The 60,948-nt window shown below is 40.2% G+C and overlaps 2 protein-coding genes across 2 annotated transcripts; both read left to right on the top strand.

Annotated features, from left to right (window-relative positions):
• Positions 1 to 15,111: 15,111 nt before the first annotated feature.
• Positions 15,112 to 31,271, top strand: LOC148894834 (uncharacterized). The gene is made up of 9 exons (XM_089002745.1): positions 15,112 to 15,488; positions 16,557 to 16,847; positions 17,741 to 17,989; positions 21,136 to 21,426; positions 22,312 to 22,560; positions 22,637 to 22,747; positions 23,799 to 23,855; positions 29,134 to 29,274; positions 29,367 to 31,271. The coding sequence occupies exons 1-9, from the start codon at positions 15,440 to 15,442 to the stop codon at positions 29,951 to 29,953; spliced, it is 2,025 nt and encodes a 674-aa protein (XP_088858871.1). The 5' UTR covers positions 15,112 to 15,439; the 3' UTR covers positions 29,954 to 31,271.
• On the top strand, positions 26,565 to 28,154 carry LOC148894835 (CD48 antigen-like). Its single transcript, XM_089002148.1, has 3 exons — positions 26,565 to 26,797; positions 27,690 to 27,938; positions 28,015 to 28,154. Exons 1-3 carry the CDS (start codon positions 26,632 to 26,634, stop codon positions 28,152 to 28,154), a joined length of 555 nt encoding a protein of 184 aa, XP_088858274.1. The 5' UTR covers positions 26,565 to 26,631.
• Positions 31,272 to 60,948: the final 29,677 nt, after the last annotated feature.

The following is a 60,948-nucleotide window of genomic DNA, read 5'->3' as shown; positions in this document are numbered from 1 at the left end:
GTCATTGGCGCTGTTGACCTTTAGGGTGCCCGTGGAAAATGGACATGAAGTTAGCTGGTGTGAGAGAAAAGGATGCACAAAACCGGGTTAGATGGAGGACACTGATTCGCTGTGGCGACCGCTAAAGTGAATGAGTTAAAATGAAACAGACGTCGTACCCATTCCATTCTTCTCCTTTCTGTACTAATCGTGCATGTATATCATAAGTTACAATTCCCTCTCATCAAACTTTTCCTCTGGCAACGTTGCAAATGTGAAATACATATTCACAGAAAGCTTTGTGGGCACAGTAGGAGCTTTACTTTAATTGGAATGATTTGAGTGATCCAAAAAGGTACAAAATACCTCTTTTTTTTTGGCAAAAGAACTGTACAAGACCAGCAACGTATGCAAACATTTCAAAAGGGTTCGTCAGAGGTCCATCCAGAACCACTTGTGTTAAATCCAACTGGCGAGGTTCATTACACCTGGTCTACATATTGCTGCACCTAAATTTAGCCGCGCTCTCCGCAGACTCCTCATTGCATGGGAGCGCGATGGCACATTTTGAGGCCAACCAGCTTGGAGCGGAGATTGTTATCACGATCAGATCACCTTTGACGGCACAGCCAAATCTAGGAAAGTCACCTCAAATATGATTCCTCAGGGGAAACATATTGACAAGAGTGTTTGAGCGCAGGGGGGGCGTTGAAGTCTCCATGGAAACAGAAGGCTGTGCTTCATACCAGGGTCCTGCTATTGCCTGAAATGTGTGCACACCATTTAATTTCTTTGAAAATATGAATATTTCAGTGGCCGACATCGTTATTTGTTGCGATGATGGGCTCAATGCAGTGCGAGCGTGCACAGGGAGGTCGGTGTGGAATGATTGAAAGGGAGAATTTCAATCATGTATGACATTGAATCCATGCGGAAATGTCGGGTGGGCTGTAAAGGTGATGTAAAAGGTTCACAATTCTCAGTGAGAAATGTATCAATAAGAAAGGGTTTAAAAAAATACATTAAAAAAACTTGCCCGTTAGAAGAAAATAGAGGACAGATGATGAAAGCGCAGGAAGGACAAAAGCAGATATTTGAACATTACAGATAGTTGGCCAAATTACTTTGAGGTGGGGGTCGACCGATGGTCCGGGATTTAGGCGCACATCGACATCAGCCATGATTAGAAAGGCAACAGTTGGTGAGCAATCAATTTAAAAAAATCAATTTTAAAAAAAATCTGATTTTAAATTCTCTGCAGGCCAATCGCCCCTGACCTTTTCGGTCAGGGGCGTTCCTTCAGTGACGTAGGGTGAGAACTCGTCACTAACTCAAAAACAAGAATTCCGGAATATTCAGCGCGAGTCTCAAAGGACAACCGACGTCACTTTTTTGTTTTTTAACTGACGTTTTATAGCATCTAAAATACCCAAAACACACAGTATGATATTTTTAGTCAAATGCAAAACACCAATAAAAATGACTTAAAGTGTCCAAAATCTGTAAAAAATTGAGCTGCGAATTGGGCATTTTCAGTCCCTTCCCCAGTCCGTGACGTCACGCCAAGACATCTTGCATTGCTTGTGAATCAAAACAATGGCTTCAGATTCGGAGAATATGCTTTCTTGTTACACATCCAGTTATGAATATGATTCAAATAGTTCTGAAGAGGAAAGCATACATGTTTGCAATCGATTAAAGAATTATATGTGCCATTTTGAGGCAACATTGGGGAAAAATCTCACCCAAAAAAAGAGGCACAAAATGGCGACCTCCATTGGCCATCCCCGCTTCCACAGGCTGATAAATTCCTAATATGGAGCTTGGATGCCCTCTTCTGGCGGCTTTTGGGTGCAACACGGTTTTCAGACCAAACATGTACAGCCAAATACATTCTCGTGATGGAAGGACTGCTACAATGTGTCTTTTTTCGGTCAGGGGGCGGTCCTTTTGTGACGTCACGTACGGACTCGTCACCAACCAAAAAACGAGTCTTCCGGAATATTGCAGTCTTAAAACGTAAAATATAGCTATATGCGGTGGAATCTTTGTAAAATACGCTCAGTAGAAGTCATTTGAAGACATTTTACAAATTATGGACACATCTTGTCCTAGAGACGTCGGTTGTCCTTTAAGCTTTACAAAATCGGCGAAGATGGCAAAAATTGAAATGTGAATCAACCACTAAAAAGAAACCCCAGTCCTCACTGTGAGATTTAAAGTGATGCGGGTCACAAGCACCATGAAGCAGTCCAATTACTGACGGCCCACTTCACATCAGCACATTAGATTACACCCAATCGGCGATAACCTGTGATTGTGCACAGCTGAGGCCACCGCTGTCAAAGATGTAATTTGGCTGTCATGTAAGGAGATGTGGTTATTTTAAAGGGATGCCGGCGCAATCAAAGCCTCAACCTGCTGCGCGCAACAAGGTTACTTTAGCGGGACCGCCTCACACAATGCATTAGCATGCATTTTTCCGTCAAATGAATTATTTATTGTAAGGGCTCCTAATGCAGAATATTAATATTGAAATGACCATCAAGCAATTTTTTTTTCACTTAACGTCTCTTTTTTTCCACTCCACCTTATGATAGACTTCTTCACTTCCTTCATTTGTCATGCTGTCTCATATTTCAATGAGAGCGAGTGCTGCTTTTCGCTTACTTCAACTTGAAGTGTGCTTGTTGACTAAAAATATCATACGGCATGTTTTGGGTATTTTAGATGCTAGAAAACATTTTTCTGATGTCAGTTAGGAAACAAAAAAGTGATGTCGGTTGTCCTTTAATTGTATTAAGTACAGTATTCATTGACTTCACAGTCTCCACCATGATGCCTACGATCTCCGCCATGAAAGACTGCCTGTAATGAGTTCGCGGAAAGATGCGGTCCAACGACCAGCCCTCACATTGCAAATGACAACTTTCACCGCACTGGGAACATTTTCTCTGACCATTTGAACCTGTGTGAAGAACATAAATTGGATGGAAAAAAAAGCCAAAAAACGACATCAGTGGTGGTTACATGCTGTGCTATATGCAATTAGGCTGAGCTTGGCACCTCATGATTAAGAGAAAGTGGATGGCATCACTCATTTCTGCTCCACTCTGACTGCACAAATCCAAGTGGACTTGACCGTCTCACGTCGGGAACCCGATGGTGTGTGTCACATTAGTCTGCCTACCTTTCACATCACCCAGCAGCTCTCAAAGCCAGAAGACGAAGAAGAATGAGCGATAGACTGACAGATGAGCGCATCTTTTTGTCTAAAAGGAGTTTGTAGAATATTAGAAAAGCTTGAAATAAACGGATTCATATTGTATTTTGCTCCTCATCCAGAGCAAGACTGAGAATCGGAAATTCTGCAGTTCTTATTTGAGTGATGGAGACGGTTCCAAAAAGCATCCATGGACTTTACGCCTGCACGTGACGTATAGTATATGAGTGTTTGGTGCTGGCTAGCTTGTGTCGCTAAACACGTTGGAGACTCGCAATTAATTCAGTAATCATTGCCTCCATGCCCAAAAAGCCGTTAAAGGACAACCGACGCCTCCACACAAGTTGTGTCCATAATATGTAAAATCACTTCAAATGACTACTGAACGTATTTTACAAAGATTCCACCGCATATAGCTATATTTTACATTTTAAGACTCGCTCTGAATATTCCGGAAGTCTTGTTTTTGAGTTGGTGACGATTCCTGACGTGACGTCACGGAGGGAACGCCCCTGACCGAGAAAGAGACACACAATGCATTTTGCGGTACTTTGTTTGGTCTGAAAACTTCGTGTTGATCAGTGTTGATGGCGAAATTAGAAGGAAACATAAATAACGCGATGGTGAATCGTCAACACACCGAGACTACTATTTGATCCTAGTTGACACAAATTCCCAGCAGACAAATCAGACCATTTCCAACGGAGCTTGGGCGCCATCCTCTGCATTTTCTGAGACGCTACACATCAGTCCTGATGCCTCAAAATGACCCGGAAGAACTTCTTTAATCGATTGCAAACATTTATGCTTTCCTCTTCAGAACTATTTGAATCATATTCATAACTGCAGGAGTAACAAGAAAACATCTCCGAATCTGAAGCCATTGTTTTGATTCTCGAGCAAGGCAAGACGTCTTGGCATGACATCACGAACTGGGGGCAGGACTTTCTGAAAATACTCAATTCGCAGCTCACGTTTTTGCAGTTTTAGGACACTAAGTCATTTTTATTGGTGTATTGCATTTGACTAAAAATATCAGTCTGCGTGTTTTGGGTATTTTATATGCTCTAAAACGTTTTTCTGATGTCAGTTAGGAAACAAAAAAATGGTGTTGGTTGTCTTTTAACACTTAGAAAACCAAAATGTCAGGCAAATTAACTCATTCACTGCCATACATGCGCAAAAATGTGTCCACTCCAGTGCCAGGGTTTTTGTCGTTTTCACTGAAATTGCTGGACCTACAGAATATTGACTTTTAGGACTTCATAAACATTCAAGCAGCGTAAGAAACCTTACACCCTCTTCTTTCATCAGTATAAATAGTTAATTCCTAAATTATATGCGTCTGGAGTTACATAAGCTTGAAATACATTCATATTGATTTATAAAGTGCTTTAACAACAGTAACCGCTGTAACAAAGCACTAACATGGACAAAAGGCAAATACTGACCCCTCGTGGAAGTTAAAACCATTTTCAGAGGTCTGACTAGCGCTTTATCAGCACTCACCTGCAAGAAAAACCAAAACCCTGTGTTATCCTTCTAGGTGTCTGAATTCCAGACATAAAATCCTTAATAAACAAAACCAGCTACCACATCAAGTTCATTTATGATGTATCAGCCACAAGGAGTGGATTATCTGATTAAAAATAATAGGTTAACATAGCATAACTATGCAATATTTATATATAGTATCAGTAATGTTGTTTGTTTATTTTCACAGTAGCGACCTGGGTTTTGATTTTCATTTACAGAGTGGAGGGAAAAACTTGTTTAGCGGCATCAATATACCATTAGGGGTTGAATTGTATTGAGTATGTAAGCTAGTTAGCGACATGCATCAGTGGTACAGCATCTGCACGTGCATGCAAAAAATAAAATAAAACACCACTGGCGGCACTTCATGGGCTCACAGCAGCCTTATGGTCGGGGATATGAAGAGATAGGAGCACCTAAACCGCGTGAGATGACACGTGCACAAAACTGAATGTGCCATCACCTTCGTGCCGCATCAAAGATGACGTCTTGGTGGAAACGTACAGCTTGTCAAATGTGCAGACGTACACTAAAGAAGCCAGTAAACACGATCAAACTGTCAATGTTTGCTGAACGGATCTATTTCATTTGACTAGGTCCTGCAACTTGTGTGCTTCTGCATTTTTAGACGAGGAAGGCAAATATAAGCAATTCCAGAAGGGCTGCAGCTGAGTGGCAGCTATTTGAAAGTTTGTATTGTATCTTTACCTCTTCCGATGTTGCCATGACAACTTGAAGGCAACAGGAAATGGAGGTGTTGGTTGAAAATGAATGAAAAAAAATGAATAGAAAAATTCCCCATATGGTCACGATTGCAGTTGGTTAGGTACAACAATACACAAAGAGGTAGAATAGAAAGCTCGAATCCAAGATAGGATAAAGAAAAACTTTGACATCTTTATCACTGCACGGCAAGGCACATTGTGTCAAATCTCCACACCACTCGCGATCCAGGATGTTATAGGAAGATAAATACCCTTACATTGATAACATCAGGGAAAAAAAAGACAAAGGGTCCACAGACCAATACAGGAAAGGCATGAAGTGAGAGCAATGCAAGGAAGGACGAGAGAAAGAAAGACTCTTGCAGTGAAGACATTGGGGAATTAACTAATATCAGGAAGGCACCGGAGAAAAGAACAATGCCCAATGAAAACAATCAATCAGAACAACACAGGAATGACATTGGGTGGCCGGGGGGGGGACTAATGCTGAGCTACTGTAAAACTGGGTTGGATCAGTGGCGGGCCATCATATCTTGCAAGGCCTTCTCTGCTGGCCTAAAAATATCTGTATCACAGGATAATGTGAATTATATTTTGTCCATGAATTTCTTATTAAATACTTCCAAATTGTCTTTCAGCTTCCTTTCATTGCTTTTCCCATGTTGCGCTGCTTTCAAATGTCTGTTTTCATATTTAAGCATTTTACCAATCACATTTCAGCCAACATTTGTGACCAAGGTCCGAAATCTATCTGGGCGCCTTCACAACCAATTCTGCATGGCCAGGATCATAAAATAAGTGTCGATGAAACAGTTGCTTTAAACAATCACAGTTTGAGTTAGCATCACAAGGCCTGCTGAAAGGCGCTAGCAAAGTCACAGTTTTTGCAAATTATGATTGGCAAGTCACATGAATGGCTAGTCACTAGCCAATCATAGTATCACTGGCTGCTAGTGATAAGAGCATACTGGCTTGAGTTAGCACACTGTACCTATAGCAATCTGAATAGGCAAATATATTGTTGTGTTGATTTAATAGTGGTTTTGTCAACCTGCAATGGCTGAAGGAGAAGAAACGCATTTGGCTGCAGATATACTGTTAAAGCCATTTTGGCTGACTCCTTTTTCTCCTGTCGAAGAAGTGGTGCGTAAGCCATGCATGTGTAACGGAGTTGTGCACTTAGATTATTAAATTATGAAGGAAGTGACGCAACGGCGCACAGTGTGGCACTATGTCCCGCCCATAGTTTCCAGAACAATCTCGAGGAGATTCAGGGTGAGTCGCAATTTTCTGTTGGTCTTGATTAACGCGCATTTTCATGACAATATCTTATTTTGTTTCCCCTTTTGTACTGTCTAGTGTTATCTAATTAGTTCCCTTATTCATTTCGAGTCCAGATTACTTTTTGTGTCATTATTTACTTCACGTTTTGTCGAGTGGAACTTAGGAGCATATGCGCTTTTCTATCGCAGTTAATCACAAGACGAAACCCATGCGACTTCACCCATCCCTTCTGCCATACTGTGTTGCAGGTAATAATTGTTTCATTTCGTTTTTATTGAACAATATTTAGTTTCTTGTGTCGTGTTTCATTTGCCCGTGAGTGTCCGTGGCTGGTTGAACTGTGCGCCAGCCATTACAAGCGCACCGCGTGTTCTGCCGAGTCTCCGCCCATGATGCGTTCAGGGACATCTTGTAAATAACCACTATACGATCACACGTTGTTAATTCTGTTTTGTTATCTACAATGTTTTGCATTTGAGAACAATCTCGAGGAGATTCAGGTTAATCACAAGACGAAACCCATGCGACTTCACCCATCCTTTCTGCCATACTGTGTTGCAGAAATAAAAGAAATAAAAAGACACATCCACGCGTCTCGTCTTCATTAATACGGCAGCATCGTGGAGATGAAGACAGTCACTGTTGTGACACCCGTCACACATGTAATGCAGCGCCTTATAATGTGGTGTGATTTATATTTGGAAAACTCATATATTTATATATTGTATTTGGAAAACTTTTCAGTCATTGAAGGTGCGTCTTATACTCCAGTGCGCCTTATATATGGAAAAAGTTTGAAAATACACCATTCATTGGGGGTGCACATTATACACTGGAAAATACGGTATTTGCCAAGGTGATGACAGTTCCATTGAGGTGTTGTGTCACTGTCCAAAACAACTTATGACCCACATTTTTAAAAATAAAATAATTTTGGTAATTTGGTGTCCGGATTGCCTTTTGTATAAAACATTCGTTTTTTTGGATGAAATACTAATGTTTGTGTTCAACAAAAAAATGCGAGTGGTACACATATGACCGCTTCCATTCACTTGGGAGAAAAAAAGACAGTGGAAGAAAAGCAATATGGGCAAAAATGATACGAGGAAAGAGCGCAAAAGGCAAACACTGTGTACAATATGTCACTGTGATACCAATGCAGTGTTCTTCTGTTCCCCCCCCAAAAAGACATCTCCTCTCACTGTCGCAATCAAAATGTAGATAACGCGCATTTTTCACAGGGGACAACGAAAGAGGCTTACTCTTATCACCCCATTTTCTCCGCTAGGACACTTCACATCCACCGCGACAGAATGTCACACTTGGATTACGACATGCGTGAGGGATTCGACACTGAGTGGTGACAGGGGTATGATAAGTGGGAAAATGCTACTCCAGAACACGGCTGAAGGTGGTCCCCAGGGGGCACTGCCGACCAGTAGTTCTTAGTTCAAGTGTGGGCTCAAGCTCTGTCAATATTTGGATTTCTTTGTTCAGCAATTGAGAAAGGTTAAGATTGGAGGTATGATTCTGAGTTCCTTTAAAATTATGGCATTGGTATTTTCATCCAACATAACAGAAACGAATACGTTGGTGAACCAAACACTTTTTAACCCATTCACTGCTAGATGTGTAAAAATAGATCCGCTCCGGTGCCAGGGTTTTTGTCATTGTCACTCGAATTCCAGTCGCCACAGAATATTGAGTTTTAGGACTACATAAACATTCAATGTAGCGTAAGAAACCTTAGACTCTCTTCTTTCATCAGAAATAAAGAGCTAATTCCTAAATTATATAGATCTGGAGTTATGTGAGCTTGAATTGAGGGTGGATGTCCAAAATACAATGCAATACATATTGGTTTACACGGGGCTTTAACAACAGCTGAAGCTGGAACAAAGCACTAACATGGAAAAAAAAGGAAAATTCTGCCCCTTTTGGAAAGAAAAATAGTGCCAGAGGCCATGGCCAGCGCTTTATCGACAACCAAACAAGAAAAAACAAAACCCGAATAAATTTGGGAATGTCGCTCTGTCATATTTTCAATTTGTGAATGGCAGTGAATGAGTTAAATACCAACGTGCTGTGCAAGTCTGAAATGGTTACAATAGAGTACTCCAGATACTACCCAAAGACAGCTGGAATAGATTCCAAACACCTGTGAAGATACACATGTCAGAAACGGATGGATAGATATTATTTTATCTTATTTTTGCCATTAGTTGAAATTCAGTATTGTATTTAGTAATATCTAAAATATGTGCACATCCAATACTTATATGTGTAGCGATTATTTTGAATTATATTGAATCTTCACCAATCGACCACCGTGCGGCCTACATTTTGCCCCTGATACCAAAATACTGTCACCAAAATAAAACCTTTACTATAACAATGTTGATTTGCCAATTATTTTTCCCTTCCCATACTTTCATACGCAGTTATAGGGTGTCATGTGCATTCTTTGTGAGTCTACATCCGTATGTTTCCAGCACAAAGGTAGTAAGAAAGTTTATTGAAAGCTCATTTGACAAGGAACAGAACAGGCTATTACTTTATTTTCTGCCATTTACGTTCTTTTCATTTCATCCTCCCTGGTTTCAGCCAGAAGATATGCTGGTGTGTCTCTGGGGAGAATAACAATAACGGAGCCTGGACAAGAGAAGACAGACTGCTCTCATCTGTTGCAAGCAGTTTGAGTGGAAATATGGGGACGTGGCATCCATGAGTTTTCACTTGAACCCTTGTCAAATGATGTGACTAAGTAAACATCGGTGCTTTTTCAAATACATACAGTATATGGGAGGGAATATCATCATATCATCAATGAAATTAGTTACATACATACATACATACATACATACATACATACATACATACATACACACACACGCGCACACACACACACACACACACACACACACACACACACACACACACACACACACACACACACACACACACACACACACACACACACATATACATATTTGACAATGAAGCTGACTATGACTTTTTGACTTTGACACATACATACATACATACATACATACATACATACATACATACATACATACATACATACATACATACATCCATACATACATACATACACACACACACATACATACACATGCACATACACACACATACCTACCTACCTACCTACCTACCTACATCTATACTGATAAGATGCGATATAGGATGCGATTATGACCACACATCTTATTTTTTCTCTGAAAAGAATTGCCATGGCAACAATTCTGAAGGTCAGCGTAGAAATGAAGCTGACTGATAGGAAATTACAAAAAAAAACTGAGATGATTCACACCAGAATCATCTCCACTGGACTCCCTACTCCCAGATATGTATTTCAAAAACAGGATGAAATTTTTTACTTTACTTTGAGGTGAATAATACACAGTCATCAGAGCAGAGCTGTTTTCTGTATGAAAGTCATTTCAAGGCTTGGCCCATTTCCTCAAAAAGAAATAAATAGCTTCTATTCTAGTCTCGAACACAGATGGGACATTAAACTTTGATAAAGACGATGCAAGAAAAAAACAAGACCATTATATTTGTCTTTAACTTATCACTTTTCATTAAATGTGAACATCTGCTAAGATCATTTGGTAAATCATCATATTTTCTATTTTTGAAATTAAAAAAAAGTTTTAGTTTAGAAATATCTTTTCTCAGCCCTTTTTTTGAGGAGGACCATATTGTCTTCTGGGGCAAAACACAAACATATGCAGGCGCGCTCACACACACATACAAACACTCACATGAATTAAGATTGTTTTCCTGTGATTTAACACATCGCCCAAACAGGATGTAACAGATGCGGCCAACGTCGAGAAACTTCTCTCTGCTCGTCCATTTTCCCGTGACTCATTTGAAGAAAATAACCTCCTGAGTCATTTGACAGTTTGAGAGTGTGAAATAAAAGTGTGCTAAGATTGTTTACCCAAGTGGAAATCCTTCAGGCAAGCCTTTAATCTCACACTTCTTGTTTCATTTCTGATGTAGAGTGCTGAAGACAGCCATAGCAGAGAAATATATTTGACTTGGGAAGCACTTGCCCGCGCTCACGCACACACATTTCAAAATCCAACCTCAATTTTCAGAGTTGAAATGCAAAGAAACGGAAACTTCCGGTAATTGTGCGGTTAACCTCTGTAGCGGGTCTGTATCGAAACACCGTCTGTCCAAATCTTCGTCACGCACGCCTGCACACACGGGCGCACGTTACTGCAGACCGCCAGACCACACAGTCAGCACAAGTCTTGGTCTATCTCGCACGTCTTCATGCACAGCGATATTCCATTTCAAACCGCAGATGCTTCTACAATCCAAAAGATGAAGTCTGCTGTATGGTTCATGCACATAAATTTGCATCTGACTTTTTAGGAGGATTGGACATGAGAACATGACATATGAGGATTGGTCTTGAGAACGTATACATTGGTATAATATGGATTACCATGTATTAATTTATGTACTTTATATCAAGGGTGTCAAATGTATTTTTGTCGTGGACCATTTTGGGGTGATGTCTTCCTTCAGTTCAGAGGGCAATTACGACAGTGATGGAGAATAAGAAGTTATCATGTTTAAAAGTGCCGTGCTTAGTTGGCCAACTAAACAACAGTCAAAGCGCAGATGACCACAGTAAATCTGAGTGAAGCAGACACGCCAAGGTGAACTGTCTGCTCCATCTAGGAGGTCCGGCCTTGCACAGAATTTAGGGTATGTGATACTAAGTTATTTACGGCTTGAACATCCTGTACAAGCGCCAGGTTACAAACTTATCAGTTCATGGTCCTCAGAACGTCCAAAGGCGTGGTATTCTAATCAAGAAAACTATGTTTTACTAATGTATCACTTTAATTTACATATACAGTGAGACCTCAACTCACGAACTTAATTGGTTCCCCGACAGAGTGTGTAAGGCGAAAAGTGTGTATCTCAAAAAGAAATTTCCCATAGGAAACCATTAAAATGGGAATAATCCGTTCCCGGGTTTCCATAAAATATACTTTTCAACTAAATAAGCCTTAAAACTACACACAAAATACTTTATTCTATGTATAATAAATGTGCTATTGTATTGTAATGAAAGAAATACACTGCATTGTATCATAAAGTTACTTTATGTACATTTGCGATGGTCATTGATGGCTTGATGGAATGGCGTTGGAGGTCGAAGGTCAAAGGGAATTGCTGTTTGGAAAGAGAGGCGCATTATTGAGGACTGTAATTAAAGAAATAAACTGTGCTGTAAAATAAAGTTTTATTTACCTTTTTGATGGTTGTTGATGGCTTATGGAAGGAGAGTCACCTTCCATAAGGACTGTTGGTAACTTAACCTCTGGTGCTGTTCGGTCGTGTGCTTCCGCCGAAGATCACTCCGCCAGCCGTGGTGGGTGTGTATTATGAAAATAGTGCTTATTATAAGGTTTAATTTTCATAAATTTGACGTTTGTAAGACGAAAAGTTTGTAAGTTAAGGTGCTTGTAAGTTGAGGTCTCACTGTACTCTCAGTAAATAGCTTGCCAGAAGGGCGCAGAATTCAGACGTATGTCATTGATGACTGCAGAAAACTATGTTTTACTAATGGATCACTTTAATTTACATATACTCTCAATGAATAGTTTGGCAGAGTGGCGCAGAATGCAGAGGTCTGTTATTGATGACTGCGTCTCCTGCCGGCAGTAGGGACAATCTTTCTGGTTCCGAGTCTCTGTCCACGGTGTCTGATTGTCATAACTCTAACAGACAGTGGAACTAAAATGTTTCTATATGATAACTAATCAGTCAAATAAACTACAATAGTTTGTCCAATTATTGTTTGAGTGAGCGTGAACAAATGATAGTAGAATTGCATCATTATTTTATTACACATGAAAATTTGATATTGCACAATTGTAAGGATCCTGGAAGTTAACTCACATGATTTGCTTTTGTGGGTCACATAAAATGATGTGTCGGGTCAGATCTGACCCCTGGGCCTTGGGTTTGACACCTATTCTCTGTATAAAGTTTTAAAGTTAGAGATTGTGTAATACCAGCCAATAGAACGACAATTCCACAGAAGAGGGAATTGTCCAAAGACTCAAGCAAAAGTTCGAGTTTGGCCTGTATTAATTTTCTGCAGACAAAACCTCATAAAATGAGCTGTGTTTTTTATTATTAAGTAGAGATCAATGCCATAAATGTAAACATAGACTTTGAAGTCCGGTTTGTGATGTAATATACGGAAAGAGACGCCCATTTCACGGTAAGATCAGAGCATCGTCATCAAACGGTGAGTATAGTTTTGCTTTTTTGATTGTTGCTGTGCCGATGACCAGTTTGTGTTTGGGAGCTTTTTACTGAGCGAGTTGCTTGTTCTGTAGCCACAAGGGGACATAAATCTTCTTGTGCCGGTCCCAAGCCCGGATAAATACAGAGGGTTGTGTCAGGAAGGGCATGTGACATAAAAGCTTGGCCAAAACAAACATGCGAATCAAACCTCTGAAGATGGAGGACACTGATTTTGGTAGCGTTTCGGTGACATATATGAAGATTGTGATTTTCCTTTTGTATCAATACAACTCAACTCAAGCGCACCTACAGAGCCATACTTGTCAATCCAATCAGTCCCATTGTCAATTAGTCCCACGTGTTTAATACAATTTGCATTAATAAACAGGCACTATACAAATAATGATTTTAAATGACATTATAATATTTGTTCCACTTCTCACCAGGTGAATGCTCACTCATTTATACTGACTTTTGTCTTCAGTTGATGCTGCTCAGACCACAAAGACTGACCCGGTTTCCCGCTTTGATCCTCTCCTCTTTCATCTGGAACTGCTTTACGTAACAAAGAGGGTATAGAAAGTGCTTAAGAATGAATGTCTCTCAGTGTCTTTGTGTTGTCATGTTATTTGTTATTTAGTTTTTCTTTTGTTCTTTTGACTTCAAGACGGCGCCGCGAGAGTGGCTGCCTTTCCAGCAGCTCCTGTGTTTTGCTTTTCTACTTTCATTTCTTTCATAACTTTGCTGTTGTGAAATGTAAATTTCTCCACTGCGAGACTAATAAAGGCAAATCCAATCCAATCCAATCCAATCCAATTCGCAGCTCTTCGAACTGCACTATAAAGTATGTACCCATAATCATCATTGTAACCCTGGCGATATTTAGGTACTTGGTAACTATTTTACCATGAAGCATGCTAGGTGTTACAATTGGATTTAAATAGTTTGGATTAATTATTTTAATGTTAATTGTAGAGGAAAATATTGGATTGGAGTTTGAAATCTGCTGTATGCTGTAAGTGTTTGCAACGTGACAAGATATACATGTATTTGTTTTTGTTTTTACTTTGAAATTATATAAACGGAGTTTTTTGTTCTTTAGAAGTAATTATGCAGTTGTCTTTAATCTGTTTGATCTTTTTCTTAAAGCTCTGGCAGATCCTTTTTAGAACTCTTATAATCCAGTTAACATCTCAGTCTTTCTTTTTAAAGCTGTACATTTTTTATTGTTCATTGGGGAATAAAACCCACATTAAATTATTTTGTGTTTAGCCCAAGACCTGCTGGCTCCATATACACTAACTATATATGTATAATCTATAGTAAAGACTAATAAAATAGTTTTCGAAGGTTAAAGTTGAACTAAAATAAATAAACAAATAAATAAACGACATAATATAATATGTACCCTGTTTTCGATGACAATTCTGCCATCTAATGGAGAACAAGGCGATATGCACTACCATCGATGATGTCACTAATACGTGTTTTAATAAAACGATTATTTATATGCCAAAATCGCTATGAATTTTTATAATAATAAGGGCTATTTAATAATAAAAAGGGATGACGTGGCTGTAGCCTACAAATTCTATCTTACCTGGTAATGATAACATTTTACAATGTATTTATTTTTATTTTTTATTTATTATTTTCATTGTAACTTACAATTTACATTGTAAAACGACCAGATAATTTGTAATGTAGTGTATTAAAAGAATAAATGCATTGAAACTAGTGTTCGAGAAAATCCAAGGAAAATACAGTATACAAAAAGGACCTAACTGTAATGATATTCTTTGGCTGTAGGGAGCAGTGTTGATTAGTTTCTTGCCAAGCCTAACAAACAGTAAATAAGCGAAAATAATTGGCTTTAGGTATGATAGATTCTTCCATTATGAAAAAAACAAGATAATACTTTTAAATAATGCAAGTTTAGCCAGCATCACTCGTGTTTTAGTGGCACTTTAGAGTTATATTTACCAACGCTACCCACCTTGAATAATGACGTCAGCTTCCTGGCTAAATCTTCAAAATAACATAAAAATGTGTAAACGTTAATTTACAAATCGCGTTGATGGAGAGAATAGACTACCGTTGGCAATTATTTCAGTGTTGACATATTTAGATCGCCTTGAACTACATTTGGCGTTTTTGAAGTTCGTGTTCAGTTAGCAGTTAACGCTCCGATAGTTGATCTGATTGTGAAAATTTACTGAGCCTGGTTTTCAGGTGTCGCATTACCTGGGATAGACAGTTAAAAAAATACACTTCGCTCTTTTGAACTCAAGCTTACGGTTATGTTCACGCCGAAAAAAATAAACATATAATTAGTACGGAATAGGAATAGTCATGTTCTAGTGGAAAGTTCATCGCGTGCTTACTCATGGCCCAACAACGCATTCTGGTTTATTTCATGAGTGCCTGTTGTTTAGGTAAGTTCCGTCGTGATTTATTAAAATGGAGTTGAAAATTAACACTTTATTACTTAATTATGTCGTGTGTCAAACTTTTTTTTAACAAAAAAAGTGTTTTTATGTGTAAAGCATTTGCAAAATGTTGTCTGTATTCATTAATGTGTAATACGAAAGGGGTCTAAAGTACCGGTAATAGTACACTAGTTCACCACGACTGTTTATGACAGTCAATGCATTACTCCCCAAAATTTTCCACATAGTTCTAAATAATGGACCAACATTGGTAAAGTATACATTTTAACATATCAGCCTCGTAAAATAATGTCCCGAGTCATATTTTGACAAAAGTACATGTCCTGTTGTTTTCTGGGGAAAAAAATGAAAACTTGACTTGGACCATTATTTTAGGTTATGACGATATATATTTCCTTATAGAGGCCTTCAGTAATGATATAAACTCAAACCAAGAACTAAGTAAATATAATTGAAAGCAGAACTGGTTGGGTATCAGAGGAAGGAAGCCAGAATAGTTGTTTTAAGCAATGGAAGGAAGAGTGCAAAATAAAATATGGGTCCGAGAGTTAAGCAGTGAAATGGGGAACTAAGGAAGGGAGACAAATAATGAGGTGATAAGGAAGGAAAGTTGAACTAAGCAGGCCTTTGTCCATGGAATGTCATGAAGGAAAGCAGAAAAGCTTCAGTTTTTCGGTGATTGGGTTGAAGGATGCATGAATAAAAGAAAGGTGTGGTGGAAGGAAGACAGGAACGAAGCAATGCACAAAAGTCACCTGAAGTAGTTGTACCCAAAGAAACCAAGAATGGCAGTTGGCAGGAAAGAAAGGGTGCCAGGAAATATCAGGTCTTTCAAGGAATACGAAAGAGGTCAGAAAGGAAGCAAGGAAAGTAGGAATAAAAGCTCAAAAAGTACTTTAGCAAGTAAAGAATCAAAGTAAGGCTGCAACAATAAAAAATAAGGACGTCAGTTAGAAAGGAAAACATGCCAAAAAAAGAAAATGTCAATATAATAAAACTAATTGCTTTTCATGTGGTTTCTGTCAGATATTTATCATACAACTCTTTTCCTAGTTTCTGCACAGGTTCCAAATTATGCACTCAAAGGTCAAGTGATCAACTTGGTGCCATCCATTTTTGGACAACCTGATGGAATTTTCTGGACACATAACAGCAAGAAAGTTGTTTTGTTTGATGGCATGGAGGAGTTTGTTTTCCCTCCATATGAGAACAGACTCACTCTGGACTGGGTCTCAGCAGAACTCGTCATCAAAGACGCCAAATACGAAGACAGTGGAGATTACGAACTGGAATTGGACGTATACAAGCAGGTGCATCGTTCCAAGTATAAATGGGAAGTTATAGGTCAGTTTACGAACATGAGTATTTTAAAATGGAAAAAAATGGGAACTAAGTATGGATTCGAGCTTGCTGACTGAATATTTTGGGGATGAAACAATTTCTTAAATTGATTACCAGTAATTGACTGCAGTATCATACAACACTACTGTACATGTGGAAAAACACAGATGTGATGATGGTGAGCCGGTAGTAAAATGTTATCCAGTTTTTCAGATCTTTGCACACTGAATATTAGACAAAAATGTAAATGCAAAATGTATACTGAAAAGCAGAACTGCTCAGAAACTCAACTCAATCTGAAAGCTACTGCAATCTTGCAGACCAACATGACATGCCACCCCAATTGGTCATGCGTAATTGTTACAATCCGGGTGCACTTTCAATTGCTTTGTTGCAGAAACTGTATCAAAATAAGGAACTAATCAGCACATTCATAGATAAACTGCTTCAGGATTTCTGTAGATCCTTAACAGATCCTAAGTTTTGGAACATCGGAACCATCCATCCATTATCTGATCCGATTGTCCTCACAAAAGACATTCCTTTCATAACTTTGCTGCTGTGAAATGTAAATTTCTCCACTGAAAGACTAATAAAGGCTAATCCAATCCAAAGGTCGCAGAGGGTAGGGGAGCCTGTCCCATCTGTCTTTGGGCAGTAGGTAGGGTACACCCTGAACTGCTTGCCAGCCAATTGCAAGGCACACATAGACAAACAACAACTCGTACCCACAATCACACCTACGGACAATTTACGGTGTTCTATTAACCTGCCGTGCACGTTTTTTGGAATGTGGGAGGAAACCAAAGTACCCGTAGAAACATGCAAATACCACACAGGAAGCCGTCATCTGCTTTATTTGTATTAATTCACTTGACGTATGTATGTGTTTGCAGATAAAGTATCCAAACCGAGGATATCCTGTGAAATGGTCGAAGCAAACCAAGCTACACTTGTGTGCTCAACAGATTCCAAACATCTTCGTTTAGTCCAGTTCAAATGGAGCTCAGGTGGAAAAAGGCAACCGGGTCCAAACTTAACAATCACGCTCAGCGATGAAGATGATGATCGAGTTTACCGTTGTGATGTGAGCAACCCTCTGACGAATGAAACGGCTACATTTACTGCCAAGGACTGCTTCCTGGGTAATTTGAATCATTCACGTCTTAGTTGAACGCTATTTTGACAATGTACTAACTCGATGTTTGCATTTCTGTGCAGATAAAAAATCTGCCGTTCTACTTGCCATCATCCTTCCCATCATTTTTGCCATCGCCTTCATTTTTCTCATGGTGTTGGGCTATGCATTTCGCAGAAAACTTCGAGATACAGGTACAAATAGCACAGTCACCTTATGTTGAGCCAATACAGTTACATGTTTCGAATTTGTTTTTATACTGTATTTTTATCCTTGCACTGTGCAGTTCTTTTTATGAAACATTTTGCACAGTTATACATCTCAGTCTTCAGATACAGTGATACCTCGGTTTTCGACCATAATCCGTTTCAGAAAACTGTTCGAAAACCGATTTGTTCAAAAACCAAAACAGCACTTTCCATTAAAATCAATGTAAAAAATCTTAATCCGTTCAAAGTCTAGAAAACAACTTTTTAACTATTTCATCGCATAAACCGGATAAAAACTTAATAATAGAGCAGGTCATGTGTAAAATTTTGAAAGGCGCTTATAAATGAAATGTATTATTATTAAAATGCTATAAAAACAAACTTTTATTTTCACCAATTTTCTTTCTGCCATGGGGCGTGTTGGCACCTATCCCAGCTGTCTTTGGGCAAACACAGGGCACACTAACTTTTCAAACCATCCTCTGCTTGCTTTAAAATCATACTATTCCGGAGATCTTAACCAAATATGTCTGAATTTTCGCAAAAATAAAACAACAACAATATTAATGTGTCGGTCACAATGAGGAAGACGTGACATATAAGGAAGTGACGTATAAGGAAGCGGAGGGTAGTCGAGTGATGCAATCAGATGCACTCGGTTTGGTTGAGAACCAAATTTCGGTTGTATACCGGGGTGTAAAAAATATGACATTTTTGGTTGAAAACCGAATGGGATGAGAACCGAGACGTTCGAAAACCGAGGTTTGACTGTATTTTTTTTGTGCATCGAATACTTTGCTTTTTTATCTTTTGACCTCCCCTCCACCCCATCAATTTTGCTGTTGTAGATTGCACATTTCGCCCAATCATGGGACTATTAAATGCTTTCTGATTCTGAATGTTAAAAAAGGTAGCAAACAAAAAAAGCAACCTAAATAATGAAAATGTGAGCAATTCTGTGTATAATCGTGGCGCACATGTTGCTGTTGTTCTTGTCTTTCTGACAAAAATATATATTTTCTCTATGTTTTTCCAGCGTGTTTTGAAAATACAAAGAAAGGGTTTTTTAGAAGACGATGGAGCGCAACAGAAGGTATGTTAGTCATCGACACGAAGGTGCATGTAATTCATCTTCGAATTAATTCACAGTCGATTATTAGTAAATTTCTTTGTTTGGGATTTGGGAGTGACCTAATTGCTTAGCTACTGCTGGGCTCAATTTAACTCATTCACTGCCATTCCCAAATTTATTCGGGAATTGAAAAGCATGACATGGAGCGCCGTTCCCAAATTTGGTCGGGTTTTGTTTTTGTTTTCTTGTGGGAGGGAAGCTTCGGTCAGGCCTCTGGCAATGTTTTTCCCTCCCACAAGGGGGCAGCTTTTACCCTTTGTCAAAGTCAAAGTCAAAGTCAAAGTCAGCTTTATTGTCAAATATGCTAATATGCATGACATACAGCACAGATGAAATTAATGTCCTCTCGGACCCAGCGTGCAAGACATGCAAGGCACTTATAACGTGGCTAAAAAAGACATACAATTGACAACAAACAATACATGTAATTTCTGTATGTAAAGTGAGGTAGTGTCGTCTGGAAAGTGAGGCAGTGACATATGTAAAGTGAGGTAGTGACATATGTAAAGTGAGGAAGTGACGTACATAAAGTCCTGGTTTTCAGGTGTCGCATTACCTGGGATCGACAGTTAAAAAAATACACTGCGCTCTTTTGAACTCAAGCTTACGGTTATGTTCACGCCGAAAAAAATAAACATATGATTAGTACGGAATAGGAATAGTCATGTTCTAGTGGAAAGTTCATCGCGTGCTTACTCATGGCCCAACAACGCATTCTGGTTTATTTCATGAGTGCCTGTTGTTTAGGTAAGTTCCGTCGTGATTTATTAAAATGGAGTTGAAAATTAACACTTTATTACTTAATTATGTCGTGTGTCAAACTTTTTTTTAACAAAAAAAGTGTTTTTATGTGTAAAGCATTTGCAAAATGTTGTCTGTATTCATTAATGTGTAATACGAAAGGGGTCTAAAGTACCGGTAATAGTACACTAGTTCACCACGACTGTTTATGACAGTCAATGCATTACTCCCCAAAATTTTCCACATAGTTCTAAATAATGGACCAACATTGGTAAAGTATACATTTTAACATATCAGCCTCGTAAAATAATGTCTCGAGTCATATTTTGACAAAAGTACATGTCCTGTTGTTTTCTGGGGAAAAAAATGAAAACTTGACTTGGACCATTATTTTAGGTTATGACGATATATATTTCCTCATAGAGGCCTTCAGTAATGATATAAACTCAAACCAAGAACTAAGTAAATATAATTGAAAGCAGAACTGGTTGGGTATCAGAGGAAGGAAGCCAGAATAGTTGTTTTAAGCAATGGAAGGAAGAGTGCAAAATAAAATATGGGTCCGAGAGTTAAGCAGTGAAATGGGGAACTAAGGAAGGGAGACAAATAATGAGGTGATAAGGAAGGAAAGTTGAACTAAGCAGGCCTTTGTCCATGGAATGTCATGAAGGAAAGCAGAAAAGCTTCAGTTTTTCGGTGATTGGGTTGAAGGATGCATGAATAAAAGAAAGGTGTGGTGGAGGGAAGACAGGAACGAAGCAATGCACAAAAGTCACCTGAAGTAGTTGTACCCAAAGAAACCAAGAATGGCAGTTAGGAAAGAAAGGGTGCCAGGAAATATCAGGTCTTTCAAGGAATACGAAAGAGGTCAGAAAGGAAGCAAGGAAAGTAGGAATAAAAGCTCAAAAAGTACTTTAGCAAGTAAAGAATCAAAGTAAGGCTGCAACAATAAAAAATAAGGACGTCAGTCAGAAAGGAAAACATGCCAAAAAAAGAAAATGTCAATATAATAAAACTAATTGCTTTTCATGTGGTTTCTGTCAGATATTTATCATACAACTCTTTTCCTAGTTTCTGCACAGGTTCCAAATTATGCACTCAAAGGTCAAGTGATCAACTTGGTGCCATCCATTTTTGGACAACCTGATGGAATTTTCTGGACACATAACAGCAAGAAAGTTGTTTTGTTTGATGGCATGGAGGAGTTTGTTTTCCCTCCATATGAGAACAGACTCACTCTGGACTGGGTCTCAGCAGAACTCGTCATCAAAGACGCCAAATACGAAGACAGTGGAGATTACGAACTGGAATTGGACGTATACAAGCAGGTGCATCGTTCCAAGTATAAATGGGAAGTTATAGGTCAGTTTACGAACATGAGTATTTTAAAATGGAAAAAAATGGGAACTAAGTATGGATTCAAGCTTGCTGACTGAATATTTTAGGGATGAAACAATTTCTTAAATTGATTACCAGTAATTGACTGCAGAATCATACAACACTACTGTACATGTGGAAAAACACAGATGTGATGATGGTGAGCCGGTAGTAAAATGTTATCCAGTTTTTCAGATCTTTGCACACTGAATATTAGACAAAAATGTAAATGCAAAATGTATACTGAAAAGCAGAGCTACTCAGAAACTCAACTCAATCTGAAAGCTACTGCAATCTTGCAGACCAACATGACATGCCACCCCAATTGGTCATGCGTAATTGTTACAATCCGGGGGCACTTTCAATTGCACAAACTGTATCAAAATAAGGAACTAATCAGCACATTCATAGATAAGCTGCTTCAGGATTTCTGTAGATCCTTAACAGATCCTAAGTCTTGGAACATCGGAACCATCCATCCATTATCTGATCCGATTGTCCTCACAAAAGACATTCCTTTCATAACTTTGCTGCTGTGAAATGTAAATTTCTCCACTGAAAGACTAATAAAGGCTAATCCAATCCAAAGGTCGCAGAGGGTAGGGGAGCCTGTCCCATCTGTCTTTGGGCAGTAGGTAGGGTACACCCTGAACTGCTTGCCAGCCAATTGCAAGGCACACATAGACAAACAACAACTCGTACCCACAATCACACCTACGGACAATTTACGGTGTTCTATTAACCTGCCGTGCACGTTTTTTGGAATGTGGGAGGAAACCAAAGTACCCGTAGAAACATGCAAATACCACACAGGAAGCCGTCATCTGCTTTATTTGTATTAATTCACTTGACATATGTATGTGTTTGCAGATAAAGTATCCAAACCGAGGATATCCTGTGAAATGGTCGAAGCAAACCAAGCTACACTTGTGTGCTCAACAGATTCCAAACATCTTCGTTTAGTCCAGTTCAAATGGAGCTCAGGTGGAAAAAGGCAACCGGGTCCAAACTTAACAATCACGCTCAGCGATGAAGATGATGATCGAGTTTACCGTTGTGATGTGAGCAACCCTCTGACGAATGAAACGGCTACATTTACTGCCAAGGACTGCTTCCTGGGTAATTTGAATCATTCACGTCTTAGTTGAACGCTATTTTGACAATGTACTAACTCGATGTTTGCATTTCTGTGCAGATAAAAAATCTGCCGTTCTACTTGCCATCATCCTTCCCATCATTTTTGCCATCGCCTTCATTTTTCTCATGGTGTTGGGCTATGCATTTCGCAGAAAACTTCGAGATACAGGTACAAATAGCACAGTCACCTTATGTTGAGCCAATACAGTTACATGTTTCGAATTTGTTTTTATACTGTATTTTTATCCTTGCACTGTGCAGTTCTTTTTATGAAACATTTTGCACAGTTATACATCTCAGTCTTCAGATACAGTGATACCTCGGTTTTCGACCATAATCCGTTTCAGAAAACTGTTCGAAAACCGATTTGTTCAAAAACCAAAACAGCACTTTCCATTAAAATCAATGTAAAAAATCTTAATCCGTTCAAAGTCTAGAAAACAACTTTTTAACTATTTCATCGCATAAACCGGATAAAAACTTAATAATAGAGCAGGTCATGTGTAAAATTTTGAAAGGCGCTTATAAATGAAATGTATTATTATTAAAATGCTACAAAAACAAACTTTTATTTTCACCAATTTTCTTTCTGCCATGGGGCGTGTTGGCACCTATCCCAGCTGTCTTTGGGCAAACACAGGGCACACTAACTTTTCAAACCATCCTCTGCTTGCTTTAAAATCATACTATTCCGGAGATCTTAACCAAATATGTCTGAATTTTCGCAAAAATAAAACAACAACAATATTAATGTGTCGGTCACAATGAGGAAGACGTGACATATAAGGAAGTGACGTATAAGGAAGCGGAGGGTAGTCGAGTGATGCAATCAGATGCACTCGGTTTGGTTGAGAACCAAATTTCGGTTGTATACCGGGGTGTAAAAAATATGACATTTTTGGTTGAAAACCGAATGGGATGAGAACCGAGACGTTCGAAAACCGAGGTTTGACTGTATTTTTTTTGTGCATCGAATACTTTGCTTTTTTATCTTTTGACCTCCCCTCCACCCCATCAATTTTGCTGTTGTAGATTGCACATTTCGCCCAATCGTGGGACTATTAAATGCTTTCTGATTCTGAATGTTAAAAAAGGTAGCAAACAAAAAAAGCAACCTAAATAATGAAAATGTGAGCAATTCTGTGTATAATCGTGGCGCACATGTTGCTGTTCTTCTTGTCTTTCTGACAAAAATATATATTTTCTCTATGTTTTTCCAGCGTGTTTTGAAAATACAAAGAAAGGGTTTTTTAGAAGACGATGGAGTGCAACAGAAGGTATGTTAGTCATCGACACGAAGGTGCATGTAATTCATCTTCGAATTAATTCACAGTCGATTATTAGTAAATTTCTTTGTTTGGGATTTGGGAGTGACCTAATTGCTTAGCTACTGCTGGGCTCAATTTAACTCATTCACTGCCATTCCCAAATTTATTCGGGAATTGAAAAGCATGACATGGAGCGCCGTTCCCAAATTTGGTCGGGTTTTGTTTTTGTTTTCTTGTGGGAGGGAAGCTTCGGTCAGGCCTCTGGCAATGTTTTTCCCTCCCACAAGGGGGCAGCTTTTACCCTTTGTCAAAGTCAAAGTCAAAGTCAAAGTCAGCTTTATTGTCAAATATGCTAATATGCATGACATACAGCACAGATGAAATTAATGTCCTCTCGGACCCAGCGTGCAAGACATGCAAGGCACTTATAACGTGGCTAAAAAAGACATACAATTGACAACAAACAATACATGTAATTTCTGTATGTAAAGTGAGGTAGTGTCGTCTGGAAAGTGAGGCAGTGACATATGTAAAGTGAGGTAGTGACATATGTAAAGTGAGGAAGTGACGTACATAAAGTGACGTAATGTCGTAATTGCAAAAACAAACAACTAGAAAGGGTTGAAGTGAGGTCTTGTCTAATGAGAAATAACAAAAAAATAGAGTTCAGGATGATCGTACAGCATGTAGCGTGTACTCAGAGTTTGGTGAGCGTGGCAGTGGGAAGGGGCAGGCTGGGCAGGGCTGGGAGGGAGTTGAGTCTCCGGACTGCCTGGTGGCAGAAACTGTCCTTGAGCCTGCTGGTCTTGGCTCGGAGACTCCGCAGTCTCCGACCCGATGGCAGCAGGCTGAAGAGGCTGTGGGAGGGGTGGGTGGGATCGCCAGCGATCCGGATGGCTCTGCGGGTGAGGCGGGTGTTGTAGATGTCCTGAAGGGGGGGGAGAGAGACACCGATGATCTTCTCAGCTGTCCTCACGATGCGCTGCAGAGTCTTACGGCAGGACACGGTGCAGGCGCCGTACCACACAGTGATACAGCTGGTCAGGATGCTCTCTATGGTACCGCGGTAGAAGGAGGTCGTGATGGGGGTCGTGGCTCCAACTCTTTTGAGCTTGCGGAGGAAGTACAGGCGCTGGTGGGCTCTCTTGGCCATTGATGCCGTGTTGTGGCTCCAAGACAGGTCTTCGGATATGTGCACTCCCAGGAACTTGGTGCTGCTCACTCTCTCCACTGCAGCACCGTCGATGGTTAGTGGAGCATGCTGGGGGCGCACTCTCCTGAAGTCCACAACAATCTCCTTCGTCTTCTCCACATTCAGACGGAGATTGTTGTCCTTGCACCACGTGGCCAGGCGGCTGACCTCGTCCCTGTAGGCTGTCTCCTCGTCGTTGTTGATGAGGCCCACCACAGTCGTGTCATCTGCAAACTTTATGAAGAGGTTGGAGCTAGGTGATGATGGTGAGCAGTCGTGCGTGAGCAGAGTGAAGAGGAGGGGGCTCAGCACACACCCCTGGGGGGCCCCTGTGTTCAGCGTGATGGTGCTGGAAGTGTTGTCGCCAACTCTGACTGCCTGTGGTCTCCCCGTCAGGAAGTCCAGCAGCCAGTTGCACAGGGAGGTGCTGATCCCCAGTTTGCTCAGTTTATTGGTGAGTTGTTGGGGGATGATTGTGTTGAATGCTGAGCTGAAGTCGATGAACAGCATTCTGACGTAGGAGTCTCTGGTCTCCAGGTGGGTGAGCGCTGTGTGGAGAGCAGTGGAGATGGCATCATCGGTCGAGCGGTTGGGCCGATATGCAAATTGGAAGGGGTCATGGGTGGGTGGGAGGGCAGCCTTGATGTGGTTCATAACTAGCCGCTCGAAGCACTTCATGAGGATGGGAGTGAGTGCGACCGGGCGGTAGTCATTGTGGCAGGTGGGGGACGACTTCTTCGGGACCGGGATAATGGTGGTGGCTTTGAGGCACGTGGGCACAACAGCCTGGCTCAGAGAGGTGTTGAAGATGTCCGTGAAGACATCTGTGAGCTCCACAGCGCAGTCTCTCAGAACACGGCCAGGAATGCCGTCGGGACCCGGGGCTTTTCGTGCGTTGGTCCCTCTGAGGGATCGCCTCACGCTGTCCTGGGACAGTGTCAGCACCTGTTCGCCGGGAGGTGGTGGGGTCTTCTGTGCTGGAGTGCTGTTGTCTGCCTCGAAGCGGGCGAAGAAGTCGTTCAGCTGGTTCAGCAGAGTGGTGGAGTTCTCGCAGGTCTGTGGAGTGGGCTTGTAGTCTGTGATGGTCTGTATCCCACGCCACAGGTTCCTGGTGTCACTGCTGTCTTTGAAGTGGTTGGCGATCCTCCTGGAGTGCTGTCTCTTGGCCATCCTGATGCCACGTGACAGGTTGGCCCTGGCTGTCCTCAGGCCCCGCTCATCGCCAGCTTTGTAGGCAGCGTTCCGAGCCCTGAGGAGCCTGTGGACTTCACCCGTCAGCCATGGCTTCTGGTTGGCCAGGATGGTGACAGATCTGGTGACAGTCACGTCATCCATGCACTTCCTCATGTAGGAGGTAACAGAGTCTGTGTACTCTTGGAGGTCGGTGTTGTTGTTGTAGGTGGCCGCTTGTCTGAACATGTTCCAGTCAGTGTTGGAGAAGCAGTCTTTGAGTGCCTCTGACGACCCATCAGGCCACACCCTTATCTGCTTCTTGACTGGTTTGATGACTTTGACAAGAGGCCATCCATTTTTGGACAACCTGATGGAATTTTCTGGACACATAACAGCAAGAAAGTTGTTTTGTTTGATGGCATGGAGGAGTTTGTTTTCCCTCCATATGAGAACAGACTCACTCTGGACTGGGTCTCAGCAGAACTCGTCATCAAAGACGCCAAATACGAAGACAGTGGAGATTACGAACTGGAATTGGACGTATACAAGCAGGTGCATCGTTCCAAGTATAAATGGGAAGTTATAGGTCAGTTTACGAACATGAGTATTTTAAAATGGAAAAAAATGGGAACTAAGTATGGATTCGAGCTTGCTGACTGAATATTTTGGGATGAAACAATTTCTTAAATTGATTACCAGTAATTGACTGCAGTATCATACAACACTACTGTACATGTGGAAAAACACAGATGTGATGATGGTGAGCCGGTAGTAAAATGTTATCCAGTTTTTCAGATCTTTGCACACTGAATATTAGACAAAAATGTAAATGCAAAATGTATACTGAAAAGCAGAACTGCTCAGAAACTCAACTCAATCTGAAAGCTACTGCAATCTTGCAGACCAACATGACATGCCACCCCAATTGGTCATGCGTAATTGTTACAATCCGGGTGCACTTTCAATTGCTTTGTTGCAGAAACTGTATCAAAATAAGGAACTAATCAGCACATTCATAGATAAACTGCTTCAGGATTTCTGTAGATCCTTAACAGATCCTAAGTTTTGGAACATCGGAACCATCCATCCATTATCTGATCCGATTGTCCTCACAAAAGACATTCCTTTCATAACTTTGCTGCTGTGAAATGTAAATTTCTCCACTGAAAGACTAATAAAGGCTAATCCAATCCAAAGGTCGCAGAGGGTAGGGGAGCCTGTCCCATCTGTCTTTGGGCAGTAGGTAGGGTACACCCTGAACTGCTTGCCAGCCAATTGCAAGGCACACATAGACAAACAACAACTCGTACCCACAATCACACCTACGGACAATTTACGGTGTTCTATTAACCTGCCGTGCACGTTTTTTGGAATGTGGGAGGAAACCAAAGTACCCGTAGAAACATGCAAATACCACACAGGAAGCCGTCATCTGCTTTATTTGTATTAATTCACTTGACGTATGTATGTGTTTGCAGATAAAGTATCCAAACCGAGGATATCCTGTGAAATGGTCGAAGCAAACCAAGCTACACTTGTGTGCTCAACAGATTCCAAACATCTTCGTTTAGTCCAGTTCAAATGGAGCTCAGGTGGAAAAAGGCAACCGGGTCCAAACTTAACAATCACGCTCAGCGATGAAGATGATGATCGAGTTTACCGTTGTGATGTGAGCAACCCTCTGACGAATGAAACGGCTACATTTACTGCCAAGGACTGCTTCCTGGGTAATTTGAATCATTCACGTCTTAGTTGAACGCTATTTTGACAATGTACTAACTCGATGTTTGCATTTCTGTGCAGATAAAAAATCTGCCGTTCTACTTGCCATCATCCTTCCCATCATTTTTGCCATCGCCTTCATTTTTCTCATGGTGTTGGGCTATGCATTTCGCAGAAAACTTCGAGATACAGGTACAAATAGCACAGTCACCTTATGTTGAGCCAATACAGTTACATGTTTCGAATTTGTTTTTATACTGTATTTTTATCCTTGCACTGTGCAGTTCTTTTTATGAAACATTTTGCACAGTTATACATCTCAGTCTTCAGATACAGTGATACCTCGGTTTTCGACCATAATCCGTTTCAGAAAACTGTTCGAAAACCGATTTGTTCAAAAACCAAAACAGCACTTTCCATTAAAATCAATGTAAAAAATCTTAATCCGTTCAAAGTCTAGAAAACAACTTTTTAACTATTTCATCGCATAAACCGGATAAAAACTTAATAATAGAGCAGGTCATGTGTAAAATTTTGAAAGGCGCTTATAAATGAAATGTATTATTATTAAAATGCTATAAAAACAAACTTTTATTTTCACCAATTTTCTTTCTGCCATGGGGCGTGTTGGCACCTATCCCAGCTGTCTTTGGGCAAACACAGGGCACACTAACTTTTCAAACCATCCTCTGCTTGCTTTAAAATCATACTATTCCGGAGATCTTAACCAAATATGTCTGAATTTTCGCAAAAATAAAACAACAACAATATTAATGTGTCGGTCACAATGAGGAAGACGTGACATATAAGGAAGTGACGTATAAGGAAGCGGAGGGTAGTCGAGTGATGCAATCAGATGCACTCGGTTTGGTTGAGAACCAAATTTCGGTTGTATACCGGGGTGTAAAAAATATGACATTTTCCCCCCCCCCCACTTTCAAGTCAGATAACTACAACCAAGTAAGCTCGAAATAAACTTTTCCTAAGTTATGATATATAAATTAGGAATTAACTCCTTTCTTCTGATGAAAGAATAGAATCTACGGTTTCTTACGCTGCATTTAATGTTTATGTAGTCCTAAAACTCAATATTCTGCGGGTCCTGCAATGTGAGTGAAAATGACACAAACCCTGGCACTGGAGTGGACATATCGTCTGGCAGTGAATGAGTTAAGTGCATGTTTTCAATACAACTTTCAGGGTCCAGTCAAGGTGATGAAACCGCATCCTTCTTGGGAGGATTACAGACACTTCCGTCCAATCAGAGGCTACGTCCTTCGCTTCCAAGTGATTGGATTGATTTTGCTCATGACAATGAAGGAAAGCACGATGCATCAAATGGTTAAGTCGATCATATTCTCCTTTATCTTCTGGCTTCTTCATTTCGGACTGTTTTTGATTAATTTGTGTTTGTGTGTGTGTGTGTATTTTAGGGTCAAACAAGGAGTTGACTGGGGATGAGGGTGTAGAGTCTGCTGACACAGCCACTGGCCTCAGCACTTCCTCCAAACCAGCGACTTCCCCTTTGACCTCCCCAGACCTAAACACCACAACTGAAAATGAGGATATCGAATCCCATCAGATCTCTGGAGACGCCTCAAGGGAAACTGAGAGTGAAGTTGACTCACCTCAAGTTCATAAACCCGACTCTACGCCTACGGAGGAGAAAGCTTCACAGGAAGCGTGTACTACCGGAGACACATTCCTTGTGTGTTCTACATACTTGGCCATTAAAGATGATTCTGAAGAAGAAGAAAAGGTTTCTGAGCAGGAGCCCCTTTCTGACAGTGTGCACGAAGCGTTGGAGACTGGAGGTAAGGACCAGCTGGAATTAAGCACGTTGGCCTCTGCAGATGACACGCAGTCAGATTGCGAAGGTGTTGAGGCCATCGCAGATGAGGAACAGAGTAAGACTGAATCCCACCAGTCCTCGACTGACTTACCACACCGTAGGAACAGCAATACAACTGAAACTACAACTGAAAACAAGTGTCCTATTCCAAATGAACTAAATGTCTAATAATGATGATCACACGCACAAATAGCCACTAATACTACTGTTATACAATTAAGAAATGTACTACACTGCAATGGCGGGGCGTCAGGGCCTGCAAGGACTTCTCTGCTGGCCTAAAAATATCTGAATCACAGACTAATTAAGTATATTTTGTCCATAAGTTATTTTAAAATAATTCCAAATTGACTTTCAGCTTCCTTTCGCTACTTTTCCCCTGTTGCGCTGCTTTCAGATGTGTGTTTTTGTATTTAAGCATTTAACCAATCACATTTCAGCCATCATTTGTTACCAGGGTTAGAAATGTACCTGGATGCCTTCACAATCAGTTCTGCGGGCCCTGGAGCATAAAAATCAATGGCGATGAAACAGTTGCAAACTATGATTGGCTCATCACATGATTGGCTAGTCACTAGCCAATCATAGTATCACTAGCCGTGAGTGATAAGCGCATACTGGCCAGAGCTAGCACACTGTATCAGTGGTGAGCTGCATAAGCAAATATATTGTGTTGATTTAATAGCAGTTTTGTCAACCAACAATGGCTGACGGAGAAGAAGATGGATTTGGTTGGAGATTTACTGTTAAAGCCATTTTAAAGACGGACTTTTTCAAGAAAAAATGGACATTAAGAAAGGTTGGTCAATTATTTCCTTGCTATAGGTACCCTCTAGTGGACTTGTAGTAAATCACAACATACTTTTTTTCGGTCCGGATTGATTCAGGCGGAGCACGACTGAAGGCCTTGTGATGAAATCCATGGCCCACCACGGTAACACTGTGACTTTAATAATCTCAACGCAGTGTCACACTGGACTGATGTTATGGAGCTGCTTAAGACATGCTTAAAATAAAATAACATAAATAGAAATATGACTTAGAGGCCAAAGTTTATAAGCACTTAAATTGTAGATAGTGTAACTATTTTTGTACTAAATACCTGCCATGTGGAATGAATGGGAATTATTTCTGTCACAAGTATTGTTTTTGTCATTGACCAGCAACGACCTGAGCTGCATCGGACACTGTCCACTTGAATTTTAAAAAGGGAAGCCAAGTCAACCATTTTATTTTGATGTTCTATGTGACCCCGTGAGTTTTAACGATCGAATTGACACACTCTGAGATGGAGTAAAAATGGGAGGATTTTTCTGCTTAATTCATATTTGACAAATTCAGTGTGTATCGGCGCATAGAACAAATCATTCACATTTTTGATTTCACTTCCCCTTTAAATAATGACTTGCATTTGTGTGTTCAGCTGAAATTTTGTATCTAAATATATTTTACAATTTTAAAGTAATAAAACAAAATCCGGAAAACGGTTATGGCTCTCTGAAGCTAGGATGCACTCCGGTATTTGTACCTAACGTATTTCATCTTTCTTAATGTGAGATACAAAGTCAGTACTGTTCGAAATGTGTGCTCTCTGCTTTGCATGTTTTTCTATCAAACTTTGAGACTTGACCAAACAGAGCACATCAATTTTCTTGCAGAGAAATCATAAAGTTGTGAGTGGTTTCAAATTGCAGTTGGCTGAAAACCAGTTCAGGATGCACCCTTTCTGCCTGAAGATTACTGGGATAGGCTCCAGCACGAGTCGTGAAAAAAAGTGGATCAGATCATGGATGTCATATCAAATCAATTTAATCTGAGAATCATAAATGTTTATTCATTGCAAATTGCCGTACATGGAATAATGTTCCAAAATATGTGTACCGTAGTCATTGGTAAATAAATGTTCTGATTTATTGCTCAAATAATCTTGCACAATTTGTTCACTGTAATGGTGATTGCTAAAAATGGTTACATTCAAGTTACAAATGTGTGTACTCAATTTTCCCCGAGACTTATTCTGATTATGAAAGCTTCACATTTCAATTTAAAGGACAACCAACACCACTTTTTTGTTTCCTAACTGACATCAGAAAAACGTTTTATAGCATCTAAAATACCCCAAACACGCAGGCTGATATTTTTAGTCAAATGCAAAACACCAATAAAAATGACTTAAAGTGTCCAAAAACTACTTCAAATTGAACCCGGAAGTGGCCAGTTTCAGAAGGTCCCGCCCCCTTGTTCGTGATGTCACGCCAAGACATCTTGCCTTGCTCGAGAAGCAAAACAATGGCTTCAGATTCGGAGAAGATGCTTTCTTGTTACTCATCCAGTTATGAATATGATTCAAATAGATCTGAAGACGAAAACATAAATGTTTGCAATCAATTAAATAATTAATTCCTGTCGTTTTGAGGCATCTGGACAGAAATGTAGCACCCAGAAAATGCAGAAGATGGCACCAAAGCTCTGTTGGAAATGGGCTGATTTGGCTGCTGGGAATTTGTGTCAACTAGTATCAACTAGTAGTCTTGGTGCAACACACAACGATTCACCATCGCGTTATTTATGTTTTCCTTCTAATTTCGCCATCAACACAAAGTTTTCAGTCCAAACAAAGTACCGCAAAATGCATTGTGTGTCCTTTCTCGGTCAGGGGTGTTCCTTCCGTGACGTGACATCAGGAATCGTCACCAAATCAAAAACAAGACTTCCTGAATATTCAGCACGAGTCTTAAAACGTAAAATATAGCTATATGCCGTGGAATTATTGTAAAATATGCTCAGTCGAAGTCATTTGAAGCGATTTTACATAATCATACCGTAAATTTTAAAATGACGACTAAACCGCCATGTGAAAAACATTAATTGTACATTTTTTTTCGATTAAAAAAATCACTTAATATGGTTTAAAAAAAGTACTGAATGTGTACGCCTGCTTTATCTTCTTCTTCTTTTCCTTTCGGCTTTTCCCTTCAAGGGGTCGCCACAGCAAATCAGTGTCCTCCATCTTTAGAGGTTTGATCCGCATGTTTGTTTTGGCCAAGCTTTTCCTTCCTGACACAACCCTCTGTATTTATCCGGGCTTGGGACCGGCACAAGAAGACTTTTGTCCCTTTGTGGCTACAGAACAAGCAACTCGCTCAGTAAAAGGCTCCCAAACACAAAATGGTCATCGGCACAGTATGTGAAGCAAAATTATCCCTAAGGAGCCCTTAACTGTAATAATAACCTATGGTCATTAGGGGGTAGTCTTTATCAACTTGTAGTTACAGTGAGACCTCAACTTACAAGCACCTTATCTTACAAACTTTTCGTCTTACAAACGTCAAATTTATGAAAATTAAACCTTATAATAAGCACTATTTTCATAATACACACCGACCACGGCTGGCGGAGTGATCTTCGGCGGAAGCACACGACCGAACAGCACCAGAGGTTAAGTTACCAACAGTCCTTATGGAAGGTGACTCTCCTTCCATAAGCCATCACCGACCATCAAAAAGGTAAATAAAACTTTATTTTACAGCACAGTTTATTTCTTTAATTAAAGTCCTCATGTAATGCGCCTCTCTTTCCAAACAGAAATTCCCTTTGACCTTCGACCTCCAACGCCATTCCATCAAGCCATAAATGACCATCACAAATGTAAATAAAGTGACTTTATGATACAATGCAGTGTATTTCTTTCATTACAATACAATAGCACATTTATTATACATAGAATAAGGTATGTTGTGTGTAGTTTTAAGGTTTATTTAGTTGAAAAGTATATTTTATGGAAACCCAGGAACGGATTATTCCCATTTTAATGGTTTCCTATGGAAATTTTTTTTTTGAGATACACACTTTTCGCCTTACACACTGTCTGGGAACCAATTAAGTTCATAAGTTGAGGTCGCACTGTATAAACAAGTCTTGCTTTAAGGACAGCCTTCGCTTTATATTGTCTTTCATCTAAATGCCTTAGTGGGACATGTTGTCAGCAGTTATACTGTGCACCCAACCTTACAGTGGCTGGTGCTACTGACATGTTTCATCATGCCTTCTGTGATTCAACTGTAACTGCAAGTCAAATCAACAACACAATGCCAGAATCTGTAAATAAAAAGCAGTGGCGTTGCACCCTATGTCTGACAGATCGCTGCAGATTCTGGATTACAGGCCCACCCCGTGTGGGAAAGTCACGCATGATTAGTTTAACCTTTGAGTCACCGAGGAGTCTGTGATCTGCTACCACCTGACCTGAGGGTTCAGGGCACAAGCGCGAAATGAACACTATCACGTTTCAGTGGTCACAACAAATACCAAGGGGATATTTGAGGATTGAGTATTAGTGGCTCTTCAATTGAGGGTCACAATGTGGTTCCACTGAAACCCAGTATGAAAGCTGGGTACCGATTCCATCGGCAGGACCTTGCACATCGTTACTGTCCAATGACTTATATGGATATACAGTATATAGTCATTAAAATATTGGATTTACCGGTACAATTATATTGAAAACAGCAGATTTAATGGATTAATGGCTAATCTACAGCAGACTTTAACCTTTGTATGCACCCTGGAACGTGATAACATGATAACATCACCGTAGTAACCACTGTCCCTAAAATGTTTAATTAATTCATTCCTACAATGTATGGTAGGTATACTTGCATGAAGTAAATACTATTGTGATATTTGACTAAAAGTCAAAGTCACCTGATGGGATTTGTTGAGGAGAGATATTTAGTTACCAGCTTTTACTTGACCTAATTACGAATACTAAACAATGGAACTTGAAGGACAACCGACACCATTTTTTTGTTTCCTAACTGACATCAGAAAAACGTTTTATAGCATCTAAAATACCCAAAACATGCGGGCTGAAATGATTAGTCAAATGCAAAACACCAATAAAAATGAGTTAGTGTCCCAAAACTACTTCAAAATGACCTCGGAGATGCCGAGTTTCAGAGGGTCCCGCCCCCTTGTTCATGACGTCACGCCAGGACGTCTTGCCTTGCTCTAGAATCAAAACAATGGCTTCAGATTCGGAGAAGAATCTTTCTTGTTACTCATCCAGTTATGAATATGATTCAAATAGTTCTGAAGAGGAAAACATAAATGTTTGCAATCGATTAAAGAAGTTATTCTGTGTCATTCTGAGGCATCTGGACAGAAATGTAGCACCCAGAAAATGCACAAGATGGCCTGATTTGTCTGCTGTGAATGTGTGTCAACTAGTATCAAATAGTAGTCTTTTGCAACACACAACGATTCACCATCACATTATTTGTATTTTTTCCTTTTAATTTCACCATCAACACGAAGTTTTCAGACCAAACAAAGTACCCAAAATGCATTGTGTGTCGCTTTCTCGGCCAGGGGCGTTCCTTTAGTGACGTCACGTAGGGACTCGTCACCAACTCAAAAACAAGACTTCCTGAATATTCAGCGCGAGTCTTAAAACGTCAAATATATCTATATGCTGTGGAATCTTTGTAAAATACACTCAGTAAAAGTAATTTGAAGTGATTTTACAAATTATGGACACAACTTGTCCGGAGGCGTCGGTTGTCCTTTAACTACTACACAGTTGTGGAGCAGATCTCATATCTGGCATAAATGATGACACATTGAGATAAGCCTTCAGGACACAAAATCATACACAGTCATTCAAAAGTTACTTTTTGGTCTATTAAAACAAATTTAGGGCAACAGGCTATTGTTTATAAAAGTAAAAACAAATAGGTGAACCATGTAGGGCAACCACTGCAAATCTAAGATGCCAAAGTAGCTTAAAGGACAACCGACGTCTCTGTCGACAAGTTGTGTCCATAATTTGTGAAATGGCTTCAAATGACTTCTACTGAGCGTATTTTACAAAGATTCCACCGCATATAGCTATATTTTACGTTTTAAGACTCACACTGAATATTCCGGAAGTCTTGTTTTTGAGTTGCTGATGAGTCCGTATGTGACGTCACTGAAGGAACGCCCCTGACCGAAAAAAAGGACACATTGTAGCAATCCTTCCGTCACGTCAATGCATTTTGCTGTGCTTGTTTGGTCTGAAAACGTTGTGTTGCACCAAAAAGAGCCTGAAGGGGGCAACCAAGCTCCATATAAGGAATTTATCAGCCTGTGGAAATGGGCTGACATGTATGCTTTCCTCTTCAGAACTATTTGAATCATATTCACAATTGGATGTGTAACAAGAAAGCATATTCTCCAAATCTGAAGCCATTGTTTTGATTCTCCAGCAATGCAAGACGTCTTGGCGTGACGTCACGAACTGGGGGCGGAACTTTCTGAAAATGCCCAATTTGCAGCTCAATTTTTTTGCAGATTTAAGTCATAGTGCAGACTAAGTCATTTTTATTGGTGTTTTGCATTTGAATAAAAATGTCATATTACGTGTTTTGGGTATTTTAGATGCTATAAAAGGTTTTCTAATGTCAGTTAGGAAACAAAAATGTGATGTCGTTGTCCTTTAAGCTAACATAAACTTTTGTTTTTCCTTTGTCATTTCAAGTTGTGTTTTGTATATTTTACCTTGTCTCTGCCTTACAAATCAAAACAACTCGTTAAAAAGTCGATTAAAACAGTGGAGCCAGGATGCAGCCACTGACCTCTATTAGATCAAAGACATCGTAAATATAAGTACCGTTATTAGCGTCTCGTCCCCTCACTAATACTTGCGGTCCCTAATGGCCTTGTTACACAAATATAGAGGAAGCAAATAAAGAAAACTGGGACACCCTCCATAGCTATTTTATACCATTTTGATCAGCATCCTGCCTTATTTAAATTGCCTCCCTGGGGTTGCTAACGTGAAATCGAACAATATACTTTGCATAGCTTCTCATTTATTTTTATGCGGCATTCGGGCAGAGTCTTGGCACTGCTCCATCAAGGAAGCCTCGGGAGGCCAGACCAACGTTAGTCAGGACAAATCAATGAATAACAACCGAATACTGTTCTTCCACGGGGCCCCACTCCCGTGCGACACGTCACGCAAGGCGCCCACTGTAATTATGTGGATGAACTAATATGGTGGAGAAACTATACCACGGAATAATATCCCTTTCTGAGTCAATAAAGGTCCTCTGTTAAAACATGTGTCTTTGGGCTGCTGGAAAAATTGCAGACCGGTGTTTGGCATTTTCGACATTATATAGTCAAAGTCAGCTTTATTGTCAAATATGCTAATATGCATGACATACAGCACAGATGAAATTAATGTCCTCTCGGACCCAGCGTGGAAGGCATACAAAAAAAAGACACAATTGACAACAGACAATGCATGTCATTTCTGAATGTAAAGTGAAATAGTGTATGTAAAGTGAGGTAGTGTCGTATATAAAGTGACGTAATGTAGTAATGCAAAAACAAACAACAAAAAAGGGTTGAAGTGAGGTCTTGCAGGAAAAACAACCAGAAAGGACAGAAAAAATAGAGTTCAGGATGATAGTACAGCGTGTAGCGTGTACTCAGAGTTCGGTGAGTGTGGCAGTGGGAAGGGGCAGGGGGGCAGGACTGGGAGGGAGTCTCCATACTGCCTGGTGCCAGTAAAAAGCACCTCGCAAACCGTGACAAGAAATAGCAGTGAATGAGTTAACTATCATAGCTCACGCAGGTCACGCACCGCCGTAGGTTAAAGGTAAGCCACTTTATTTTATTTCTTAAATGCTTTTTGCGAAAGTGAGACTGGTAGGGTGATTAGGGCGCCCTTTCAATTAACCTTATCTAACTTATTCACTGCCAGACGTGCAAAAATGTGTCCATTCCAGTGCTAGGGTTTTTGTCATTGCCACTTAAATTCCAGGACCCACAAAATATTGAGTATGAGGACCACATAAACATTCAATACAACGTTAGAAACCTTACTCTCTTCTTTCATCAGAAAAAAATAGTTAATTCCTAAACTATGTGGGTCTGCAGTTATATGAGCTTGAAATTAGGTCAGCTGTCCAAAATACAATGCAATACATACATATTGGTTTATATAGCACTATAACAGCAGCTGAAGCTGTAACAAAGCGCGAACATGGAAAAAAGAGAAATGCTGTCCCCTTGTGGAATGAAAAAAAAAACTGCCACAGGTCTGACCAGCGCTTCATTGGCACCAAAGCATTAAAAAACAAAACCCAAACAAATTCGGGAATGGCGCTTTACGTCATATTTTCAATTACTGAATACATTTGCAAATAGCGGTGAATGAGTTAATTCATCTTCCGATCATCAGATTCAATAAATTCATACACCGGTCATATGAATTGACATGGAAACAACCCAAAGAATATAATGGAGGGTCAGAGGTAGTCTGATTTAGTAACTTGAGTAAGATTTGCCGAAATCTGAAAACAACATCCAGAACAAGAGCTACGTCAAAAGGTTCGAATCCAGCAATGTAACAGAATATGATGAAATATGAAGATTATATAAAATGGCTGGCTGGATTCTTGTAAAATGTGATGCTGTTTCCAGATGTGTTTGAACAACCTCACATAACCACACAACATTTTTCAATGCAAATATAGTTCATGCTTGAGGGGAAAAAGTCTTTGTGACAAGGCTATACATACCTAAAATTGTTTCTTTATTAAATATTTGATACAACAATGAACGATTTGTTATTTTCTGTAGAGACTCAGTACCATGGACAGACCGTTTCTGAGAAGCAGTGGGTGGGATTGAGTTTGTTTTGGCTTTTCTGTTGTCATGTTCTTGTGTCTCTGCAAAACCTCTCAGAAGTCTAGCTCCACACTTCAGAGGCTTGTCAGGTCTTCATTCGAACAAGCTGCCTGTCAACATGCCACTTTGACGTACACTCGGACTTGCGGGGCCCAGCGCTATTTTCTTGTGACGGAATGGAAGAATATATTTTTTAAGCGTACCGCCTGCCTCGCTTTGTCATATGAAAAGGCAATGCATCCAAATCAATACCAAACACGAATGTAAGTGACATTTATTCATCGCCCAATGGGTAGTCTTTGACATTACACAGCAATGACATCATCACTTATTCATTACACCGATAACTTTGAAAGGTGCAAAAACTGGGTACTGTTTTTGTCAAGAAGTGTGTAAGGGCCTTTATTTGTTTAACTATATTGTCTCATTTCTTTGAAGGTAGACAAGCCTAAACGGCGAAGATGGAGCTGCTGTCCAAGATGAGTCAAGCAGCCACTAATTATATTCAAGTAAGAATAACATTCCTTTGAATCATATGATTCAACTCAAAAATAAAAAGTAGCCCACTCAATAATAACTTACGTGTTCGGTGACCACCCACCCCCTTTTCTCATGCACCTGCAGCGGAAATAAAGTGTAATACGCATGCTCCGCCAGAAGGTGGCGATGCCACTTTGATAAGAGACGCCAATAGCTTGTTGGTGCTCATGTCTTGTCAGTCACCTCTGACTGGGTTTTGATACACACGGTTTTCAAAATAGTTGAGATAAAACTCTGCTGGTGGAACACTAACAAAAAACGGAAACGACATCACTATTAAAGGACAACCGACACCACTTTTGTTTCCTAACTGACATCAGAGAGCATCTAAAATACCCAAAACACGCAGGATGATATTTTTAGTCAAATGCAAAACACCAATAAAAATGACTTCAAGTGTCCAAAAACGAATTGAACCGGAAGTGGCCAGTTTCATAAGGTCCCGTACCCTTGTTCGTGATGTCACGCCAAGACGTCTTGCCTTGCTCAAATTGAACCGGAAGTGGCCAGTTTCATAAGGTCCCGTACCCTTGTTCGTGATGTCACGCCAAGACGTCTTGCCTTGCTCGAGAATCAAAACAATGGCTTCAGATTCGGAGAAGATGCTTTCTTGTGACTCATCCAGTTATTAATATGACCCAATTAGTTCTAAAGAGGAAAGCATAAATGTTTGCAATCGATTAAAGAAGTAATTCCGGGTCATTTTGAGGCATCTGGATGAAATGTAGCGTCCCAGAAAATGCACAAGATGGCGCCAAAGCTCAGTTGGAAATGGACCGATTTGTCTGCTGGGAATTTGCGTCAACTAGAATCAAATCGTAGTCTTGGTGCAACCCACAACGATTCACCATCGCGTTATTTCTGTGTTTTCCTTCTAATTTCGCCATCAACACGGATCAACGCAAAGTTTTCAGAACAAACAAAGTACCCAAAATGCATTGTGTGTCGCTTTCTCGGTCAGGGGTGTTCCCTCTGTGACGTCACGTCAGGAATTGTCACCAAATCTCTCCCCGGCTGCATCACAGAGTCTTAAAACGTAAAATATAGCTATATGCCGTGGAATCTTTGTAAAATACGCTCAGTAGAAGTCATTTGAAGTGATTTTACAAATTATGGACACAACTTGTCCGGAGGCGTTGGTTGTCCTTTAAGACAAGAGGCACCAATCCTTTGAAGGGAACAACTACCCACACATACTCTTATTTATAGATATGGCCTGGACCTTGATTTGAACACAGAACTCCAGCTGCAGTGATTCCGGTGTATCTTTATTTTAATTGATTCTTACAGTGTCTGCACAAATGTTACAAATATGGAACAGCAGCAAATATGCTCAACGAAAGCCTGAACGGCAGTGGTTCACATTGCCATGGCGATATTTGCTCAGTTGGCTAGTTTTGCCAAATAAGAGACGTTAATAACAGATTTGTGTCATGCCAAATGGATATGGTGTTGTACGCATCTCCCTGCTCGAAAAACAACATGGTTCGAATTGGGTGAAAAAAGTGTCGCCTCAAAGTTACAGCATGAGCACCGCGCTCAGCTTGACAGCATTGTCACTTCTGTTTTCACACTTTGGCTGGCGAGGAAATGATTCCCGTTGACAGCACAATGCAGATTGGACTACCGATTCACGCAAAAAGCCAAAAATTGAGATTTCATACATGCTTGAATGTTTACAGTATGTGACTTTGTCTCCTGCATGTACTTGAGGATCGAGCTTTCCACCCATGGTGGGCCTCTCTCAACCAGATGGATGGTCTCAGCCATGTGTCAGAGAGGTGACAGCTGGCTGGCCTGGCTTCCCCGGCCGAAGGTCTGGATCCTGTCTTCTGACAGCTCCTGATGGGTGACACATCTCCCGCTCCTCCCCCTTCAAAACCCCACCCATGAGCTTGCGTCACACAAACTCCTTGGTTACTGAAAAAAATCAGTGATGTCTCACAGCGGGATGAAATAAATGATATGATGAGCAACACCCTGGTGGCATGATGCCTCAACTCAGAAGTAGGCACCCTACCGATGACGGCATGTTAGTGGTGGGGAAAAAAAATGAAACAAATACACCCCACAGGCCTAACACGTCATATCATACAACAAAAGCTTTTCACAATCTTTCTTATGAAAGTCATCAATTTGATCAGTTCCTCTTGTTTCACTTTATTGCCTCGTTGCTTGTTCTCTGGCTCTTTCTCGTAAATGGATTTGACTTATTCGAGAGTTTCCGTAGCTAAGCGAGCAGGGCAGCAACTGTGGATTGTGCGTGCTGACTTTGTAATATGTGAGTCATTAGTTTCAGCTCCCTTGTGGTAAGCTGGATGCTTCGGCCCGGACAGAGCTGTGGCTGTCTTAGCAAGGCTGCTGGACTCCATGTTAATGAGACAGCTCTGCGGGGATGTGCGGGAACACACACAGAGCGACTCGGGAGATGTCTGCCGGCCTCCCGAAGGTAATTCCATTCAATGAAAAGCAGACCAGGTGCTAGTCATCGTTGCCTCAACGGACCGAGTATGAATAGTGACAGCGTGATGTTTCATCGCGTCTTTGCGTGTTGTTATTGCCCTGAAAAGAGTACAGTGGCTGGTATGTTTGTTCAGACGCTGCACGCCAATGCTCCCTCGTCCCCAATTTTCCTGGTTGGAATGAGTTTTGTCACCCGGGCTGCATCACAGAGTTTAAGAGTTGACGCTTGGGCTTATCAAGGCCTTTTTCATCTTCCTAATGAGGAGTTACTCCCGCTTCCAAACAGCAACATGGCCTAAGTAGCCTACATCTGGGAAACATTAGGACACTGGGAGGAGATTTGGTTTTAAAGCTCTCGCTTGCTCACCTGCCACTTTAAGAGAGGATCATTAGCAATGATCTGTTTAAAACGCACGAAGCTCAGGTTCAAACATCAGATTGTGAGCGTGCCGAACGAGGGTTTGCGTCAGCCTTTGCTATCACACTCGTCCATGCTGGGATTTCGAGCTATTAGGCTATCCAGATGTTCTCATGTAGATTTGATTGAATCCAACACCTTTTTCAGTCCACCGTCCAGCCATAAATCATAGTGCTGCACGAAGAGAATGGAGCTGGGATGCATAGGTTACATGCCTGATTCATGAGCTCACCGTGGTTTTATCGAGGACTCGCACGGAACAATTAGCTGTTACTCTAACCCAAAGGCCATGGATCTCTTAAAGGGGCTTTAAGTATTCCCTTTAAAAGAGCTGAAGTACCAACACAAGCCTTGGGGACAGCAGAGCTTTATTAGAATGATTTTGTTTTTATGTGGTACTTTTGGATGAGAGTCTCCGTGCAGTGTTAGAAACAGTTCATGGCTTTATTTGGTCGTGCAAACGGAGCACAGTTCCATCTGTCCAACTGCAGGGTGAACAGATGTTCTGAAAAAATGCTGTCATCCATCTAGTGTGAATGTACTGTGTGACCAAGGTTGTTAATTTCTTTACTACATCAGCCAACGGCCTTTGTCCAATTGCCAAGGGAGAGTCCGATCTCACAGGGAACCTACTCTTTTTGCTCAAATAGTCACCCGGCATAGAGCGTTTACTCAACTGCACTGCATAGGCGTTGATCCCTGGTATTGATCCATATCGGTGACGCAAATGGAAGCTTCCACTGCAATGACAAAACGTGGGACGGATATATCCCAATGGGGCCTCTACTAGCATAACAAAATGAATGTATCAGTATAGCTAGCTTGCTAGCTAACTGTGACGGATATATTCCAATGGGGCTTCTACTGGCAAAATGAATGTATTAGTATAGCTTAATTGCTAGCTAGCAAACTATGATGGATATCTCCCAATGGGGCCTCTACTAGTGTAACAAGATGAATGTATTAGTATAACCTGATAAATAGCTAACTGTGACTGGTTATCAGTGTTGAAAACTATGTAATTATTTATGACTAAATAACTCAGCATAACAAAATCAATGTATTAGTATAGCTTACTAGCTAGCTACCTGTGACGGATATATTTCAATGGGGCTTCTACTGGCAAAATGAATGTATTAGTATAGCTTAATTGCTAGCTAGCAAACTGTGATGGATATCTCCCAATGGGGCCTCTACTAGTGTAACAAGATGTATAAGATAGTATAACCTGATAAATAGCTAACTGTGACTGGTTATCAGTGTTGAAAACTATGTAATTATTTATGACTAAATAACTCAGCATAACAAAATGAATGCATTAGTATAGCTTGCTAGCTAGCTAACTGACGGATATCTTCCAATGGGGCCTCTACTAGCATAACAAAATGAATGTATTAGTATAGCTTAATTTCTAGCTAGCAAACTATGATGGATATCTCCCAATGGGGCCTCTACTAGCATAACAAAATGAATGTATTAGTATAGCTTGCTAGCTAGCTAACTGTGACGGATATATTCCAATGGGGCTTCTACTGGCAAAATGAATGTATTAGTATAGCTTAATTGCTAGCTAGCAAACTATGATGGATATCTCCCAATGGGGCCTCTACTAGTGTAACAAGATGAATGTATTAGTATAACCTGATAAATAGCTAACTGTGACTGGTTATCAGTGTTGAAAACTATGTAATTATTTATGACTAAATAACTCAGCATAACAAAATGAATGCATTAGTATAGCTTGCTAGCTAGCTAACTGTGACGGATATATTCCAATGGGGCTTCTACTGGCAAAATGAATGTATTAGTATAGCTTAATTGCTAGCTAGCAAACTATGATGGATATCTCCCAATGGGGCCTCTACTAGTGTAACAAGATGAATGTATTAGTATAACCTGATAAATAGCTAACTGTGACTGGTTATCAGTGTTGAAAACTATGTAATTATTTATGACTAAATAACTCAGCATAACAAAATGAATGCATTAGTATAGCTTGCTAGCTAGCTAACTGTGACGGATATATTCCAATGGGGCTTCTACTAGCAAAATGAATGTATTAGTATAGCTTAATTGCTAGCTAGCAAACTATGATGGATATCTCCCAATGGGGCCTCTACTAGTGTAACAAGATGAATGTATTAGTATAACCTGATAAATAGCTAACTGTGACTGGTTATCAGTGTTGAAAACTATGTAATTATTTATGACTAAATAACTCAGCATAACAAAATGAATGCATTAGTATAGCTTGCTAGCTAGCTAACTAACTGACGGATATCTTCCAATGGGGCCTCTACTAGCATAACAAAATGAATGTATTAGTATAGCTTAATTTCTAGCTAGCAAACTATGATGGATATCTCCCAATGGGGCCTCTACTAGTGTAACAAAATGAATGTATTAGTATAGCCTGATAGATAGCTAACTGTGACTGGTTTTCGTCGTTGAAAACTATGACTAAATAACTCAGAATTGTGATGATCTTTGGTTATCCAAGGTCCAGGTTGTTGTTTTGTTCCTTAATTATTTTCTGGAGTCACAATGAAGCACTACTCTTACTTCTGTGATGTCACACTAAATAATTTCAACCTGTGGAGTAGTACAGCAAATTGCTAATGCTGCATGGACATGTCTACAGTACAGGTAATTATTTTTTGGGGCCCAACCAATTACAGATTTTCGGAGGCCAATTCAAAGTTGGATATTTGGCAGGGGGGAAAATGAGATAGATCACCCACTTACATAAAAAATATATAAGGAAAATAAGTAATCAGTGTAGTCCCCTGCTCCCCCAAACCTGAGAGGAGGGACCTATCATAGCAGAGGCCTGGAACCGCCACCTCTTGGCAGTAGGGATATATATATGTATAGGGCCAAAGCTACCATCAAAAAAAAAAAAAAATAGTTCGCTGACGAAGCGTCTTGGATAAGAAGCGAAACGTCCGACACCTTCAAAGAAGTACAGATGACGGCTGAAGAAGCCTTTTCATCGATGGACCACTCCTGTGTAGAGCTTACACAGACATAAGGGAAATAAGTTATTTTGTTTGTCCTGGAATGCTCAATGCAATAAAGTTATTAATTAAAAGCAGACCATTCGACTATTTTACAACAGTTTGCCCTTAAGGAAGGTTGCATCAAGGTTAATAGCGGCAAATATAATCAGCTGTTTGGTTAAGCAGTTGACTGTTATTAAAAGTAAATGTCTTTTTTTTTCTTCAGTATAAAATAAGCAGTCAGTTTTTAGCGGCGGTGAGGTGATACAAAGTGCAGTAACTCTTCTTGACTTTTATCCATGAGCACCGACACTCATTTCTCTCCTCTTTTCATCTACGTAGCTCAACCAGTTGATCAGCCTGAGCTGTGCCAGGAAGTGAGCATTTTAACCTTCAGCTGTATAGAGCTTTCAGATGGGGGGAAAAAAAGCCCTCATTATCTAAAATATCGTGAAACAATTTGCAGAACAAAGTGCAACACAAAAGTCAGGTCTCCAGCTGGCCTCTTGCCACCTTTGGGAAATGAGGCATATTTTGAATCGCTATCCCATTTTGAAAAGAAAAGTCACCAAACGTGTAATCCAACTGTTCTAGCTTCACAAAGAGTAAGTGAGCAGATTTCTAATCTCTACCTGTGCTAACAGAGTGACATCAATGATTAGTCTTTCATTCAGCAGCTTTATGTTTAGTGCCTGTCACTGTTTTCGGGGTGAAAGGATATCTACAGATGCATTTAATCGACACTCACATGATCTTATCGAGGATCGTAAAAATAGTACGTCGGGTGGGGATAGTGGGTGCTTATAGAGACACATTTACAACATGTCGCTCACCCCCCCCCCCCCCCCCCCCCCCAATAGCTCCCCGCCCTCCATATGGGACGGTGCGTTAATTTCACGTTCTCTGTAGTGTGGCTGTTTTGACAACCGGCTTCTAACCTCTGTGCTCTGCTCCAACGCCATTTTCAAAGACTTCTTCAAAACCTGAAACGTCTTGTCTGCACCATCCGCTTCCTCTATAATCATCTACAAATATCCCCACCCGTTATTTTTCAGTTTGAACTTTTATTATTTTAATTTTAATTATGTAATTATATTCGATTTATAACTTCTTCAGACATGAGCAAGTCAGCTGGCTGCCACCCACGCAGGTTGTTGCTGCATGACTTGCCTTGTTTACTTTGTTTTTCCAACATTATTTAATACACTCATCTTGGTCGGTGAAGTTTAGTGGCCTACATCCACTTTCGGTTGGAAAAAAATGGGATTTTCTAAAAGGCAGTGATGGAAAAGGCCGCATAAAACCCCAAAACTATCGGGAAAAACAAACTGGCTGGAAATCGTCTTTCATCTCTGATCGAGGGACAGGCAGAGAAATTTGGAACAACTACAGGAGATTGAAATGCCCCTCAGTGCGGTCATGGATTCTTGCAGTCGCTAATGCAATCTATTTGCTCTTTTTAAAGAACAAAACAGCAACAAAACAAGACAAACGAGAGTAGTGGACAGCTACAACTTATAAGGTCCAAAGTCGGACTGCTTCTCCGAGCCAATCTTGACCTCCTGGTTCATCCCCTCTCACTGACGTCACATCACGCCCCACTCATGTGGCTCTCGCACACACAAACAACAATGAACAGATATTGCAAAATATTGTAGATATCAAAAAATAAGATAAACTCAGCATTGCCAATGTGAACGTGATGAAACCAGAATAACAACACATTTGTTAGCAAGTGATGCAGAGTGCCAAAGCATGGTGTGACAAAGCGGCGGCCAGTGTGAAGACGTCCTTCCATTTTATATAAAAGAGCAAAAAATGAGAAGAAAAAAAACAAAAAAGTATGAGGAGGAAAGCTCAAAACATATAATCTCTCATCCAAACAATGCACACAAAAAAAGTATTTTCTAAATTACTTATCCACTTAGTCAAGTCAGAGAACTGAAATTGTGTTTGAACAAAATGGCAACGTTTACGGGCTAAACAAAATTATAATGTTATGGTTCTGTGGGTAGAGCATTCATGTTGACAACTTGAACATTGTTTCCTTCATTTGTGTGTGTGTTTATGTTTTGCATTCATAATGCTTGTCCCGATGATTACGGTTAGTGTAGGGACCTCTCTTTCCGACAAGGAGATCACAACAACTGATATTGTCCATTTATCCAAACCCTCTTTATTTGTGGGTTTACAAAATGAGCAAACTGAATTTCAATAGAGTTTTCTTATGAAAAACTGGCGACCAGTCGAGAGCGTAGTCATCGTTTGGTTCAAAGTTAGCCGGATTATGCTGCTGTACCTGGTGTCTTAACGAACATGTGTCACACTTAAAAATGTGATTTAAGCCTTGTCCAGGCTTGCTAGCATCTTTGTCAATTTGCTATGATACTAGTTGGAAACTGTGCATAGTCAATGCTGAAAATGATTTTCCATATTCTGATGATTACATACAGCACATGTGTGCAGGTGTCAATGTGTGACACTGGCATGTCTTGGCTTCAAGGGTTGGACAGCCTACACTTTAAGGACATGGTACAGTTCAATCATGACTAAATGTAAGAGCTGGAAGACTGATGATAAATTGCATTTACGACAAGCTAGGAGATATAAATGAGGTCATGTGTTGCTCTTTCTTCATCAATATGGAAACTCAAAGACTTGTTGGAGGTTTGGAGCCCACGGGAAGACCCAGGAAGAATTCTTAAGCACCAGTTTTAGAGGCACATGGCAGCGATCAAGCCGCGTTCCTGATATGCAAACAATACGCATTTGTGGCTAATATTAGCTGGGCTGTGAGCCACCAAGCTTTTCAACACATGTAAATTGAATGTAGACCAGAGCAAATCAAAAGAGCTAACCCAAAAAGAGGTTTGATGTGCTTCCACCGCAACAAAAGGTTCAACTCTTGAGAATGACACACCGTTGCTTTGGTGTGAAAAATCAGATTTTTGAACACTAGATTTCCTCTTAACTGAAGTGTGAACCATATCCATTGATTGCGATGATAACAGTGGAAAAACACAGACAATTGAGAAAAAATATCAAAAGGAAAAAATGCCCAAAGTCTGTGGATTTCATCAAATCAATTAACAATTTTTATGTGACAATTTGCATAAATAAAAGTGTTCTGTAAAATAATACTTGGCTAATGTCTTGGTCAAAAAAAAGACTCAAAAATATTGTGCAAAATATTCCGACATCAACAATCAAGGCAACTTCGGAAAGATAATCAATCACAGGATGTGATTATTTGTCATCAGCGGTTGTGCAAAAATGTTCAAGACGTGAATAACCATACGGTATACGAAACCAACCTTTAAGTCGATGTGTGGTGTAATCACGTACGGCAGGGGTGTCAAAGTCATTTTTTGCCGCGGGCCACATTGTAGTTATGGTTTCCTCTCGAGGGCCGTTATGAATTTGGGGAACCCATTAGAATGTTTAAATCCCTTCAAATATTACATATAGAGCACACAGCAAATTAATGAATAACTCGTTTTCAAATCAAAGTCAAGAATAATGACTTATTTTGGTTGACATCCAAAAATATGAAATTTTGGCTCAGATTTTAGCAATCATCATGGAATTTAATAAGTTTGATTTGCTTTCGCGGGCCGAAAAAAATCATGTGGCGGGCCGGATTTGGCCCGCGGGCCTTGACTTTGACACCTGTGACGTACGGCAAAGACTACAGCGTCGCCGGGCGATGGCGTCACGTGTGTGCGTCGGTAGCGAGAGACGAGACCAGAAACTGGAGAGGCAAGCAAACATCGGAAAGTTAAAAGTTATCCACGTTCACACCATTGGCGGTCCGTCACAGACTGCAAGGCCTTCTCTGCTGGCCTAAAAATATCTGAATCACACTTGTGTTAATTATATTTTTCTCATGAATCTTTATGAAATAATTTCAGATTCCTTTCATTGCTTTTCCCATTGTGCTGCTTCCAGATGTGTGTCTTTCGTATTTAAGCATTTGACCAATCACATTTCAGCCATCATTTGTTCCCAGGGTCATCTACCTGTACACCTTCACAATCAGTTCTGCAGGCTCTGGAGCATAAACATCAATGGCAATGAAACAGTTGCTTTCACCAATCAGAGTTTGGAGTCAAGTTTGCAACCCAAGGCCTGTTCAAAGGCGCCAGCAACGTCACAGTTTTCGCAAACTATGATTGGCTAGTCACGTGATTGGCGAGTCGCTAGCCAATACTAGCAAAATGAGGTTATCATGAATCCACATGTTCATAGTAAAAATTCAAACAGTTTAATGACAGTATTACTTAAGTTTCTTCAAGTCACAAGTTATTTCCTGGCCTACGACATCCTCCAGTGAACGTGTAGTAAATCACACCACACTCCCAGCTGTGGAGTGATTCAGACGTAGCACTACTGAAGGCCTAGGAATGAAATGCATGGGCCGCCACTGGTTAACATAACAGTTGTATTTATGTGTTGCATTTCTTACACGTTCTGCACTTCTCATACTGCATTTACTACACAACATTTCAAGGCAAAATAATTTTAGACGTTCATAAACACAACAATTTAAGCCATTTAAAAGCATTGTAAGGAAATAAAAAGTAATTTACAAAATTAGAACACAGAGTGCAAGAATATAGTTACGATAAAATGTATCTCCAGTTATTTGTCATTAACTTTTCTGTTTGACATTCACAATTACTTATTTTAATTTACTGACTTACAGATATTTTAAGACTTTAAAAGGGCAATGAGGAGTTTATATTGGCGTAATAATTCTTTGTAGCTAGCCAAGAGTTGACGCTCTCTTATTGATTGACTTCTTTGAGTCGAACTGTCTAATAAAATTTATTGCAATAGCTCACTCATGATCTTCTCTGGATGTGGGCCTAGTCCATCCCTTGGAGCATTCTGTTCTCCAACAGTACATTGTGCGTGTCTGTTTTCAAAATTCAGACGATATATCTCAGTGCTTTCAGGTAATATGTCCTTGGTTTACCTAAAAATCCCACTTTGACCAGAAACGTTCTGGTCTCCAACCAGATGTTTTTATCCATCAATCAGTACTTTATAACCACACATTTTATTAAACATTTACAGTATATCGTGATTGCAGTACTTAAGCTTTCAAATTCATATTTGGCTGGTTAATTTGAGCCTCTAACGGAAATGGTAAATGATTGTTTGCTGGAATTTGCTTCGTTGTTGACTGCCGACCAGTTACGGCTTTCTGATGATGAAGTCTGTGACCTTCAACATCGCACGCGCCCGCCGTAGCGGAAAGATTAACGGGCATCTTGTAGAGTTGCGATATTAATAAGGGGAAAGGAGGTGGTGGTGGGGGGGGGGTAAAATATCTTGATAATACATTTAGAAATTGGCCAAGTTTAAGCACTCCCTGATTCCTTACTCACGAGCAGTAAACGAAATGGATGGATGGATATAAAAATAATAATAAAAAATTCAAAACTTTGCAGTTTTATGCTGTGCTCAGCACATCCAAGGTGACATACGTACGCTAACAACACATATCAAAATTGTACTTCCAGTCTAGGACACCCGCCAGATGTTATTTTTAACTCATCCACTGCTAGACGTGCAAAAATGTGTCCACTCCAGGGCCAGTGTTCTTGTCATTGTCACTCAAATTCCAGGACCCACAGACAATTGAGTTTTAGGATGTACATAAACATTCAATGCAGCATAAGAAACCTTAGACTCTCTTCTTTCATCAGAGAAAAAAGATAATTCCTAAATTATATGGGTCTGGAGTTATATGTGATTGAAATGAGGGTGGCTGCCCAAAATACAATGCGATACAGACAGTACATATTGTTTTATGTCGGGGTTTAACAAAAGTTGAAGCTGCCCCCTTGTGGAAAAGAAAAAAAACATTGCCAGAGGCCATGGCCAGCGCGTTATTGGCACTCATACAAGAAAAAACAAAACCCGAACAAATTCGGGAATGGCGCTCTACGTCATATTTTCAATTCCTAAATAAATTAGTGAATGGCAGTCTTCTTTTCCTTTTGGCTTTTCCCTTCAGGGGTCGCCACAGCGAATCTATGTCACGGTTTGCGAGGTGGTGATGGCAGTTGTGGATCCCAATAAGCAGGCAGGAGGGAGCAGCAGGTTGTGAAAGAAATTGTATTAAAATAAAGTCTAAAACATCAAAGTAATTCAAACAGAAAAATACAAAGTATTAAATAAAGACCAAGAGTAAAAGTCCGCCAAGATGAAACAAACATATGCACAGCATACAATGCATACAAATCATACAATTGCATTCAATGACCCGACGCCGAATGGTCGTGCCGGGAGTCCTTTTCAGTGTCACTGATTGGGAACGACCAGCACCTGCGAGGCAGCAGGCAGGGCTGACAGTGCTACCCGTTGGTCGCCAATCCGAACGTGGCAGTCTGCCACTGATCGGGACGACCAGCACCTGTGGCGGGGCCGACAGCGCCACCCATTGGTCGCCAACCAGATCATGACAATCTATCCCGGTTTTGTGCCCGGTTTTCATGAATGGCAGTTTTTTTTCCGATTAGAATAAAAGTGTCTGTTCGAAGTCAGTCTACCATTTATTTTTTTGATTGGACAAAAACGCCAAATCAGTGCGACATAGCACCGATTCTAGCAATGTAAACAAAACATTTACAGTAGGATAAGCGGTATCTTCATTTTTGCACAGTTTCAATATTGTGTTCTGTCGGGAATTGCTTGTGATGTCTAAACTGCGCAGTCAATGACGGCTACAAAAACTTTAGTTCTTGTCTTTGTTCTGGCCCGATTAGATTGTTAACACGCTTTTTGCACCCCTGTCACCGCTTGACAAGCCTTAATTCGCTCTGGAGCCTAGTTAGCATCCGAGCATTGGCTCTTTGTAAGTTGATGAGAACAAGACTGTGTTTACTGTCATATGCAGGCTCACTGGGAATAAAGCAGACCTTTTTGTATTCTTCAGAAACAAATGTATCTTCCTAACTTTAACTCTGCTTGTGGTCCCGCCAACACGTGCTTCCAAGATGTGAGCACTTCTCTTTGTCTTCCTCTCGCTATTCATTCCTTCTTGTCCTTGTTGCTGTGTGTTCGGCTACTTTGCAAAAAGACAGATTCTGTCTTTTCTCTCAGGTCTCCATGGTGACAGAAGGTAGCATTGCCAAGGTCTTATCTGTTTGGCTGCACCTTGAAGTCGTTTAACATCCTCCATATCCCGTTATATACGTGTTCTGGAATCAATTTGTCTTTGAGATAGTCATAATGTTTTTCCATGAAGCCAACTCAGGCTATTCTGGACTCACAGTGCCTGTTGCTGTTTGTCCATGCAGCAACAGGAGAGTAAATAATGATGCTCCGATAGAGGTCATGTGCTTTAACCACAAACACGCCACTTATGAAATCTAAACGGATGTGTGTTGAAAGTAAATGCCTGAAACCAACGACAGTGATACCTTGGCTTACAAACTTAATTGGTTCCCAGACAGAGTGTGTAAGGTGAAAAGTGTGTATCCCCAAAAAATTATTTCCCATAGGAAACCATTAAAATGAGAATAATCCGTTCCCAGGTCTCCATAAAATATAATTTTCTATTTTCTAATTTTCTAAGGCTTAAAACTACACAAAATATACTGTACCTTATTTTATGTATAATAAATTTGCTATGGTATTATAATTAAAGAAATGAACTGTAGTAAAGTATTTTATTTACCTTTGTGATGGTCATTGATGGCTTGATGGAATGGAGTGGCCGATTTCCTCAGCATTAAACACTTGATGAGGCACGTAGCCCCGACGTAAAAGTTGCACACCCTGGGCGTCCAGGCAGACATTATTTCAGACACTGCATACATATTGATTTATATAGGGAATGAACAACAGCTGAAGCAGTAACAAAGCGCTAACATGGACAAAATGCAAATACTGCCCCCTCGTGGAAGGGAAAACATTGCAAAAGGTCTGACCAGCACTTTATCAGCACCCCCGCACGAAAAACCAAAACCCGAATAAATTCGGGAATGGCGCTCCACGTCATGCTTTTCAATTCCCGAATACATTAGGGAATGGCAGTGAACGAGTTAAAACAAAGTTCTCTGTGTGGCGTGTGTGCTAACCAGCCGGCTATTACGCTGACCTGAAATAAAACAATCATTAAAAAAGTAACATAAAAAAATATCAAATTTCGAGTAATGACACTTTTGTTTGTGACTTGTCCCGCTAAATCCCTGCTTTGCTCCAATCGCTTTGTGAGTCCTAACAGTCACACTCGATGGCCAGCAGGTAACAATGATCAGCGAGGAATAATGATTAAGTTAAGCTGCTCACTCTGAACTTCTAATGTGCCGCTCGTGGACCTCATATTTGACGCCTGGTGTCTTGGCAGGGTTACTTCGACATCTCTTGCGAGCCAACAGTGAAGCCCAGAGCAGCTGACAATCATAAGATCTTAGCGTTATGTATTCGATACAAATTGCTTGCATATGTCGAGCGCTGCCTCGCCCTTGCGGCGAAGCTCTCATCGCAGCCTGTAGCAGGATGGAAACAGGACAGGTTGGTTGAGTAATAGATCTACTTTCCGTTCACCGCCACTACGTTACTCACTATGTCTCCCGCGTGCCGTCTGTTGCGTTATCTTCCAGCGACGTCTGAACTCGGACGATTTCCAGAGATAGGCCATGAGTAATGTTTCTGCTTCTTGTCTGTTTTTGAGCACACCTTTTATGTCAGATTACAGTCAAAGCAGAGTAACTGGACAGAGCACGCTCACATGGCAAACAATTACATTCAATGTCATTTTGTCTGCGTTGAGCTCAGGGGGAGCCGCTGATGGATTGCGTTTGTTTCCATATCAAAAGAGAGGCCTTGGCTTCAGGTCCACCGCACATCAATGGTGTATGTTGGACGTGTGACTGATAAATGAGGAAAATGATCGGGGGAAATAGTCCTGCGGCGCTACAAGGCCACTGAAGCTCAAGGTCCAGATGTCTTTCTTGTTGCTGACGCGTCGGGGCGGGGTGCAAAACGCCGGACGGGCTGACACAGTGGCCTCCGCGGCACCCGGCGTGCGAGAAGATAAAACCTGCAGCAGCCGTCCGCATTCATCACAGGCCTTGTAAATGTCAACGCAGGAACTCCTGGAGACGTTCACTGAGGTGAATCCAAGCAAAAATAGCTGGTAAGCCAGTGTGTCGCCTCATGCATCAGCAACCGGGATATTGTGATATGTGGATATGTGGCTTGAGCACACATTATCATTCTTTTAACAGCCCATTAATGCACAATGTCTCAGCCATTAGCAGGCTATTTCTCCACTTTGCTTTGGTTTGTTGAGCACTTCATCACGAAGGATAACAGTTTGTCCCAAGACCCTTATGAAGATGTCTTGTTTTTGTTTGATTGGAAAAACGGATTGGAAATGCAATTCATTCCATGACTTCGGTCAACCAGTGTGCTTGGGCAATTTTAAGAAGTGGATTTAGATGAAAATTGCGGGCAAAAAATACATATTGAACTGGTGTACCCTAGGCTTGTGGTCAATGTCATTGGAGTTCTATTTACAGTATGTTGGAAAATATGTATTATTTTCCCAAAGGGAAAAGGTACACATTGAATAATACATCAAATATTTGGATTTTCACTCTTCCACTGAATCCAGTCTTGTGTTTTCATTTTAACAAGCATTCTGAGACACAACAATAATTTATCCAAAGGTTGTTTCAACGTTCCTCCCTCGCTGAATGCAATAAAATGAAGTAAATAGCCTCGTGGGACTTGTATTCCTGAGAACCAACTCTGAATGTATGCTCATTCATATCCATCTGTCTTATTGTTAAATCCCGCTGGCCTTTCATGTTTGTTTAGCCCATTTCCTACGCGTAACGTGATTCCGGAATTCCAAGATGTAACGATCGGCGATCAGCGCTTTGATGTTTGCGTTTTTTGTTTGGAAATCCAGATCCATTATAAACGGACATCAGACAAACAAACATGTGGCAGGCTTCCCCAGACGTCCTTGGAGGCTCGCTGAGCTCCGACTAAGACAATGCTTCAGTCTTCATGAAAGGGAAAAACAAATTCAAGAGCGTGTCATGTGCATGCACCAGATCCACATTCTTGGAATGGGCGAAGAAAATACACATTTCCCAGCATTTGAACATTATTTAACCCTCTGCACAGGACATAAATCCAACCCCATTCTAATCCTGTGATGACTTGTAAACAGACTCCCTCTCAGATGACGTGCCTTGAAAATTCCTTTAAAAAATATTCTTCCCTATAATGCTATAATGTCCGTAGATTATTTTTCTTTCCCCACACGGTGATATTCACGTGTTGAGAGCCGCTTTGAGGGATGATTTCATCCGCGTGGGCTGTCCAGATAGCCTTTCTCGCACCCCCACTCCTTCCATTTGAATAATAAATTAGTTTCATGGTGAACACTACTCTTAACAGACATGCTAGCCATGTGTTTAATGGATAAACAACCTTGAAAATTCAATGCCCCTACTCCTCCAAAATAAACAACAATCGAAAGGAAAATTACCAGGGTCAAACTTGGCAACCCTCCAACTTAACTACAAGGTAATGAATCTGAAAATACAAATAAATAAAATACAAACAACCCACATTTAATATGGGGATTGTGGGTGGTGGGGGTTATTTATTCATATACTGTACTGTACTTAAAAAAAGGCCAATTTCAGAGATGTTATTTTAATACCGTATGACCAGATTATTTTTACTTCATCTGTTAGAATGTAATATTGGCCCATGCCTACTAACAATGCGGTACAGGGCTAAAATATTATCAGTATCACATATGAAATGGGACTTAGTAACTAGCCACTACACCAGTGGTGGGCCATCAGGACCTGCAAGGCCTACTCTCTGTATCTGAAACACAGACTAATGTGAATTATATTTCCTCAGTTGCACTGCTTCCAGACATGTGTTTTCATATTTAAGCATTTCACCAATCACATTTCAGCCATCATTTGTTACCAGGGTCAGAAATCTAAATGGACGCCTTCACAATCAGTTCTGCAGGCTTTGAAGCATAAAAAAAAATCAATGGCGATGAAACATTTGGTTTAACCAATCAGAGATCGAGTTGGCAACCCAAAAGCCTCGAATGCGCTGGCAATGTCCGAGTTTTTGCAAATTATATTATTGGCATCACGAGCCGCTAGTGAAGAGCATACTGGCCAGAGCTAGCACACTGTATCTGTAGCAAGCTGCATAAGCAAATATATTGTGTTGATTTAATAGTGAGTTTGTCAACCCATAATGGCTGAACGAGGCTAAGGAATGGATTTGGTTGCAGATAAACTGTTAAAGGCATTTTCAAGACGGACTATTCAAGAATAGATGGACATCATTAAGAAAGGTTGGACAGCAAAAATAGCAAATAATATTGCAATTTTATGGGGTTATCATGAATCTGCACGTTTATGGTAAACATTCGAACAGTGTAATGACAATATTTGTGAAGTTTCTACAAGTCACAGATTATTTCCTGGCTAATGGTACCCTCTAGTGGACGTGTCGTAAATCACACCACACTTGCAGCTGTGGAATGATTCAAACGTAGAACTACTGAAGGCCTAGAAGTCACATGCATGGCCCGCCACTGCACTGCACAATGACATTAACAGTAATAAAAAAACAGATTTGAAGTTTCACTTCGTCCAAGGTACATCTATATTACTATGAAATCATGAAAAGTCAGTGTTATATAAGCCAGGTCACGAGGACACATTCAACAACAAACAAAACAAAAATGAAAGCATCTCCCATGCAATGACGAGGGTGCAATGTCACTTCAGTCATTTCAGGGTCTTCTTCCTCTTTATATCACACCGGCATCAGAGCCGCAGCTCCTCCACCCTCATAAACGCATCCAGAAGGGAATGATTACTTCTCAAGATGTGGAGATCTTTTGAAAAGAAAAAAAGCTTGACAGGCTGCTCAATCTGACAGTTCCTTCCTTGTTGTGAACCATCTGCATCACCTCAAAGCATCCTCCTGGTGCAATTCCAATCTCCCCCCTGAGAAATGCTCATACCCTTTATGAAGATCAGGTGTCCTACCCCCATATTCATAATTAGTGTATGGGATGTGTGGTGACATGGGCATGGCAAGGGTCCCTCTTGTAACAACATCAGGAATGTCTCATCAAGAATGCATTTTTCTCCAACATAGGAGATTTTTTTTTTTTTTGCTGAATACATGCATTTCTCAGCTTGCCAATTTGTCCTCAATTCCGAAACGTCAAAATCTAATAAATCAGGAAATTATTGCACTGATATTATTAGCGGTAAGAAGTGTGGGCTTTAGGGAAAAGATTTAGACAAAAAAAAAAAAACGATTTATGAGCTCAATCATAAGAAATAGTTTTATTTTCGATTTTGTGGTCATACCCTCTGGAAAAAAAAGAAACGTTCCAAGACAAATGACTCAACTAAATTGTTCTATGGCTCGAGAAAGACTCAAAAAACAGTCACCAATTAAATCTTAACTCTTATCTTGGTGCTGTATCGCTTGTAAAACTGCCTCATAAAGTAAGGTATAAAGACTCTACGTCACAACAATCGACATTTGTGATGTGGAAAGCTGCAGGGAACAACAGTAAATTAGCGCATCATTAAAAAACAAAAGGCATGTGAGGAACTGGACAAATTTCTATTAAAGGACAACCGACATCACTTTTTTGTTTCTTAACTGACATCAGAAAAACGTTTTATATCATCCAAAATACCCAAAACACGCAGTATGATATTTTTTGTCAAATGCAAAACACCAATAAAAATGACAACTTGTCCAAAATCTGCAAAAAAATAGTGGCCAGTTTCAAAAGGTCTCGCCCCCTTGTTCGTGATGTCACCCCAAGACGTCTTGCCTTGCTGGAGAATCAAAACAATGGCTTCAGATTCGGAGAATATGCTTTCTTGTTACTCATCCAGTTATGAATATGATTAAAATAGTTCTGAAGAGGAAAGCATACACGTTTGCAATCAATTAAAGAATTTATTTCGTTTCATTTTGAGGCATCAGGGGTGGGAAATGTCGCACCCAAAAAAGGCAGAAAATGGCGACAAAGCCGTGTAAGGAATTAATCGGCCTATTTCCACAGGCTGATTATTTCCTTACATGGAGCTTTGTCGCCCTTTTTCTGCCTCTCTTTGGTCCTACACAAAGTTTTCAGACCAAAGTACAGCAAAATGCATTGCCGTTATAGAAGGACTGCTACAATGTGTCCTTTTTCGGTCAGGGGCGTTCCTTCAGTGACGTAGGGTGAGGACTCGTCACCAACTCAAAAACAAGACTTCCGGAATATTCAGCGCGAGTCTTAAAATGTAAAATATAGCTATATGTGCTGGAATCTTTGTAAAATACAGTCAGTAGAAGTCATTTGAAGACATTTTACAAATTATGGACACAACTTGTCCGGAGACGTCGGTTGTCCTTTAAGTCATTCCAATTATCACTGATCTTAAACGTTGGACCCATTGGGCTTTTCGATTCGACCTTTTCAAACATCTCACAATGCTATTCCTAATGAAGTGGCTTCTGGCTCTGACTAAGAACAAGCGTAGTAAGCTATTAAGTTGATCATTAAGATTTTTTTGTGTGCGTGGAATGGAATGTATTTGAAGACATATGGAACACACTGCTGAGCTGTAATCCACAGAGGCACCGTTGATTCCTCCTTAGCTTGTTTGTTGTCAAAAGTCAAGTCACATCAGCAGGAGGAAAATTGAGTTACGTCCATGCGGACCTCAATAATGGCACAACTTCTCTGTAGCATTGTTCTCATCATCACGACATTGGCATGCAATCAGGAGTTCAACGTCGGATGAATGAAATGAGCGAATTCAGTTGCGCAAGGAAAATTTCATCAAAGTCATGAGGAAGGGAGCCAGCATAGCTTTCCGACCTCATTAAAGTCTATTGCTGAAATGTGACGGTAAACAGCTATTGAGAAATCAGTTCTGAAACAATGAACTCAAATTGGCGATTGTTTTGAAGCAAGCATGTGAGATTTTTGTCTTCAGCTGCAGTGATCGTCAGTTCTCATCATTCAAAATCAACAGGTTACGACATCATAATGATTGTTCTTAGTAATGGATCTTTAAACTCTTGGGCCACAAATTTATTGTATTGTCTTTTATTTCTGTAGCCTCTTTCGCAGATTTCCCCCACTTAGATTTACTGTAGTTTATAGTTGTAGTTGTTTTCATTGCGGTTCTTGGCATTCTTATATTAATTGACGAGCAATTTGCATTTATGGTTTTATTCTTCCATTATTTATTTGGCGATGTATCCATCTATCTATCTATCTATCTATCTATCTATCTATCCATCCATGTACAGTGAGACCTCAACTTACAAACACCTTATCTTACAAACTTTTCGTCTTACAAACTTCAAATCTCTGAAAATTAAACCTTATAATAAGCACTATTTTCATAATACACACCCACCACGGCTGGCGGAGTGATCTTCGGTGGAAGCACACGACCGAACCGCACCAGAGGTTAAGTTACCAACAGTCGTTATGGAAGGTGACTCTCCTTCCATAAGCCATCAACGACCATCAAAAAGGTAAATAAAACTTTATTTCACAGCACAGTTCATTTCTTTAATTACAGTCCTCATGTAATGTGCCTCTATTTCCAAACAGCAATTCCCTTTGACCTTCGACCTCCAACGCCATTCCATCAAGCCATCAATGACCATCACAAATGCAAATAAATTGATTTTATGGTACAATGCAGTGTATTTCTTTCATTACAATACAATAACACATGTATTATACATAGAATAAGGTAAGTTGTGTGTAGTTTTAAGGCTTATTTAGTTAAAAACTATATTTTATGAAAACCCGGGAACGGATTATTCCCATTTTAATGGTTTCCTATGGGAATTTTGTTTTTGAGATACACACTTTGTCTGGGAACCAATTAAGTTCGTAAGTTGAGGTCTCACTGTATCTCTACCTACCTATCTATCTATCTATTTATTGACAAGCATATTTTTTTGGTCATCTGATTTTCCTAATGTGTACCAGGGCTTTTTGTTGAACTTTGTCAGTCTTGTGACCTTTTTTTTGTGAATAAACTTTTTTTTTTTAATCAATTCATCCAGAGTTCATGATTCTGGAGTCCAATTCTGTCCAGTGCTTTCCGGAAACCTGAAAAATGTATTTTGAAACAAATCCCCGAATTCACTTTGTCAATGTCTTCCATGGTAAATTTATCAACGACAGATCAGAGGAAATCGAACTTTTAGCACTTTTACATCACAGAATAGCATCAAAACAACTATCTATCCATTTTATATCGATGTTGCAACAAACCCAGCAAAACATGTTTCTACATTCTATTTTTGGGATCTTTCCACGATCCTCTTCTCTCAGTTTTGGGGAGGAATGCCTTGGCTTCAAGGCTATAAACCTCATGAGTTAAAACATGACAAATCACTTGCAACGGTAAAAAAAAAAAAATCCAACGATGTGACTACAAACACGCCAGAGATTTTATTTGATTGTTGTGCCGTCTCCAGGACTCCTCGAACAAACTCACACACTTGCACGGTGATATCCATCATTCAAGAAATGTTTGTGGAAAGAAAGATGAGATATCCCGTGCAGGAAGACTCACTTTAGCAGACAATTCATGGTTTTTATTTTCCCGGCATGGGCCACAACTCAGATTGCATTGATGTTGTTTTGGCTTAAAAGGAGAGTGGGTTTTGTTTCCAACAATGCATGCAGTTTTTACTTCACACTTACCATTGCCAATTTAAGCATTGACCAGCAACTAAATAGCAGAAGAAGAAGAAATAGCAAAATCCAGTATTTAATATTAAACTTTATAGCCAGAATTAGAGTACCAAAATTGCAACCCTGTTCAAAAGTGCAGTAATCCTTTTAATCTAAACAAAATTAGATTAATTTGAGATTTCTTTGCCCCCCTTACTTCCAGTGTTTATGTATGCACATGCGTGTGCGCAAGTCTGTAGGTATATGGTTGTTTTTTGATGTTTGCGCACATCAGGATAAGCCAATGAGGGAAATGTTC

Source organism: Hippocampus bargibanti, linkage group LG08 (assembly GCF_051943395.1).
Source record: "Hippocampus bargibanti isolate YZ-2025 linkage group LG08, ASM5194339v1, whole genome shotgun sequence".
In the NCBI taxonomy this organism is placed as follows: Eukaryota; Metazoa; Chordata; class Actinopteri; order Syngnathiformes; family Syngnathidae; genus Hippocampus; species Hippocampus bargibanti.
This window is presented reverse-complemented; position numbering and strand designations above follow the sequence as displayed.

What these genes read in the sequence shown, in the direction of transcription:
- LOC148894834 (XM_089002745.1), top strand. Translation starts at nt 15,440, where the DNA reads ATGGCCCAACAACGCATTCTGGTTTATTTCATGAGTGCCTGTTGTTTA. An exon ending in GTATAAATGGGAAGTTATAG is followed by an intron (nt 16,848 to 17,740) that starts GTCAGTTTACGA and finishes ATGTGTTTGCAG; the next exon opens with ATAAAGTATCCAAACCGAGG. An exon ending in ACGATGGAGTGCAACAGAAG is followed by an intron (nt 23,856 to 29,133) that starts GTATGTTAGTCA and finishes TACAACTTTCAG; the next exon opens with GGTCCAGTCAAGGTGATGAA.
- LOC148894835 (XM_089002148.1), top strand. Translation starts at nt 26,632, where the DNA reads ATGGAGGAGTTTGTTTTCCCTCCATATGAGAACAGACTCACTCTGGAC. An exon ending in GTATAAATGGGAAGTTATAG is followed by an intron (nt 26,798 to 27,689) that starts GTCAGTTTACGA and finishes ATGTGTTTGCAG; the next exon opens with ATAAAGTATCCAAACCGAGG. An exon ending in TGCCAAGGACTGCTTCCTGG is followed by an intron (nt 27,939 to 28,014) that starts GTAATTTGAATC and finishes ATTTCTGTGCAG; the next exon opens with ATAAAAAATCTGCCGTTCTA.